General features: G+C 39.6%; 1 pseudogene; it reads left to right on the top strand.

Moving 5' to 3' along the window:
- The first annotated feature begins 10,716 nt into the window (after nucleotides 1–10,716).
- LOC149990691 (large ribosomal subunit protein eL22 pseudogene) lies at nucleotides 10,717–47,302 on the top strand (annotated as a pseudogene).
- The last annotated feature ends 24,787 nt before the right edge of the window (nucleotides 47,303–72,089 follow it).

The raw sequence follows: 72,089 nt of genomic DNA on the forward strand, positions 1-72,089 counted from the left end.
AGATTTATGGAGTGGGAAGAGACCTCAGAGGTAATTTAGCAAGTGATTTGCTTAAATGTCACTCAGGTAGTTAGTGACAGAGCACAGACTCAAACTGAGATCTTCTGATTCTCACTCCAGGTCCCTTTCGACACCACCACGAGGTTTTGGGAGAGGGGGGTTAGAGCAGTCAGTAGAAAGGAAAGGGGCCAAATTCCCAGCCTCAGTCTTCTTAGATTCCCACCCCCTCCCCCTCTTTGAGATGCAAAAACCTCTCTCTAACACTTTGAACTGGCGTCCCTTAATCCCCCCCTACCCTTTTCTATTACAAACCACCAAAAGGAACTTCTCTGTGAACTGTCTAAATCTTTACAGAGAAACTCCCTAGAGTTATCTTTATTTACATCAATCTCTCAGTTATACATTTTAGGCAGAGTTAAAGAATTGCTTTTTATCTATATGGTTTTTAGTCACTAGTAATCAGTGATGAAATGGAATTTACAAAGTACAAAAGAGCTGGCATTTCTGATATTCCCTTAATACAAATATTCAACTTAATCACTAGATCAACAATGGAAGTGTCAATACACTCTAACAGAGGTCTCATAAAACTACAAAGTTGAAGTCTCCACCATCACAGGATTTACAATCTAGTTGGGCTGGCAGATGGACAAAGCTCAATTATTCATAATAGCCTCAGCAAAGATGTAATAATACCTCATCTCATTAGCATGTTAGCATATGCTATAAAATATGATGATTTTAAACTCAGATGAACGCTCTTTATTCTTTTTCTCTGTAAAAGGCTGGGGTGGGGATCCAATTCATGACATTCCTATACAACAATGGAGACACTGTTTCCACATTGCTCATTCCAAAAGGCATTTCTGAGAGCTAGAGATAGATGCCTTTTAGAAAGTAGACCACATTTTCTGGCACAATACTTAATTTATTCTCCTTTGATGACATGCCTGGTGGAATGAAGGAAATAGGGGGTGCATTCCATAAAACCTGATGAGGCAGAATTATAACACAGATGGTATAACAGTTTATATAATATTAACAGCTCTTTTAATGTCAAGCTAATGTATATAAAGGCATCAGAGTGAGTTGTGTTTCTCCTTTTTAACTATATAGTTGAAGAAAAGCTAAGATGCAGTTAACATCTGAGGGAAATTTTAATTGTAGCTTATGAATTCGAACATAAAGTAGCAATTTGTTGGTCAAATGTTTGTTATTTTGCGGGAGCTAAAAGTATTAATACTTTTCCTCCTACTTTCTAAGTTCCTCTGGCTGGGCTGATCATCAAATTAACGGAGACAGAATAACAGGAGAAAAATCAAAGTTTAATACATGCACATGGGAAATTCACATAGGCATGAAAATTCCAAAGACAGCGAAGCAACGTTGGGTATCGAAGACATTTTTGGACAAAGGATAAAAGGGGGTCAGGATATTAGATTTCAAGTGAGAATGGGCTATTTACAGGTAGCTGACGAAGAGTGGAACGTATACAAGACAGGAAAATTCTTGCTAGGCGACTCAGAAACAAGGGGACAAAGAGGGTATCTAACTAACAGGCTCCTGCTTGAAGCCCTCTATCATACTTAATTGAAATTAGGCGCAGGTTTCTCTGAGTCTCTTGAGCAGGAAAGTGGGGAGGGTCAAAGGTTCTTTCTGAGACTTGTTTTTTAATAAACAGCTTAAAATCAATATCCCAAAATGTAGCTCAGTGTGGCAAAGATTTGGTCCCATTCGATTTGGTATCATGATTTGGAGTCACAATCTGAAGTGAGGGTGTGAGTGGTGAGAAATAAAGCATGTACCCATTTCCTTGTAGCAGGTTTCTGGGAACATTTGAGTAGGAGGATGGTAGTTTTTGTGTCTTTTCAGATGCTATAATCAGATTGTGGTTGAAGTGTGAGGATGATTGGAATGTTAAATTTTTGATAGCATGAGTCTCCCCAAACCCTCTTTAAATGTCTTGCTTGCATCTTTGGTGCCCCAAATATTGCAACAAGAAGTCAAGACCTTGGCAAGGAGCCTGAGAAATAGTCATACGTCATCAGCAGGAAAGAAATAAGAAGGAAAAAGGACATTTATTGAGCACTCTGAAGTGCCATGCACTGTAATCATTCTGTTGCTTTCACACATTATCTCATTTAATTTTTACAACAGCCTTAAGGAAAATGAAGATTGAAAATAAATTAAGAACTATCTAAATTCCCTTTCAAAATTGACCAAACTAGTGCTTTTCTTTATGCTGGCTCTGAGACAATCAGTGGAGGCATCTTAGTCAAGTTATTGGGGAGAGAGGGAGGTCCAGTTTCCTCACCTGTAAAATGAAGTGATTAGGTTAGATGCCCACTAAAGAACTGTTAACCTAAAATATTGGTTCAAACTATTCTTTAAAAGATACCTTGCTCTGTCATTTCAAGGTTTAATGCTGTTAGGTACACTATTTCATCAACTTAGTGTAGGAAAACATAAGAACTCGACTTAGAGTCAGGCATAATGAAAACCAAATTGGAAATTGGAATTTTTTTTACATAGTGCACTAATCTGTCAAATACTAGGGTTAATTTCTGTAGCTGAAAATATGTGGTAGTGTTAAAAGCCAGAAAAATTAATTTTAGAATAGATTTGCTAAGAGCTTTAGATCTTAAATATCAAGACCTTTGTGTAAACTTGGTTACTTTGTTACTGGAGTTTAAGAAAAATGTAGTATGCATTCAGGGATTAATCAAGTATAGAGATTAGTTTAAGAATGGTGGGTTTGAATTGTAAGTCAAATAGTTGAAATTGCAGAAAACCAAAGAACTTGTAGCCCCAAAACAAGCATAAATAGGGCACTTTGTTTAGGAACCAAAATATAAAATAAATTCTCGTAATTTTTATATTTAAATTTCTGACACAGAAGTAAAAATCAAGTGAATGTATGATTTTTCCCCCAGTAGATTTTTTTTTACTCTTTTCAATTTTAGTGAAAATAAAAAAATTAGCATAAGACAAAAATTGAAAATGTTCACGTCATCTTAGTCACATTTGTTACATTTTTAGTGTACACAGTGGAGTATTTATATAATTTATAAATGTGCATATATTAGGGATTTGTACTTAAATGATCTTTTTTTTTAATTTTTTAATTTTTTTTTATTTTGGTTTTTCAATTACAGTTGTCCCCTTTTCCCCTAATTTCTCTCCCCCACCCATCCCACCCCCTCTCCGGCAATCATATCCCTCCCCGTTGTCCATGACCATGAGTCTTTTATACGGGTTCTTTGACTAAACCCTTCCCTTACTTACCCCCCTTCTCTCCCTCTCCCCTCCCCCCTATTGACTGCTATTCTGCTCTTTGTTCTATTTAGTTCCTTTGTTTGTGTTGTTCTTTAGTTTCCTGTATTAGGTGATATCATGTGGTATTTTTCTTTCTTTGCCTGGCTTATTTCACTAAGCATAATTCTCTCTAGTTCCATCCATGTTGTTGCAAATGGCAGGAGTTCCTTATGCACCCCTATGTTCATTGCAGCACTGTTTACAATAGCTAAGTGCTGGAAACAGCCTAAGTGTCCATCTGTAGATGAGTGGATCAAAAAACTGTGGTACATTTACACAATGGAATACTATGTAGCAGAAAGAAAGAAGGAACTCCCCCAGTAGATTTTAAAAGATGTTATAAAGTAGTATTTTAAGAAGAGCCTTTTGAACCTTAATGAAAAGGGGGTAACTAGTTGAATGGGACTAATACAGCAAATAAAACTAGGCCTTGCGCTTGTTAGGTAATTAGCCAAGCTGATGGGGTCTATTCAAATTCTAGTTTGTTTATTATCCTTAGACATATCAAAAAGTTAAAAATAATCTGGGTTGAGGAATAAGGCTATGCATATATCTGGTAACTAATAAAAGATATAACATCAGATATACATAAATAATGTAAAGTCAGAAGAATATTTTGGAGAACTGACAAAGCATGATTAAAATAGGCAAAGGAAGAAAAGAAATTTTATTTTAGATCAAATTAAAGAAAGCTCCACATAATGTGATTGCATCTGAAAGCTGTTAACATTTGCTAGGTGTATAAATATCTTACTCTAAAGAAACTACATACTATTGTGCACCAAGATCTAGTGGTTTCCATGCCTTTGTTTAAATGAGCTTTAAAGCAAAATTGAAAATGAAATAAACATGAAAGGATTTACAGATTAGTCAAGTATTACATTCTAAAAATATAATTTAACCCTAGATATTCACTAGGGTTATTTTTCTTGCCATTTCTCCAAAATCAACAAGCAGACTCTATATTTAAAATGGCTTTGTTTATTAGTCTTGATATCCTCCAAGGAAACACTGAACTTTGGTCTAGTTAATTAATTATAAAAAACATGAAAAGGTTTAACATGCTGTATGTAGTACTGATTTTTTATACATATCAACATGTTTGCTTCTTTACCCCTGAGTTCTTCAGTATTTAAAACATCCTATAATAATGTTTAGTTCAGCAAGTTCATCAATTTGATATCTAAACATTTTCACAAATATGCAACGCATGTTGAATCATGACTTCCACATTTTCTTCTTTCTTTAATCTTCTAGCACATAAACTGTTTTAATTCTTAAAGATGTTTTAATAAGTTGCAGCTATAGAAATGGGATCACTAACAGCTATAAAGAGCTGTTTGTCTTAGTGATGTGAATCATTTTTTTTTATTTTATAATTTAGGGAATAAAGTTTCAAGTAGGTAAATTCATTAGGACTTGAAAAAGTGTGGGGTGATATGTACAGATCACTCTTTTCTGAAAGAATAAAAAATACATGTAATGCTCCAAGCAGGGATATAAATTATATGATATTCAAAAATAAAACTGTCTTTCCAGTTTTGATTTGTAATCATTAGTCTTCCCTTTGACTTGGACATTCATCTAAAATTTTTAAAATTAAGATAGATTGCATTTGTTTTGAAAAAAATAAAATCTCTTTCTTTTTTAAAGTTGATGTCCTCTGTAGGCTGTATCTGTTGAAAGATTCTCTTTTATAGTGAGTGTTAGCTGTTGTTTAGGTTGTTCCATGTTTTCATTGCAGTCCTTTCAGGCATCTGGATAATTCAACACATTTCACTGCGCCTTCCTCCTCAGCATGAAAAAGGCCAGACAATAGTCCTACTTCCTTCAGCAATCACAAGTCAGGAGACAGTTAAAGTGAATCTCCAGCAGAGGACTACCAAGCTGAGGATAAAGGTTGTCTCTGAGGAGAAAAAAAAAAAAGAGAGAAGCCCTAAAAAATACCAATGTGCTCTCTTCCTACATAGGTAGTAGAATCTTATGCTTTATTTCAGTTATAGCAGAGAGAATACTAAATGATTTAATTTTTTTCTTCTATTTTTAAATGGATATTTGTGATCTAGAGTTTTTACTTCTTAATCACGACACTTTCAATTAACAAACTTACTAGTGTAAAATTATTATATAATTAGATGATATTTAACACCATGATTTGCTGACTTCGGAAGAAAATATTATGGTGATAAGATTTTAGAAATTGTGTTTTGAAAAAAAGTTTTATCTTTCACCATGTTCCATACCATGACTGTTGTTTACACTTAGCAAATTTATAATGGTGCAAAGATGGGCAAATTTAATCAGAAAAGTGATTGAAAAAAATGGATGTGTGTAAAACATTTCTATTTTATAGCTTTTTCTTTGATTATAGTATTACAATCTGCTAGCAATTTTATGGTTTGTAATTCCAGAAGTTCCACTTCTAAGTTCACATAAACAGGAAAATCAAAGTGTTTCAAACAGTGTAAAAATACCTTTAACGCTGTTTAATCTTAATAGTGAATCACTTTAATGTCTATTGAGTCTATTCTCAAGGTAGAATAATTAATTTGAGAAATAATTTTTCTGCTGATAGAAGGCAGGCTATTTTTTTGTACTTTCAATATTTACATAAGTATTTTGACTTAAAATATTTGATATGTAAGAAATACAGTTGTTAGTGAAAGGAAACTGTTTCAACATAACACTGAAAGAAGGAAAGATCCACAGAACAAGGTGATTATAAAGCACCATATATTAACAAAATTAGTTCCATGTTGTAAGTGCTAGTACCAACATACTTCATCTGAATTGTGGAAGATGTAAGTTTATTCTATTGTAATTTATTTTTGCCATTCAAAATATTAACTCATTAATAAAAACAAGAAATGATTATAAATAATGAAACACTTATTGTTTTAAAAATCAAAATTAGCAAAGAACAGTTTATAAAAGTAAAACTTACTAACAAATGAAATCTAATAAATTGTATATATTAACTTATGCACATTTCAGAAAATCAATCCACTTCTGCTGCCATTGATCTCGATCAAACCCTTTGAGACTGAGATGAATATATTTTTAATTCCTACATTTTTAAACCAAATTATGTTAACTGTGCATGTTCAGTTAGTGAAATTTTCTGCTTTTTAAAAAGTGGTAAATCTTTTGAAATTGAGATTTAATTCTCATTGACACTATTTAGCTGAAGATTTACTGTTTATTTCCGTAATGTATGTTGGTATAGGCTATTGAAAAAAAATAAGATGCAGAAACTCATTATTAACTCTAATGCTTCCCTTTGTTTTGCTAACAAATTTTCATAAACACATGAAAGCCTGGTAATCAAAAAATTCCAATTTTTAAAATCATGTTCAATTTATCTTAATATTCTGGCCATTTAAAACAAGATGGATTCATTTTAAAAATATAAAATGTTTGTAAATAAAGGAATATTTATTTTAAACAAAGCTAGTGAAGACCAGTTTTATCTGACTTAGGAAATCACAGTTTCTGCTCTAGACTCAAATAGCGTAATAGCACCTGAAATATTTTCTCCTCGGTTCCTCCCCACCCCATACACATCTCATTTTGTTCACTGAGTTTTCTGATCTGCTGGCTTTGTTTTAGGCCTCATGGGCATACACACTCACACGTAAAGGTAGAACCACACAAATGTAGCAAAACACATACTGCACTAGGACGCTGAATTCCTGATCCCAGGCAAAACTAGAGTGTAAGAGACCTTAACTGCAAGTGTAGCCCAAAAACTTAAAGTAGTAAATACACATAGAACAAAAGCTCTATTCTAGTTGTGTGAGGAACATAATACTCTTAAATTACTTTCTGGTTTCCATGGGGACCTTTTTGTTATAAGATACCAATCATTAGGTTTAACAGGGCCACTTAATATTATTTCTACATCAAATGAAATGATTTCTTAACTGGGTAAATGTCAATTACTAGTATTTTTAAAGGTGCTAAAATCCAAACTGCTTTAGATTGCTGCTTTATACTGCACAATGAAATCTAGAAGTCAGTACAGAGGTGCCCTTCCTCCCCTTTTCAGATAGATCAAAGGGTATCTTGATTTTAGGGAAAATACTTTATAAGATATCTGTTGTTTTATAAATTCATTATAAATTCAAAATAGTGGCAAGAATTCTAAATTGTGACTAGAATTTTTAGTCTCACAAAAGATAACAAGTTCTCCCTCCCTTTGGCCAGTATTGTTACCTTTCTTACACATTCTATTAGAACAACTGAGCTCCTGTGTAAGTATATGTTTTATATGACATATATCATATATGCACATATACATAGGTCAATCTCTTGGGGCATAAATGATGGGACTGGGGCTAGGAGCTCTGGCTCCTTTATTTTGTAGAATCCCTAAGTATTGTTTGTCTCACAATACTGGGAGCAAGCAGAAGCCTGGTGGGAGCCTGGAGCCTTAAGCCCTGGGCGGTGGTCTGGGGGAGGGGACGGGGTTGTGGGGTCACAAGCTCTTAGCTTTTAGCCTCAGCATGACCACAAGTTTTAAAGCATGAAGGGATCACGTGCTTTTCTTTGAGCTGTTAGTTATTCTGACTTTTTGGGGGTGTGTGTGTGAAGTGCTTTGTTCTTTTACTTTTTGTTTTTTATTCTCTAGGTTTTTTGGCTGATGATTACATTTTTTTCCAAGAGAAAAAGAAAAATAAATTAGTTCATGTATCAAAATGTCCTAGGTTTCTTAATAACTTGTATCTTGTACCTAATTTTACCTTGTGCTAGACAGGTACTGAAATGGAATAAATTATTTTTGTCAGTTGGGAACTTGATCCAGACATTCTATAGATTGCAACCCTCTAAAAAATTAAAAAACAAGAAAATATCCTGGTAAAGCAATCTCAAAATATCTTATTCCGGGTATTGTTCTGCTTTAAAGGGAAGAAGGGGTGGGAGGAGAGGTGGGAGCTGAGGGGCCGAGTAGGAAGACTCTGGAAGGGTGTCTTGTTTGAAGAACTGTCTAAAACTTTTGGAAATTTTTAAGCTAGTGAAGTACCTCAAAAAGGTATTTCGACTTAAAGCCCCTATTTAAATGTCTCACTTTTGGGAAGCTACTCCTGCTAGTTCCCTTTTAATGGGATGATTTCATGTTTTCTAACGCTCTTCTTTCTTTCAAACCAAGGCACATAGACAGGGTTGGAATACCAAATTAAGATTTTTGATTATAACGAGATTTATTTGGAAACATTTTCCAAAATCAGGGTAATGGGTCTTTTTGTTCTGGTGTTGAAGAGGATGAGGATATGTTTACTCATTGCCCCGGGGAGCTCAGTCTGCAGCTGCAGGACACAATTAATTATGCTAATAGTTTGCGAGGAGCGGATGTAACTCCCCTACTCCCTTTTCTGGGGAGTGGGGGCAGTTTGGCAAAAGGGGAAGGAGACGCCCTGGGGTCGGATCACATGATATTATCTTCGCGCCACTTTTGCAACCCCCCCTTTTTTACTCCAGGTTTTGCTCGAGCTTAAAGGTACTGTTCTTATCTTGCTTTAATACAGTGTTTCCTGAAGTCGGGTTTAAGATCTCTTCCCTCCCCTATTTTCTTTCCACTGCTAGCCAATACTATTAAAGGTCGAAAGTTGCATTGCAGTGGGTGCAATTTCACAGGAGGGATTTGGTTGGGTAGTAAACTTTGGGCTGCGTAGTTTCCAGAAAGTATCAGGCACATGCGCCAGGGTGGGCTGTAAGGTCTGTTTGCACATTTTATGAAAAGGGGAGAAAGCCCACCTGTAAGAGTGACTCCCGTTGGTGAAATGAGTGTGGCTTTCGTTGCATCCTTCTCTGAGTCCTGAGGGCCACTGGCCTTTCAGGTTGGACTTTATCATGGGCCAAGGGCGGGGGAGGCCAGTCTTTTGTAATTTGCTTGCCTGAGGTACTACTGAGTACCAGGTTACGAAGCACATGGCGTCCTTGTTTCCTTCAGTGGCTTTGGGCTGCCCCTATCTTCTGTGGTTACAAGAGTGGGGACGGAGGGGTCAGGCTTCATTTTGCATCCTCCTCCACCTTTCTCTCCTTACCGCCCCACCCTGCCTTCCATCTTTTTCCTGTCCAGCACACTGCGTGCTCACTACCCTCTCTGGTGTGGAACTTGTCTCCGCATTACACACTGCCCTAACTCCCGCCTAGGTATCTGCAACGGACTATCTGATGATCACATTTTGCCCGGTATTCAATGTCTGGGATGCTTAATTCCACTTTTATTGTGCTTCTTAAACGAAGATATCATCTTATTTCACACTTAAGAGTGTACTTGGGCTCTCTGGCCTTTAAGCAGTTAGCCCTCAATTGCTTCTGTTAGCTGTGGAATGAGAAGAGAAAGCAAGATAATTTCACCATATGTTCATTGCATTTGTGCATGTGCTCTGTGGCAGCTATCGTTAGCAATGCCCGCCAAGGAACTCTGGGGTTGGGGGGTGGCGCCCGGCAAAGGCAAAACCCTCCTGGTACAAGGTGCCAGAGGTTAAAACTTTCACATGTGCTTAGTGTGAACTGTGCTGTGTATTTTTCCTCTTCAGGCCTTAGGAACATTTTCAATCTAGTGGCGCCGTGGCGCGCATGCGCGCGCCAGGTTGGGGACACCCCGGTCCCACGGTTCAGCGGGCCTTGTAGTCTGTCTCCGTGAGGGGAGGGGGCAAGCGCCGCAGGAGCCGGACCGGACGAGATGGTGGCGAGTGCACCATCCTGGGCTAGGCGCCAGTGGCACCGGCTCCAGCACCGATGCCACCCGGACAGGCGTCCCAGGCGCGCCTTTAATTAAGGACCTGGGTTTGGGGGAAAAGAGAAAATGCCGCCTGCGCTAGTCCGTGGGTAACTGGGACTTGGTGTGGTTTTCGCTTTGGCAGAGTAGGGGTTCCGTTTCCTAATTCCTGTGCGGGCCGGGTGGGCGGGGGCGGGCTGTTTTCCCTGGGCTATTAAAGGCAGAGGGGCGGTCTTTTCCCAGGGATATAGCTACGGACAGAGGAACGAAGGCACGGTGCGCTCTTCAAGTGGTAGCAGGAAGGCTATTGGCCCCACGCCCCTCCTGGACTGGGACGCTTCGGGTGAGGGATGCTCTGGTGGCCCGGATGAATTTTCTGAACGCTTTTTCTAGCTTTTCTTCCTCCTCGGGCTCCACCTGACTGGAGCGCTCGTGTGGTGCGCAGCCCCGGGTGCAAGTGGAGGGAGACGCGGAGAGGGGTTGCCCATGCTGAATCTCCCTGCGCGCCACCTGCGAGGGGCAGGCGCAGGCCAACATCAGGTCCCGCGCGGGGGTTGCCCCGGCAGGCGGCCGAGGCAGAAGGGGGACCTGCGTAGGAGCAGCTGTGATGGGGAGACTTGGCTGGCTGGGTGGGAGGAGACGGAGCAGACAAGACTTGAGAAAAGCAAAGTACCAGCATGCAGTTGTGGGGTAGTGGGGAGCGGGCAGGAAAGCATCCCGCTTTCTCCTTCACCGCTGACCTTTAGGTTCCTGGATAACTCGTGGGGGGGGTGCACGTGGAGGGGAAAAAAGCACTCCCCTCCCCCTTGGCTCTTCTCCCACCAACCCCGGAATGGAGGGGGAGGGAGGCGTGGGCTTGGCGCGTTTTTGTTTTTTTTTTTTTTTTTTTTTTTTGGTGCTTTGAATGGAGGACTCCGTTTCCCATGATGCTTTATTTCTTTCTCTCTAATCTCCGAGGAGGAGGCTGCAGCACGAGGACTAGAGCGCGTGGTGTGAGCAGCTGGAGCACACCTTGGGCGCCGGTGGCTCAGCTTCAACTGGAGCAGTAGGTAAGGGTGTGAGAGCAGCGGAAAGAGGCCAAAGGGATTCACCAAGGCCCATAGGGAAGGGGTTTTGTTTGTTCTCTTTTTACAATTTCAAAATGTTGAAGAGTGGCTGCCCATCTCGATGTACACCAGATGAACAGATAATTAAAGTAAGTTACTGACTGGAGAAGGTGCACTTTGACATATGCGAGGCTCGGTTTTGCCAAGTTGAGTCCAGTTTGGAGTATTTTTTTAATGGAGAACAAAAACGTTAAGTAGAAATTCAATTTAAGAAGAAAATTACTCTTTATATGTTAGCTTTAGTCTTCTATAGAAAATCAATTTTAGATTTAAGTGTAATTTTAATGAATCAGTTTGAAGAGTTTTATTTTAAAGACTAGAATTGGTTGTGTGAAGTACCATGATGAAAGTTCATCATTTAAGATTCCCTCACTAGTTAAATGTATTACAAATTCTGTGTCTTTGATTTTGTTTTAAACACGATTTAACCCATCATGGAAGAGGTATAGGAACCTTGTGGGCCCTTTTCAAATAGGGGCTCACTTCCTTGCTGCATGCTTTTAGGTAAAATAAGTGCTTGGAAATGGGAGAAGGTTTTCTTATGGATGATAATGATAATGACATGAAGGAAAGAAGAGCTAATCTGCCTTCTTGGGGTTTAATGGAGAAAATGGGTCCATAAATGTTTAAACAGAACAGGAGCCCTTTGAAATAGATCAAAACGTGACATCTCTAGGCCATCTGTGCATTATGTGAAGAGTGCAGAAGGCTGTTCCTTAAACCAGCTCTAAAATTTCTCTCATTTTCTATTAATGGGGTGGGGGCAGGGAAATATTCATTTAATCTAATAGTCAATTTTAATAGAGTCCTACCTCAAGAAGAGAATACTCACCCTGATTTTCACATGCATCTTCTTCTTATGACATCAGAGTGGACATAATGGGTCTGTGAATTTACTGGGATGCAGATATCAAGTTTTCGTAGAGAAAAGTCCAAAATCCGCTCATACTTAAGAATTTGACTTTTGAAATTGCCAGTGTTATTTGATTTCAACTCTGTGTAAATAATTGAGATTATTAATATTTATCAGGATTTGGGTGACACTCCAAAACCTAGGTTGGATTCTGTAAGCCAAAGGAAAGCATGTTTCAGGGATAATAACTAGTAGTTTACTTGTCCAGTATCTAATTTTTTGTTTTGTTTTGTTTTTAACTAGGTGAGTCTGACTATATCTGTGAGGATGAAAAAGAAGAGCTCGTGGAAGACAATTTTGCTACAGGAATAGGCCTTGGCCATGTAAAAGTGCTTACAGTGCAGGTAGCTTTTTGAGATCTACTGCAATGCAAGCACTTCTTACATTACCATGGTGATTTAATCAATGGCTACTGAGAACTGTAGTTTGTGCATAATTAAGTTGTTGATGCTTTTGAGCTGTTCTTCATAATGTGCCTCTTGTGTTAAGGTGCATCTAGTGCAGTTAGTGAAGCAGCTTAGAATCTACTGCCCTAAATGCCCCTTCTGGCACAGGCTGCCTAATATACAGCATTACAAAGTATTCCTTGAGTAACCATTTGAATAGGACAAGTTTCAAAGGTTTGTTTTTTGGTTTTAATTGTTTGTTGGGAGCAAATGTTGGGGACTGTGTGCAGTGTACAGTTGTTTACCAAGGATAAGATCCTAGTAGTACCAAAGTGCTCATAGTGCAGGTAGTTTTGCCATTATTCTACTGTAGTGTGGGCACTTCCAGTACTCTTGGATAACGAAATCTCTTGTTGATGGAGAGAATATACAAAGACACTGCTACTTACAATTAGTTTTGCAGGTTTGCATTTCAGCGTATACATGCATATATGGCTGTGCAAATCCATGCAAAACTGATTGTGATGATGTGTGCTGTCTACGGCTTTGTGACTGTCTTCACGCGCATCTCCAGCATTCACACCCATTCATCCATGGGTGGGGATTTGTTGCATTACTTGTGTTAATATATAAAGTATTGCACTTGTCCCGGCCTGTGGAAGAAAAGAGGATTTTATCGTCTTCTTTTGATTTTTGAAAGTTATAAGTTCTGAAATTTGGTAATTGTACAGTGACCTGTTTTGCTGTTGTCGGGTGGATCACGATGCAATTTTGATTAGTATAATAGGAGAAAAATTGCACGGTATCCATCTGTAAACCGCAGAACCTTTTTTCACAGCAGTCTATCAGTATAAAATAAGATGGTAAAATCCTTTCCCTGGTTACGGCTATTAAAAATGTTTTGAAATGTACTTGAATTTTTAAAGTGATAAAATTTAAAAAAATGAAATCATGTAGTGTTTTGACAGTTTGGTGAATGATCATATTGTTAGTAAGTGGACCTCAGATTTACAAAATAAATGGCATTTATGGATCTGAAAAGAAAACTGGACTCTTTTTTTTTTTTAAATGATTAACATTGGAGGATTTTTTAAATTTCATGGTGGGGAGGGGTCCTGAAGGAAGGCTCAGACATGACTGCATTCTAAATTTATATCTATAAAAAGTAAAGCACTAAGACACCTAATTTGGGGAATTTTGTTATGCTTACAAATATTTGGACAAAATGTGTTCATTTTGTTTTAAGTACACATGCTCAATCTCTCTGAGAGTGATGTACAGTTGTAAACCCATGGGATGCCTGTCCTTGAGGAACTGGGCCCACTTGATCTACCGTAAGAAAAGAGTAAACCTGTCAATCAAATTAGGTAAGGGCCACTGAAAGGGAGAGATACAGCCTTACTTTGGAGTCTAGTAAATGTTGGGCACCTGGACCATAGGCTTATTGTTAGGATTTGGGGTTCAGGGGTTCTGTAGTGTGATTAACTTTGAACAGAAATTAGCAATTTGAGAAGATCACAGGGTAGAAAAAGTTAATATTGACTAATAACAGTATAAAATTTATCCAGCCAGTTGTCACCTAGATAAGTTTGGATCTCTAGTGGTTCTTAAATATTAACTATTGTCAGAACACAGATAGTCACCACTACCTTCAGAGACTGATTCAATAGGACTAGATTGGGGGCCTGAGAATCTGCATTTTAATGTGTTCCTAGGTGATGCTCTTGCTGTGGCCAGGTCCTGAGACCACACTTTGAGAACCACTGCTCAAGAATGAAAGACCTCAGCTTCTAGGATAAACGGAGGAAGGTGTCTTAAATTTCAATTCATAAAATTGAAAGAAATCTAGGCAGTTCTTGGTACATTTCTGGTTCTGTGTTTCATATTTTAATGTTAATCTTTAAGACTAACTTCTTGTAGTAGTTTTACTGTTGGCCAACATGAGCATTTAGTTCTCATCAAAAAGTTACTGGCAAACTAAAGACATTATACATATGCCTTCTTTATTTCCTGCTGCCATGAGATTTCTGAATTTTCAAACCCTTTTACTTTTCCTTTATAACATGGGTCCAATTTAATCAGTAAGAGGAGCTCTTAATGAACTGTGCTTTTAGCCTTGAGCTAGTTGCCTAAGGCTTCCGCTTCCTCATTAGGGGAAATAGTGATAATGTTGGTATACCTCAAGGATATGTGGGTTAAGTCATTCTCTTTGGTGGTAGTGGTTGAGGGATGGATTTTAATTCTTAGTGATGAAGTGAAATCTTAATGAAAAGAGACTTTTGGTAATAAATTCTGTCTTCCAGTATTAAGTATGTGTGTGTGATTTTTTTCAAGTGACTAATGCTTGAGGCAATTATACAAGCATAAAGAACTCTACAGATATTTCCTGTGCTGTCTAATTCTTACTACTTTGTTGGTGCCTAATCATAGTTAAGTTTGATGTGGCAGCAAAACAAAGGATTCCCTCCTCTCTAATAAAGTAGCTCAGTAAAAGAGGGGATTAAAGCTTATTTGTTATAATCCTTAACACCACCAAACCTCCGCTTTAATAATACAAGTTTATTGTCTCTAGTGGTTCACTGGTGCTTTACCAAAGGTGGCTAGTATGCAGACAGTTATTGCAGTTTCCACTTTTAATGGGCATGTGTGGAGAGGCTGTGTTACTTAGGGGCAAGCTGCTCTGCCCTTTAGAGTCTCAATTCCTTCATCTAAAATCAGGGCTGACCTGGATGATCTTAGGGCCTCTGCTAGCTTCAAAAATTCTGATCTGTCCGTGTTAAAGTCAGATGTCTCAAATAATTCTAAAAGTTCTTCACATTTAAGTCATTTGTTTTGAATTTGGGGGAAAGGGGTAATTTAAGTAATTAGTTATGGACAAAATCAGTACTAAATGCATATACTATATATAGCTTACTAATTTCTAAAGAATTACAGAAGGTCCAGTTGAAGCACTACAAGTATAGGTTCTGCCTTTGATTCAGAGAATAGTTTAATATCCCATTGTTTTTCAAGGTCATCAGTATTGCTATTAATTTTTCCTGGACAGAAGAGTCCATGTGGCATAGGTTTTATTAGCCCAAACATATGTTGATCCCTGAACATATTGACTTCAATGTTGCTTTTTTGGCAATCCTCATTTATATTAACTACCAAACAAGGGACAAATAGCAAAATGGGTGAAGCTACTGTATGAAATTTTAGCTGAAAGAATTCTTACTTAGAAATCACAGTTCAGCTTTATTCTTTAGTAATTGAGGAAACAGAAACCCAGGAAGAAGTGACTTGCCAGAGGTTTTGATAAATGAGCAATTATGGGCCAATAGATGAGTGTCATGCTAAATGTTTGAATGCAAGGAGGAAGACACATATGGAGCTGGGAATGGAGTGTGGCTGGGCCAGGAAGTACTTCTGAGGTGCAGTGTCAGGGTAAGTGGATTGAGGGAAGTCAAGGCAGGCAAAAAGGTCAGTGAAGAGTCTTGGAGGCATAGTTGTTTATGCAAAAAGTGAGAGAAGAAAGAGAGCAGATCGAGACTCTTCCAAAGAACTGTACTTGGTTCAGAATGTCTGGTGTATGGGAGGGATAGGTAGGTTAGAGCCAGGTCATGGAACCTTGTTCCAACTGGAAATAGAAGTCACTTAAGAGTTTTAAGCAGAGAAGTTACAACTCAAATTGGCCCTTTTAATAAGACCACTCTGACAACAGTGTAGAGGCTGGCTTGGAGAGCCCTGGGCCTGAAGCCAGCTACAAGGCTATTTAACAGATGGGAGATGAGGATTTGAAATAGGACAGAGGCAGAGGGAATAGAGGTAGAGGCAGTTTTTGCGTACAAATACGTGGGTATATTTTAAACTATCTCAAAGGGATGGTTTCCAAACTTCATGATGATTCTAATGTTCATCTATAAGAATAGACAGGGAAGAGTGGTCAAGAAAATAGAAAAAAAATCATGATGTGGAACTTGAATGAACAGGTATTAAAACCTATTCTAAAGCAGCATTTTAAAAATGACATGAGTACAGAAATAGATGCCTATTGCTGAGATTCCTATTCTGTTCTACGGATCTAAGTATAAGTATTCAGATGGTTATTAAGGTGTTATTTCAAATTGGTAAAGAAAAGATAGAGTAGTCAATAAATGTTGCTGGTATAATTGGTTAACTATTTCAAAAAACCTAAAACAAAACAATAGCTAAAGTTCTCTATCAGCTCACACATCAAATAAATTCCAGATGGATGTAAAAAATGAAAGTGCATAATATATTATTCTCTACTTTCCTTTGCATTTAAAATTTTCATAATAAAAGTTAAATTATAAAATACTAAGGAGAAAATAAGGTGAATATATGACCATAAGATTGGGAAAAACTATTCCAAACATAACACTGATGACAGAAACCACTAAAAATAAGATGAATTTGAACAGGAAAATGTCACATCAAAAACCATCTTAAAATTAAAAAACAAAAGACAACCTCAAAAATTATGGTATTTAGCACAGTACATAGGAACAGTAAGTTTCCTTCCTTCCTCCGCCTAAAAATGTTTATTGAGCATCTATTATGTACCAGGCATCCATTTAATGCTAGGGAACAAAAATGCATGCTCTCAATGATCTAGCAAGAGGAGAAATAATAAACTAAATATTTAGTATGTTAGATGGTAAGCGCTATGCCAAAAAACAAGTGTATTAGTTTGCGAGGGTTACTATAACAAACTAGGTGGCTTAAAACAACAGAAATTTATTTTCTCTTAGTTCTGGATGGGAGGAGTCCAAAATCAAGGTTTTGGCAGGCCCTGCAAAGGCTCTAGGTGATGATGCTTCATTGACTCATCAGAGCTTCTGTTGGTTGCTAGCAATCCTTGGCATGCCTTGGTTTGTAGACTCATCACTCCAATCTCTGCCTCTGTCAGTACACAATACTCTTCCTGCGTGTTTCCATGTGTCTCTCTGTCTTTCCTCTTATAAGGACACCAATCATTGGGTTTAGGGTCTGTCTTAGCCCAGTGTGACCTCATCTCAACATGATTATGTCTGCAAAGATCCTATTCCCAAATAAAGTCACATTTACACGTATAGGGGTTAGGACTTGAACATAGCTTTTGAAGGGATACAATTCAACCCAGTATAGCAAGATAGGGAAATAGTGCTGGGTTGATTGCTATGTTAAAATACAATGATTAGGGGAGTTCTCACTGTTGAAGTGACAATTGAGTAGAGAAGAGGAGGTCATGAGGCAATGAGCTATGTATGTGGATATGAAAAGAATAGCACAGTAATTAGTCTTAATCTACAAAGAAACATAATAATAGCTAACATTGTTTGACCACTTTCTGTTTTCGACATTGCAATAATAAATGCTTTACATGCACTATTTCATAATTTTCACAATCCTATAAAATAGTAATATTTTATAAGACAAATCTATTATTAGTTCCATTTTAGAGATGAAAAAACTGAATCTCAGAGAGGTCAAGTAATTTTCCAAGTTTGCACATCTAGTAAGCCAAGAATCAAGTCCATATTCCTTGTCTCCAGAGTCAAAGCCAATATAATAATGAATATAAAAGAAAAAAATTAAGTAATAACTTAAAAGTTCATATTCAGTATTAATGTCAATTAATAAAACAGATTTTTTTCCACATGTCAACTTTATCATGGTCAAAAAGATTGGGGATAAGACTGCATACAGTAAAACTCCATTTATATGTTATTCTAGAGTAGATTAATCTCTGGTAGCAAAAAAATACAACAGTGGTTGCCTCTTAGAAAGGTAGGAGTGTCCAAATTGTGAAGGGGTGTAGGAGAACTTTCTGGGGCGATGGAAATATTCTGTACCTTGACAGGGGTTTGGGTTACATGGGGTATATACATTTGTCAAAACTCATCAAAGGGTACACTTAGTATTTGTGTATTTGACTATACATTAATTTTACTTAAAAATCAAACAAAATATTTAACTGGTTAAGGCTAAGCATGCTAAACCATTTAAGGATAAAATTAAGTGGTGCAGTTACTTATTTTGAAATGCATAAAAATTAAGATGGACTGATGGGTGGATAGATTGATGGATAGATATGTGCTAAAGTCAATATAGCAAACTTATTAACAGTAGTAGAACTTAAGTGATAGGGATATGTGTGTTAACTGTACAATTTTCTTGCTTTGCTTTTCGGGAATTTTTATAATGAAATATTGAGATAAAAACATGATTGGAAAAGGGAAGAATATAGATAATTATAATAATGACCAACATTTACTGAGTGCTTATTATGTGCCGGGAATTGTGTTAGTGCTTAACTGCAATATTTTTTTAATACTCACAACAATGTATGGAGTAAGAAATTCTATTATCTCTATCTCACAGATCAAGAAATTGAAGCCCATAAAAGTTAAGTTACTTGCCCAAGGGGACACAGTTCACCAGTAGCTGAGCCAGGCTATGAATCCAGCCTGATTCTAGTGTCCAGGTTATATATGAAATCAGTAAGTGGGGTAATCTTTCTGATAGTTCATCTAATCAGAATGTGGCAGCACCTGGAGAAATCTTAACTCCAAAGCGCACACACTTTATTCCTATTCTTTTCAGTCTTTCTGGAATGGCTCCCAAATTTCTGGCAAGCACAGCTAAAATACAGAGGAAGACCAGGTGGTGTTGGTAGGTAGAGGGCTGTGGGAAGTGATGCAGGACGGTGGAGGTGATGAAGAGAAATGACGGGTTTGCTTTTGTACGTGCAGGTTTGAGAGGTCATTGAACATCAAGGGAGAGATTGGCACAACAGATACTAGAGCCAAGGGCACAGATCTGTTTCTGGGTGGCCGTTTGAGACCTTGGCAGTGAGAACAGCAGAGATTGCCCAGGACAGGACCTCATTTAAAGGGTTAAGGAGAGGAATACCCAAAGATGGTGGGCATAGGCAGACATGGCTTGCCTCTTGGCACAACCGCAGCAAAGTTACAGTGAAAAGTATAGAACAACCATCAGTCAGAGCCATCAGATATCAAGTGGAATGGAAGTCTGACAACTACAAAATTGAAATGAATGGAACTCTGACAACTAAGGAATTAAGCCACATCCATTCAGACTGTAGGAGGGATGCAGATGCAGAATAAGCTTGCCCTACACCCATGTGTGGTGGATAAAAAGTTGGAAGGGATATCTAAGGTGCAAGGAGTATCAGCCCCATACCAGGCCCCCCAACCCAGGGTTCTAGTGCCAGGAAGATAAGTCCCCACAATCTCTGGCTGCAAAAACCAGTGAAGGTAGAGTCAGTGGAAGAAACTGCTGGAGCCCCAAACAGTTCCTCTCAAAGAACCCACACCTGGACTCACCTACTCAGACCCACTACCCCTGAGCTATAGCACTGGGATAGCAGCTTGAAAGGCCCCAGTGGGTATACAGGGAGAAACTGAATTGTCTTGCATCAAGGCCAGCAGAGGCCATTGTCTTTTCTAAATCCTCCCCTCAAAGAGCCAGCAAACTGGTGCCATATCTGAGACCCCATCAACCTGGCTAACACTGTTTGACCCACCTTGGAGATGCCCAACTTACGGACCCACCCAAGCTACTTTTCCATATAAATGGCTGGTCTTGGCTCATGCTTCACAATTTCCTAAATCCTATCAAATAAGCAACAGCTGGCTTCACTGAGCCCCAGGCCTGGCACAACCTTCAGCCAGCTTAGGTTCAACAGCTTGGCTTCACCTGGGAATCTCTAAGTCCAACACAAGTAGCAGCCATCTCAGATTGTTTTATAGCTTAGGCAGGGTGCTCTGGGCAAAACACAGATGGGGGCTCATCTTGGCCTGCATCACCTGGGAAACTGCAGAGCTGGCACACCCAGCTGACAGCTACAGACCACGTTGGAGCACCACCACCCTGCCCCTGCACAGCAGATCCTCCACAGAGGGCGGGGGTTGGTGATCAGTGGTCACAGCCAGTCCTTGCAGCTGACTGGACTGGGTAAATCCCTCCCATTGAACTGTCAACAGCAAGGCTCAACAACAAGAGGAGGTTGTGCTAAGCCCACATGAAGGGTCCACCTCAAGTACCCAGCTTGGGTGATAGGGGAGGCTGTGCCACTGGACCCTACAGGACACCTACTACATTAGGCCATTGTTTCCAAGACGGAGAGTCAAAGTAGCTCTACCTAGTACATAGAAACACACACAGGGAGGCTGCCAAATGAGAAGGCAAAGAAAGATGGCCCAAATGAAAGAACAGATCAAAGCCCCAGAAAAAGAACTAAGCAAAATGGAGATAACGAATCTATCAGAAGCAGAGTTCAAGGCACTAATGATCAGTATGCTCAGAGAACATGTTGAGTACAGCAAAAGCATAAAATAAGAAATAAAGTCTATAATAAGTGAAATAAAGAAAAATATACAGGGAACCAACAGTGATGGGAAGGAAGTTGTGGTCAAATCAATGATTTGGGACAGAAGGAAGAAATAAACTTTCAGCCAGAACAGAACGAAGGAATAAGAATTAAAAAAGAAAAGAGAAGAAAGGGAAAGAAAAGAAGAAAAACCAACAAAGAAGAGAGTATAAGAAGACTCTGGAACGTTTCTGAAGACTCTGGAACGTGTGAATCATAGGGATGCCAGAAGGATAAGAAGAAGAGCAAGTAATTGAAAATGTATTTGAAAAAATAATGAAAGAAAACTTCCCTACTTTGGTGAAGGAAATAGACATAGAAGACCAGGAAGCACAGAGAGTCCCAAACAAGTTGGACCTAAAGAGGAACACACCAAGACACATCATAATTAAAATGCCAAAGGTTCAAGATAAAGAGAGAATCTTAAAAGCAGCAAGACAAAAGAAGACAGTTACCTACAAAGGAGTTCCAATAAGACTACCAGCTGACTTCTCAAAAGAAACTTTGCAGGTAAGAAGGGGATGGCAAGAAGTATTCAAAGTGATGAAAAGCAGGGACCTACAACCAAGATTACTCTTTCCAGACGAGCTATCATTTAGAATGGAAAGGCAGATAAAGTGCTTCCTAGACAAGGTAAGCCAGAGAAGTTCATCATCACCAAGCCATTACTATATGAAACGTTAAAAGGCCTTATTTAAGAAAAAGAAGATCAAAATATGAACATTAAAATGACAACAAACTCACAACTATCAACAACTGATTCTAAAAAGCAAAAATAAAACCAAACTAAGCAAACAACCAGAACAGGAACAGAATCATAGATATAGAGATCATATGGAGGATTATCACTTGGGAGCAGGAAAAGGGAGAATGGGGGAAAAGGTATAAGGATTAAGAAGCATAATTGGTAGCTACAAAATAAAGGAATATTAATAGTATAGGAAAGGGAGAAACCAAAGAACTTATATGCACGACCCATGGGCATGAACTAAGTGGGGGGGATTGCTGGAAGGAAGGGGGGTACCTGGTGGAGGAGGGCAAAGGGGGAAAATTGGGACAACTGTAATAGCATAATCAATAAAATACTCTTTAAAAAATAAATGGTTAATGAATAAACAGTATTTAGCGAAGCTGAGGGTAGAAGAAAACATGGAAAAAAGTGGTGTCCCAGAGCTCAGCATTTGTTAAGTACAGTATCCCAATTTCATGTCATTTTCACTTAAGAATATCTAGTCTTGTATTGGAAGATGCCTGAATATTTCTATACCTAAACAGTTTTATGTAGCCTACCTTCCATAGGAAAGTATGAGAACATCTCATGTAATATTCACCATCTCTAATATATTTGACAAGACATGAAAAGCAAGTTCGCTTTGGGAATCATAAAATTGTTTTTGTTCATGGTGAAGAGGAAGCTCTTCCATATTCCAGTAATTCATCTTGTCATACAAGATTTTTTTGCAGAGCAGGGGAGAGCAACAGGGGGGAAATGGGACAACTATAATAGAACAACAATAAAAAAAATTGAGAAAAAAATTTTTTTTCAGCCCTAGATTACTTTGACTATATATTGGAACACTTCTAATATTTTAGGAGAATCAAGTTGCCAAATTGCATATATTTTACAATTACTCTCATTCTTTAGTTTCTTTGAGTGATTTATGTAAAATTGTGGTTAAAAGGACAATCCATTTAAACACTATTATGTATGTTGGAAGTCTGGGATGGTTTCTCAACTAAGTTATCAGAAGCAGTAATAATTACTATCTATAATATTGGTTTTTAAAGTACTGTATATTAAATTTGATTTCAGTATACTCATTCGACAAAGGCTTGCTTTGGCCACCAAACCATGGATATTACTAGATCTATTTTGAGGAGCTCCTGAAAAGCATTGTATTGGGAAATGGCTGTTGCATCCATTGCTTCTAATTTGTTTCACACACACCCACGATTTTTTATATTGAGTAATCCAAAAATAACCATAGATCAGCTTAATGCATAAGTATGTTATTCTAATTTTGAAAGAGCTCTTAAATTTTAGGGTGAGAACTGACTGTATTGAATATATTTGGAAATGAGAATAACTGTTTGAATGTAAAAACGTATCTTCAATAAGTTTTTTGAGGACAAAAAGTTCATAATGACCCCAGGATTTTAGGTGCTGACTTATGTTACACCATGGTTGATTCAGACAAAATTCCAGTTAGAAATTTATAATCTTTAATATTAATAATTGAAAACAGTGTTTGAATAAATAGCAGTTCTTTAACATGAAAACATCTTAAATCATAAGCCAAAGATACTGTTTTTGCTTTATCAAATTGAGCAGCTTTCACTTCCTTTCTTCTTGGCCCAACAGTGTGATCCTCACTATTTCAGACTATTTCTGAAACATGGCTTAAACTTTTACTTGTAGGTATATTATTAACAATAAGTACTTTTAAAAAGTTTGACTACCTTACTGTTCTCTCTCTCTCTCTCTCTCTCTCTCTCTCTCTCTCTCTCGGTGTGTGTGTGTGTGTGTGTGTGTGTGTGTGTGTGTGTGTTACTTTGTTTTTAAAGTGTTGTCAGATGAGGTTCCACCAAATGACCTTAAGGATTGGTCTATCATATGATAATCTATGTTAGTTCTTAGTACAGATTCTTAAATCATTGCCCCAGGCAACCACTGGTCTAAGCAGGAAAATAGTGGCAGAGGAGTCCATAGCCTTGAATTCTGGTCTGAGCTTGCTAGCAACTTTGCTATGTGACCTTGGGTGTAAAAATTAAACGCTGCTAGACCCTCACCTGTAGGTAGGGAGAAACACAGCATACTTTCCATAACACAGGTTAATTTCCCTGTTCCACCTAAAGGAGAAATCAAGGTGCCAGTTCGTTGAGCACTACAAGGATCCATGAGTGGGTATAACACATAACTTTTTGCTGAAGGTTAAGTCAGTGATAGGGAAATTCAGCTGGCACCAATTTGGAAAATCACAGGACATTAATTTGCTGCTTTGCTAGCTGAGTATTTTAGGGAAAGGCTTATTCAGATTTCCTGATGGGGAGACCTTAAATGGTAGACATCTAGGTTCAATCTTAAAGTGTAAGCACATACTCTTTTTGCTAATTTTAGAGTGACTTGATTTATCCACTAAATTCCTGACTTATTGAACTGATTAAATAGATAAATAGCTGCCAAGGCAGATTGTGTGAACTTAAGCAGTTTTCAGGGTGGAGAACACTGACTGCTCAAGCTAGAAGGGAAGGGAATAAATATTCATTATGTGCTTCATGTTTTACACATAGCATCTTCTCAGATCATCACAGGGATTCTGGGAGGTAGGAGTTATGCCCATAGTGGCTCAGAATAGTTATATATTGTAATTTTTAAACTTACTGTAATTTATCCAAGACCACACATTTAGTAAAATAATAAATTGACTTAAATACTACTTTAGGGAAACCTTATTTGAATACTGTGGAAAGTAGTTCTCCCCACCTTATCCCCATATACCACTTCTATCGTAGTGTTTACTGTGTGACACCTATCCCAGTTTATGATTATTTATTTGTTTGCTTGTCTTTTGCTTGCTTCACCAACTAGAATATAAGCTTCGCAAGGGCAGGGACTATCTCAATAGCAGCCTTGTTCACCACTGTGTCTTCAGTGCCCAACCCGGTGACTAGGCATAATGAATACTCATTAAATATCCCTTTAGTGAATGAATGAATAAAAAGCTTATCTTATACAAACTTTTTTCTTTCCACTAAATGATATTGACTTACATCTTTATAGATAGAAAAGCTGAGATTTTGAATTGTTAAATTACTTTCCCAGGAGGCCTGATTTAGGTCAGACCACAAAGGTTGGTCATGGTCCAAAGACATGTAATTATGATGACTCACACTGGCCCCAAGTTGCTTGTACTTTGGTTTACTATAGAACCATCAAGTAAACAGCACAAAAGATTTGGACATCAAGAATATAAATGGGGGAATGGGTGCAGTACCCATTGACTCACTAGTTCCTTGCCAAGTTCTGGTTGTCAAGACAGTCCTCAAATGCTGAGAAACCTAACAGGTGGGAAGAAAGCTGACAGGTGGGTAGAGCCCTGCAGCCAGGCTACAACTTTCTATAATACTCTGATGGGAGTGGCCATTTGCTTCCTCAAGGGGTTATCTACTACAGCAAGCAATTTTCTGCTACACTGTAATGCCATGCTGAGGTCTTCTATTTCTCACTGGGTTACCGGGCTTCCCAAATATCACAACTAGTTAGTGGCAGAGCAACTTCGGGTCTCATGGGTGAAAGTTAGGTTCACTTTATAATGCATACTGGTGTAGTTTGCTATTACTGCCCAACACAGTAGAATATGTTGTGATAACTGTCTTGGAAATATCCATATACAAGAATGAGACAGTCAGGTTGTGAACCTGCAAGAGTCAGGTCAAAATCATGAGGTTATGATCCAGAAATGTTGTACAGTGAAGGAAATTGTGTGTCCTTTGCTAATTTACTTAACCTCTTGTGATTCAGTCTCCTTATCTATAAAATGAAGATAAAACGTGTTTTATAAAGATTGAGTTAATATATGTAAATCACTTAGAACAATGTCTGACACATAGTAAGTGACACATTAGGGCTTGTTAAATAAGATACATGCAAATACAAATATAATAAGGCACAGATGAAGAGAGTTTTCAATAGGACGCTTGACCCATTTTAGTGCCTTCATCTTTGGGGTGCTTAATTGTCAACTGGGATTTTTTCCCTCAATGGGAATGTATCTCTGATTTTATAATTTTTGTCATGAGTTTCCAAAATTAACTTTATAGAAGCATACTGTGTAGTCAGCTTTATTAAGACAAAGACATTTCTACCATCTCTCACACTGGAAAAATTCAAAGAAGTCCAGAGGTTAAATACCAGAACATCTTGAGTGAAAACAGCGGACAGCTAGAATGATGTGTTTCAATAGGTGTTTTATGATTGGAACTCATTATGCTACATGAATATGTGAAATAATACCCTGCACTTATATGACACTTTTTACTTTCCCTTCAAAGTACTTCTATGCCTACTATTTCATTTGTTCTAATAAGACTTGTGTGTGGTAAGGAGAGCAAATATTCTCATTTAACACAAGAAGAAACTGAACCCAAAGAGGTTAAATTTATTCAGACAATATTAATTGAGCCTTTACAAACTGTGAGGCATTTGTGATACAAAGATGGATAAAACACAGTGCCTGCCTTTAAATTGACTACTTAAATAGAGTATGGTAAATTCTATAGAGTAGTGCACAAGGTATAGGAGGGGCACAGTGATAATTGTGTGTGTGTGTGTGTGTAAGGGAGAATCAAGGAAGGTTGCTCAGAGGAGCTCCTTGGGTTGCGTTACAAACAGTGGTGTGCTGGTAAATACTCAACAATGGGCTCTCTAAGGAAAACCAAGCCTTTACATGTGGCACTTGCTGAATTCTGTGATGTAAATGCTCCCACCATGGCTAACTTCAGGCTATCCAATGTGAAGTCATTGAATCTAGAGTTTGGAAGAGAGGTACAGAAACACATCATTATATAACATTTCCACTCCACAGATATAATGGACACAGAAAGCATGAAAAAAAAATAGAAATAGTAAAATTGTGGTAAAATAATTAGGAAATAATGAGTTTTGAGCATTTATCACCTTTGCCTTTTAATATAGCTAATTTAACTTGACGTTTAATTCAATTTTTAACAGTGGCTGTGTTTAACAACGGGTTCACAAAATTTGTGTTTAACAACCAGCTCTCATGAACCTGTGACCTGCATCCAGTACACCACTGACAAAGAAGGAATTGCCAAGTAAGTAAGTGGAAGGACATTCCAGGTAGAGGGAACCAGATGCGTCAAGGCAGCAAGACATATGCATTTAGGAAACAGCACATGATTTGGTGAGTTTTCTTTTAGATTTACAGTGATGCTAATGAATTTTTAACTTCAGGGTTCCTCACTTGTGGAGCCTCTTCCCCCAAAGAGCCTCTTACCATATATTGTATTTGTAATTATGTATTATTTTTCTTAAAGAGGGCTTATTCAATGGTATAAACTTCAGACACCAAAAATGTTTGTCAGCCCCTAAGTGTCCTATTTAAGAAAGAGCAGAGCAAAAGATGAAGTTGTTGAGGATAATGGAGAATCTTTTATGTCATACAAAGAAATGGACTTTATCCTATAGGTACTAAGGGAAGTGATCTGATCAGAGGTGTGCTTTCCCAGCATCATATTAGTGGTGAAGAGTTAAATAAATCAAATCTGAGAGCCACTGTACCATAGGTAAAATGAAGTATATCTCTTTTACTTTAACAGGGTAGAGAGAGGATCAGAGAAGTACAAATATTCTTGTTCTACAGTACTCTCATGGTTATATGAGAGAAACAGAAAATAAAGTGAATGGTTAAAACAGAGTAGTAAGTGACATGATAGGAAAGACATGAGAACATCTGGAAGCAGAGTCAGGTGAGAAGGTGTAAGTGAAGAAAATCTTAGAAAATGACTTGAGCTTTCTCTCTAAAGATAAGAAGTAGTAAGTCAAGTGAATAAGGAAGTGAAGGGCTTCTTGAGAGAGAGTATCATGGGCAAGGATACCCAGGATTCTGGGAATTTCAGCTAAGTTGAAATCACAAAGGTGAGGGTTTTGTAGGAGGCAGAGTAGAATAGAGGTAAGCAAGGGAGAGATTACAAAGGCCTTGACATTAATGCCACCAAGCTCAATGAGATTTGCGAACGTTTATGGAGCTCCCATCTTTAACTGTATCCTGGGTGATAAGCAGAGGAAGGACTTGGCTAGATTTGTGTTTGGATAGATCACTTTGTCTTCTGACTAGAAGGTGGAGAATGGGGCAAGAGTAGAAGGAGTGAGATCAATTAGGAGTTTACAACTGTATCCTAACTGAGAGATGATGCTGGCCTGGACTAAGAGAGAGAATTTGATAAGTTTGAAAGATATTTAGTGGGGAGAAGGTTAGGATTTGGTGATAAGGCAAATACATAAGTACAGAAATAGTCAAGAATGATTACACTTGGACTTCCAGCTAAGATGGAGACCTAGACAGACACGCTGGGTCTTCCTCCACAACTAAGAAGGAATACAACTACCTCAAAACTAGAGACAACCAGGAGTTCCAGAAAATCAAGGTGCATGGAAGTCCAATAAGCAAATATATAAAGAAGAAATACTCATCCAGACAGGTAGGAGGGGCGGAGCCGGGGCAGAGAGGACACAGTGTGGTGGCGGCAGCAGATACGGCAGTGGCAGGTCGGCTGAAAGCACAGTCACACATTTTAAAAAGTGGGAAGGGATACCTGGGGAGGGTTCCCAGCTCCTGATCAGACCACACAGCTCACAGTCCCAGCCCAAGGGAAAATTAAGCCTCATTGCTTCTGACTGTGCAAACCAGTGGATGTTGAGGTGGAGAAAGAAACTGCCAGTCTCTCAGCAGAGTCTGTTTGTTTAAAGAGCCCCCATGGTCCTAGAATGTCCACAGACCCACCCACTCTGGGAACGCCGGCCAGGGCAACAGCTAGAGAGGCTCGAGTCCCATACGGAAGTGCGAGAAGTCCCTGGAAAAGGGACAAGTGCTGAGCAAGTGGCATTGTTCCTTCTCAGACCCCTCCCCCCCACACAGCACCACACCGTGGTGAAATGGGTTGCCCTGTACTGAGGAATACCTAAGGCTCTGCCCCTTACAAGATAACAGGAGCAACAGTTCTACCTGGGACATGGAGGCAAATAAACACAGGAGCCTGTCAAGGTGAGGAGACAGAGAAGTATGGCCCAAAAGTGGGAATGGATCAAGGTTCCAGTGGGAGAACTAAGTGATGAGGAGAAAGCCAACCTAACAAATGAGGAGATAGCCAACCTAACAGATGCAGAATTTAAAACACTGGTTATAAAGATGCTCACAGGCCTGACAGATATGCTTGAGTACAGCAAACGCATAAGGGAAGAAGTGAAGGCTATGCTAAGTGAAACAAAGGGAAATCCACACAAAACCAATGGTAAAGGGACAACTTTGAACATGCCAACATCCAAATCATAGGAGTGCCAGAGGAAGAAGAGAAAGAGCAAGAAATTGAAAGTTTATGTGAAAAAATAATAAAGAAAAACTTCCCTAATTTGGCGAAAGAAATAGACATACAAGTCTAGGAAGTACAGAGAGTCCCAAAGAAGCTTGATGTAAAGAGGACCACACCAAGACACATCATAATTAAAATGCCAAAGGTGAAAGTTGAAGAGAGAATCTTAAAAGGAGCAAGGGAAAAGCAGAGAGTTACCTACAAAGGGGTGCCTATAAGACTATCAGCTGACTAATCAAAAGAAATTTTGCAGGCAAGAAGGGACTGGCAAGAAGTATTCAATGTGATGAAAAGCAAGGACCTACAACCAAGATTACTTTATCCAGCAAAGCTATTATTTAGAATGGAAGGGCAGATGAAGTGCTTCCCAGACAAGGTAAAGCTAACAGAGTTTATTATCACCAAACCATTATTATATAAAATGTTAAAGGAACTTACTTATGAAAATGACGATCAAAACTATGAACACTGAAATGACAACAAACTCACAACTATCAACAACTGAATCTAAAAAATAAAAACAAGATCCAACTAAGCAAACCAGAATAGGAACAGAATCATAGGCATGGGGATCATTTGTAGGGTTATCAGCTGGGATGGGGAAGGGGGAGAAATTGGTAAATGATGCAGGGATTAAGAAGCATAATCGGTTGGTACAAAATAGACAGGGGGAAGTTAAGATAAAATAGGAAAGGGTGAGGCCAAAGAACTTATATGCATGACCCATAGACGTGAACAAAGGGGGGTGGGATTACTGGGGGAAGAGGGGTACTGGGCAGAGGAGAGCAAAGGGGAAAAATTGGAACTACTGTAGCAACATAATCAATAAAATATACTTAAAAAATGATTTAACTTGGGCAAGTAGGTTGATGATGGGGATAATACTGAGTGGGGTTGGGGGAAGACTAAGAAGAGAAGTTTAAGAATTCTATTCTGGTCATGTGAAGTTTGAGTATCCTATTAGACAAATAATAAAAAAAAATCAAGTAGGTTGTCATTTATAAAAGTTGAGAGGTAACAATATCTTAGAAATCTAAATGTGAGCATCATTGGCATTTAGAAGTTGAAGCCTTTGTCACTTGTGAGATCTCCTTAGAAGAATGAAGAGTTGTTACAGAAACAGGGGAGCCCAAAAATCCCCGGAGTTTGCAGCTGGGGGATGGGGAGAAGGAAGCAGCTTTCAGAATGCCTCCACACGCCTGAGGCTGGTGGCTGGTGTCTTTCATTATGCAAAATGGCTTGGATGCTTCCAAGGCCTCAGGTGGATGGGAGGAGTCTTGAACCAGGGGGCGGTATGGAAAGCACACAGAGCCTACGTGGGGTTCTGTGAATGGTCAGAACTGTTGGCAACACCCACTGCGTCAGAGGACGCAGTCAGGGATATATAGGCAGCTGCGAACACTTGAGGGGAGGCGGCGCGCTCTGGGCCTGTCTCCCTGGCTGGCGGGTGTTCGCAGGGGTGCTCTGGAGAAGGAGAGGAGATCCATGCGGTTTACAGAAAGAAGACAGTTTGCAAGGAGGCTGAGAATCCCAGCGGTTTTGTATTGAGAGCTGAAGGGCACCACAGCACAGAAAGGACCTCCCCAATCAGATTGAATGATTGGCAGCCACTGGTAAAGCTGAACTGTGTTTGGGAAGTAGGGAAACGGTGTTTCTGACCTTCCTAAAACTGGCTGGGTTTGGTAGGGGGGAGGCAAGGATATGTGTAACTGTTAAATAAGCAATTTTCTTTTCACTCAACTGAAGTGTTAAGAGTTGTAATTCTGGCGGCGGGCAATCGGACCCCTAACTAAAGAGCCCGTGGGTTTGTTTTCAATTGGAGCAGCCCAGGGGTTCTGTAACAGAGTAACAACGGGAAAAGGTGTAGGATCAAATCTTTAACATTTTCAACACTTAATGGTTTGATAGAAAAAGATGACCCTGAAAAGCATCAGCCCAGAGAAGTAGGGGGAAAAAAAGTGAGACTATAGGTTCATGGAGGCCAAGGGGAATAGCCCAAGGGAAGAAACTGCCTTGGTGTTGAATGTATGCAAGATGATGACTGAAAATGTGTCCATTATTTGAGGACATGAAGATCATTTGTGACCCTAATGAGAAGTGATTTAGTGGAGTTATGGAGGCAGGCAATTTATTGGAGTGAGTGGAGAAGTGAGTAGAAGTGAAAAATGGAGATTTCCACTACAGAAAAGGTTTTTAAGAAATTCAGCTTATGATCAAGAATACATAGTTACAGTAGCAGCAGGAAGGGAATGGAAAGATTCAGGTGAAATGTAGCCATTGAATACATTAAGGAAGAAAAGACAGTTGATAGTATAAGGTTCCTGCTAAAGTGGGAGGGATGAGATTAATGGTTTTCGAGTGTAGTCTCTGGACCAGTAGCATCACCAACATCTGGAACTGGTTAGAATGCAGATTCTTGGGCCTCACTTCAGACTGACTGAATCAGAAGCTGTAGGGTGGGGCCTAAGTGCTGTGTTTTTTTTTTTAAAGCATATTTTATTGATTATGTTGTTACAGTAGTCCCATTTTTTCCCCTTTACTCCCCTCTGCCCAGTACCCCCATTCCTTCCAGCAATCCCACCCCCTGTAGTTCATGTCCATGGCTGTGCATATAAATTCTTTGACTTCACTCTTTCCTATATTATTCTTAACATCCTCCTGTCTATTTTGTACCAACCAATTATGCTTCTTAATCCCTGCACTATTTTCCCATTTCGTGCCCCCGATTCCCATATCTATGATTCTGTTCCTATTCTGGTTTGCTTAGTTGATCTTTTTGGTTTTTTAGATTCAGTTGTTGATAGTTGTGAGTTTATTGTCATTTTAATGTTCATAATTTTGGCCTTTTTCTTAAGTAAGTCCCTTTGACATTTCATATAATAATATCTTGGTGATGATGAGTTCCTTTAGCTTTACCTTGTCTGGCAAACACTTTATCTGTCCTTCCATTCTAAATGATAGCTTTACTGGATCGAGTAATCTTGGTTGTAAGTCCTTGCTTTTCATTACTTATAATACTTCTTGCCATTCCCTTCTCGCTTGCAAAGTTTCTTTTGAGCAATCAGCTGATAGTCTTATAGGCACCCCTTTGTAGGAAACTCTCTTCTTTTCTCTTGATGCTTTTAAGATTCTCTATTTTTAACCTTTGGCAATTTAATTATGATATGTGTTGGTGTGGTCCTCTTTGGGTCCAACTTGTTTGGGACTCTCTGTGCTTCCTGGTCTTGTATGTCTATTTCCTTCACCAAATTAGGGAACTTTCATTATTTTTCCAAATATGTTTTCAATTTCTCACTCTTCCTTTTCTCCTTCTGGCACCCCTATGATTCAGATGTTGGTACATTTAAAATTGTCATAGAATTTCCTAAACTTTTCCTCATCTTTTTCAATTCTGGTTTCTTCTTTCTGTTCCAGGTTACTGTTTATTTCTTCCTTTTGTTCCAAATCATTGATTTGAATCCCAGCTTCCTTCCCTCACTCTTGGTTCCCTGTACATTTTTCTTTACTTCCCTTTGTATAACCTTTACTTCTTCCTTTATTTTGTGGCCATACTCAATAATTTCTCTGAGCATCCTGATCACCAGTGTTTTGAACTCTGCAACTTATAGGTTGGCTAACTCTGTTTCTTTTAGTTCTTTTTCTGTCGTTTTGTTCTGTTCTTTCATTTGGGCCATATATCTTCGTCTCCTCAATTTGGCCACCTCCCTGTGTTTGTTTCTGTGTATTAGGTAGAGCTTCTCAGACTCCGCATCTTAGTAGTATGGCCTAATGTAGTAGATGTCCTGTAGGGTCCAGTAGCACAGCCTCCACTATCCCCCAAGCTGAATACTCGAGGTGCACCCTTCATGTGGACTGAGTACCCCCTCCTCTTGTAGTTGAGCCTTGGTTGCTGTTGAAAAATCAATGAGATAGATTTACCCAGGCTAGTCAGCTGCAAGGACTAGATGTGACTACTGACCACCAACCTCTACCCTCTGTGGAGGATCATCTGTGCAGGGTTAGGGTGATGGTGCTCCAGCATGGTCTGTAGCTGTCCACTGGGTGCACTGGCCCTGGAGTTTCCATTTACTGGGTGGTGTAGGCCAAGGTCATCCCCCACCTATGTTTTGCTCTTGTCACCCTGCCTGAGCTACAAAGCAATCTGAGATGGCTGCTACTTGTGCTGGGCTTGGATCTCACTGAGGCCAGCCGTTGCTTGTTTGATAGGATTTAGGAAGCTGAAGGAAGAGCCAAGACCAGCCATTCATATGGAAAAGATACTTGGGTGGGCCCAAATTTGGGTGGGATGGAGTCTTTGGGGATCTCCAAGGTGGCTCAGTGTTAGCCAGATTGATGCAGTCTCATATATGGTACCAGCTTTCCAGCTCTGTGGGGGGAGGGACTAGAAAAGAGACAATGGCCTCTGCTCACTTGATGTCAGATACTTCAGTTTCTCCCTATATACCACTGGTGACTTTCAAGCTGCTATCCCAGTGCTGGAGCTCAGAGGGAGTGAGTCTGAGTAGGTGAGTCTGTGTGTGGGTTTTTGAAAAGGAACTGGTTGGGGCTCCAGCAGTTTCTCCCACCAACTCAACCTCTGCTGGTGTTTGCAGCCAGAAGTTGTGGGGCCTCATCTTCCTGGCACTGGAACCCTGGGTTGGGGGTCCTGGTGTGGGGTTGGGACCCCTCGCTCCTGAGAGATCCCTCCCAAATTTTTATCTGCCACACATAGGTGAGAGACCAGCTTGTTCCACATCTGCACCCCTCCTACTCATCTCGATGGATGTAGTCTCTTTAATTCTGTAGTTGTCAGACTATCATTCAACTCGATTTCTGACACTTCTGGATGATGGTTGTACTATATTTTATTTGTAAATTTGATGTGGTTGTGTGAATAGGTGAGCCATGTCTGCCTACATAGCTATCTTGACCCAGGTTGACACCATTATTAATCTCATTTTACTAATGAGGTCAAGGAAATTAATCCAGATCACATAGCTAAGAAGTGGTGGAGGTCACTTTTGAACTCAGCAGAGGGTTTGGGAGCAGGAGATCTAATACAGACTGCCTGATAAATTCCTTGTCCTGCAGATAGATGTGAAAATAAATGGATATTTCTTGTTGTAAGCATGTGGTTTTTCTTTTACATGACTCTTAGCTCCAGCTGTGATAAGGGTTTTATGGACCAGACAGGAGAGAGGTATTTAGGAATACTGTAATCAGCTAAAGCTGGGATAGAATGAGTTCTCCCTGTGAGAGAGTATAGATAGGAGAACATGGAGAGCCCAGGGCTGAGACTTCAGTATGTAAGGGGTATGCAAAGAAAGAGCCAGCATGCCTAAGATCAGGCCTGTTTTCCTCCTATCTGAGAGTTGCCATGTGAAGTTAAAAGAAGACAGAGTGGCAATAGGGAGTGAGTGGTCAACAGTATCAAACAGGGTCAATGGAGGTCATTTCTGACCTCATGGAGAGCTGTTTTGATAGAGCTGTGGTGGCAGAGAGCAATTTACATTGGAGGGAGAACTCAATGGGAGGTGAAGTAGATACAGTAAATGCAAACAACTCTTTAAGAAGGTTGACTGTAAAAAGAATGAGAAATAAGATTGAGTCAAGAAAGAATGTGTTTAAATGGGAGAGATTTGAGCATGCCCATGAGCTAGGAGATGAGGAAGGGATGGATTGTGCAGGGTCTCTAAGACACTGAGGAGGAGCTAGCCTGAGAAAAGAGGAGTGGCCCTTCATTCTCTTGAGACTAGAGGCAAGTTAGTACAGGTGGGTGGGGATCTGTCATTTGTAGGGTGAGGGGAGTACATCTCCCTACCTGCCCTTTACCTCATGCCTTCTCTTTTCTCTGTGAGATAAGGCCATTTGTTTAGTGTTAGAGAAATGCAGATTGTGTTGAGCGCTGGAGGACAATGGCAGTAAATGAGGTATGTATGTCAATGGTCTGCATCAGTGCCAGGTCAGTTATATATATTCCTCAGTTATTCTCCAAAACAACCCTCAAAGTAGGTATTATCAAGCCAGTATATATATGAGGAAGCTGAGATACTCAGAGGCATAGAAGGTTTGAAAAAGTTGAACAAAAATGGGAGGTAGCTGATTAAGATCAAGTAAAAGAACAGAAGGAAAGTTCTGAGGGTTGAGCTGAACTGGGCCATCTTATCTGGGCACTGGCAACAGTCTGGCCAGATGTGCTTTTTGCTTTGGCTTTGATCATCCTGAGGTAGACTTGAGGGCCAGGCCTGGATAACAGACAGAGGTTGAGGAGTTCAGGTACTGGTGAGAAAGTAGCTCAAGTGATTACAGGTGGAGTACAGGCTGTGTGAAGGTCATAAAAATACAAGCAGGTGGAGAGACTGGCAGAACAGGGACTGCACATAGTTTTAGAAGTCTACTGGAGGTTAAAAGAATAGGTTTAGTGGGAAAGTGAGAAAGTAGGAAGAAAATAAAGTCATGGTACAGCTTGAGAGTGGGATTTTGGAGTTGAAGATTTATAAAGAGGAGGTATACTCAGATAGCAAAGACAAAGTTAGGTTCATGGGCAAGTGGTATGAGGTCATGACTGAGGTCCTGGAGATGAGAAAAATGAACCATGAGACCTGGTATTTGTAGGGTTGTCCACATAGGCAGTGGAGTCACCCAGGATGATGGCAGTATGTGAGGTCTGGAGTTGAGATCAACAGCAAACTCATCTCTTCTCATTGTTGTTGGGGAAAATGAGCAGCTTCCCATGGGGAAGAGGCCCCTTCCTGGGATGTGGTGGATGTGGCACAGGGATAAGGCTACCTGAGTCCTACTCTCAAGTAAAAGTCAGATACTGGTTAATTTTGTATAATTTCTTCCTAATCTTGGCCAAGACTTGACTGTATGATATATGACAATGACCTGAGCTTTGGAGGCATGCAGACATGGGTTTGAATCCTGATTCCTCTGCCTACTATCTCTGTGGCCCTGGACCAAGTACTCACTATGTTAAATTTGTTTCCTTTTCTGTAAAATAGGAATACCAATACTATCTACTTCAAAAAGTTGTTGTGAAAAAAACAAAATGACTAGAAGAGGCATGCAAACCAGGCTTTCTTCACATCCAAGGTTACCATGGTGGCTTTTTAACTGACAACACGTAAATAGTACTTTACCATTTATAATGTGTTTTCCCTTTAAATATTCTACTGCATGAATTTTAGACACAGTCTCTTTACATATTTTCTCACTATAACAGCTTTGAAAACTGAGATGATGGCTTGCACAAAGTTACAAATGTGTTTTAAACAATTAAAAAAATCTATTTAAATAATACTCTCCTGGTATCTGAGACACAGAGTCAGTTTATCTTTTGTTCATTCCTCTCCTTCCTCCACCAAAATGAACAACGAAGTGCTATCATCATATCTTCCTTTCCAGATCACTGGCCTCCTGGGAGCCCATTGCCCCAGCGAGCTAAAAAGACCTGAATTAAGGCTCCTGGCCTAATACTTTTTTCCTGCCACACGAGGGCAGACTTTTTAACAAAAAAAGGGGGAAACAAGTGTTTATCTTGAACTACATAGAACTGAAAATAGTGATGGGGATGTAATGTACAACATAATGACTATAGGTATTGCATATCTGAAAGTTGCTAAGGGAGTAGATCTTAAAAGTTCTCACCACAAAACAAAAAACAATGTAACTATGTGAGGTGATGGATGTTAGCTAACTTATCGTGATCATTTCACAATATATATACATACCAAATCGTAATGTTGTACACTTGAAACTTATACAATGTAATATGTCAATTACACCTCACTAAAACTGGAAAAAAGAAAGAAAATAGTGAGAAGTTATGTTAAAGCCAGATTTTGTGTGGCTTCTACGTCTTAAAAAAGTCTATTACTCCCTTGAAGCCTGCAACTCTTTCTGTTCATGCTCCACTGATGGACAAACTGACTCCTTTCTTCCCCTCCTTTCTTTATTTCCTCTCTTCCTCTACCACTCCATTACCCCTACAAATATTTTTGAGCATGTACTCTAGGTAGAGTTGCCAGATAAAATACAGGATACCCAGTTAAATTTGAATTTCAGATAAACAACAAATATTTTGTAGTATAAGTATGTCCCATGCATATTGTTGGGAGGTAGGGTTCAGGGTTGTAAAAGGATTACAATAAGTTAATGTAAAACACTCAGAACAGTGTCTGGAGTCCAGTAAATTTACTCTTATTATCCTCAATTTACAGATAAGGAAATGGAGGGTCCGAAAGGGCAAGTAGTTTCTTAATGTCACAAAGCCCACCCTGCAAACCACTATACAATATGGTGTCTGTTTTGGCTTTTGTTTTAAATAAACTTTTAATTTTAAAATAGCTTTAGACTTACGGAAGAGTTGCAAAGATAATTCAGAGAGTTCTCATATACCTAATACCCAGTTTCCTCTAATGTTAACATCTTACATAATCATCTGTATTTGTCACAACAAATTAATGTTGGTACTATGCTACTATTATTAACTAAATTATAGACTGTTAACTATTCCTAACTCTCAATTAAACTATAGACTTTATTTGGATTTTACTAATTTCCCCACTAATATCCTTTTTCTGTTCCAAAATCCAATCCAAGATAACATGGTGTATGTTGCCACATTGCTTGTTAATACACCTACTGAGCAACTACTCTGGGTCAGGTCCTATACTAGGCACTGGGGATAAGGAGCTGAGTAAGGAACAGTTTGAAAAAACCCCCACAAAACATAAATGGTTCCTGCCCTCAAGAAACTACAGCCTATCAGAGAGAGAGAGAAGCAAGCTCTCAGTTATTATAGAGGATAGTCAATAAAATTACAACTAAGCATGGAGGGTAATGAAAGCAGAGATAAGCAGCATCTTATTCAGATGGCATTACCTAAACTGAGACCTGAAGGACTTAGCCAGGCAAAACTGTGGTATATGTGTGAATGGGGTTGGGGGTGAAGATTACAAACTGTATTTGAGGTAGAAAAAAAAAACCCATCATGTGCAAAGATCCAGAGAGTAAGTATGACCAGCTTTGAGAACTGCAACATCACCTAAGATTTCACCAAAACTCCCATCTTTAATACAACTTCCTACCCTGGATCTGACCTCTTCTAGGTCTCCAAATTCTTACTATGCTTTGAGACCATCCTCGACTCTTACACACACTGTCCCATTCTCTTAGTACACACACTTCCCAACTGAGTTCACGTTCAGTCACATCAGACTGAACTCTGAAGTCTCCAGGCCAATCTCAGACCCTTAGAAAACCCCGCACATCTTACTCTCAAGTAAAAGTCAGACACTGGTTAATTTTGTTATAATTTCTTGCTAATCTTGGCCAAGACTTGACTGTACGATATATGGCAGTGACCTGAGCTTTGGAGGCATGCAGACATGGGTTTGAGTCCTCAGTCCTCTGCCTACTATCTCTGTGGCCCTGGACAAAGTACTCACTGTTTTAAATTTGTTCCCTTTTCTGTGAAATAGGAATACTGATACTATATACTTCTAAAAGTTGTTGTGAAAAAATAAAAGTTGTGAAGATTAAAAATAATATAGGTATACAAAAACTAACTCAAAATAGATCAAAGACCTGAAATGATACCTAAAGCAAGAAAACTGTTAGAAGAAAACATGAGACAAAAACCTTCATGACATTGGATTTGTCAGTGATTTCCTGGTTATGTCACCAAAAGCATGGATAACAAAAGAAAAAAATAGATAAATTGGACTTCATGAAAATTTAAACATTTAGTGCATAAAAAGACACTTAACAGAGTAAAAAGCCAACACAAAAAATGGGGAAAATATTTGGAAATCATATATCTGATATCCAGAGTATATTTAGAACTTCTAAAATTCAACAACAACAAATAAATAAGCATCCAGAATAAAAAATGAGCAAAGGACTTGAATAGACATTTCTCCAAAGAAAATAATGTCTAATAAACACATAAAAATATGCTCAATATCACTAGTCACTAGGGAAAGGCAAATCAAAACTGCAATGAGGTACCACCTCATACTAATTAGGACTGCTACTATTAAAAAACAAAAACAAAAACAGATAATAACGTGCTGGTGAGGATATGGAGAAATTGGAACCACTGTGCACTGTTGCTAGGAGTGTCAAATGGTGTATCTGCTGTGGAAACAGTATGGTGGTTCCTCAAAAAAAAAAAAAAAGAAAAGAAAAGAAAAATGGAATTACCATATGATCCATCAATTCCACTTCTGGGTATACAAACAAACAAACAAACAAAAAAATCTGATAGTGGTGTCTCAAAGAGATATTTGTACACTTGTACTCATAGCAGCATTATTCAAAACAGCTAAATAATGGGAGCAATCCAAATGTCCATCAGGATGAATGAATAAGCAAAATGTGGTTGTAAAGGAAAAAATCAATTTCTTGCCTTCTGTGTTTTTCCCTTACTCTCACACTACTGCCAAACTCATAACACTTCTGAAGCTAGATGGGAGAGTTTCCCCACCAAGAAATTCTCTGACACAGGCTGAGTGTCCTGCAATTTAACTCAATTCTGGCATCTACCTTGGATAGCATCAGATCTCACAGCTTAAGGGCTCAGTCTCATGAGACTGCCTCCTTGCCCCCCATTCACATGCCAATTGCAAGTAGTAGGTCCTCAGTTTACCTATTACTTCTGCCAAGCATGGCTACAAATTGAAGGTTCCCATGACCCCTTTTGGAGTACAATTAACTTGTTAGAGCGGCTTGCAGAACTCAGGGAAGCACTTATGCTTACCACTTTAGTAGGGGATATGATAAAGGATACAGATGAATGCCTAAATGAAGAGACCTAGGGCAAGGTCTGGGAGGGTCCCAAGTGTAGGAACTTCAGTACCTATGGAATTGGGGTGTGTCACCCTCCCAGTATGTGGATGTGTTCATCAGCCTGGAAGCTCCCTGAATACCACACTATTGGGATGTTTATGGTAGCTCCATCATGTAGGAATGATTAAGTTATTAACTCCATTTCCAGCCCCTCTTCCCTCTTTAGAGACAAGGTGGGGGTGGCCCAAAACTCCAAGCTTCTAATTATGGCTTGGTTTTTCTGGTGACCAGCTCCCACCTAGGAGCCATCCAGGAACCCACCCAGAGTTGCTTCATTAAACAAAAGTCACTCTTGTCACCCAGGAGATTTAGGAACCCTGTGTCAGGAATGGGGATTAAAGACCAAATGTTAGAACAGAAGATGCTCTCAGTACTCTTGTCATTTAGGAATTTACAAGGGTTCCTGGAGCTCTGTGCCAGGAACCAGGGACAGAGAGCAACATATTTCTATTATTTCACAGTTGTATATGCATATAAGGGAATATTATTCAGCTTTATAAAAGGAAGGAAAATCTGACACATACTACAAAATGGATGAACCTGAAGACATTATGCCAAGTGAAATAAGTCAGTCACACAAAGGCAAATGCTATATGATTCCACATAAATGACATACTTAGAGTAGTCAAAAATCATGGAGACAGAAAGTGTAATGGTGGTTGCCAGGAACTGGAGAGGATGGGAGAAGGGGAAGTTATTGTTTAATAAATACAGTGTTTCAGTTTTATGAGGTGAAAAGAGTTATGGGGACAGATGGTGGTGATGGTTGCACAACAGTGTGCATGTATTCAATACCACTGAACTGCATACTTAAAATGGTTAATAGTAAATTTTATGTTATGTGTACTCTACCAGAATGAAAAATAAAAGAAAAACAATAAAGGCAAAGTTCCTGGAATAGTGCCTGACACATAAGTGCTGAATAATTTCGTAGCTTCTTTTATTATCAACTGACTTTGTTTATCACTAGGTGAATCCCCAGGGTTTTGCTTGGAGTACCTACTCCAACTGTTCACTTTCCTCAGCCTTCCTTTCTCACTTCATTCTCTTGCCTTCTATGTTCTTGGTTCTTCTCCTACTTCTTTGACAGTCTCTGGTTTTGCATTTACTGGCTCTTATTCCTTCTTAGTTCTTTTATTTTTTTTTATTTTTTAATTTTTTTAAATGTAGGTATGCCCTTAAGATTCTGTGCTCAAAAATTTTCTTTTTGTGCATTGTCTCTATTAGCAATTTCATTTCAGCCTCATGCAAGTGGTTCTAAATGTGAATCTTTGTGCAGTTTTTTACTTGAACTCCAGATCTGATATCCAGTCTTCTAACTGGTTTTCAGCTGGATGTCCCAAGGGTCCTGGATGTGCTAACATCATCACTTCCAATCTCTCCCCACTCCCACCTGAAAACTGCCTTTCTATTTTATGTCTGTTAATGGCGTCACCATCTTCTCAAGCTTATACTCTGGACTTCTTAGGGTTCTAAGAAATTGTCATGCAATTTCCACATTTCCATTCTCACTGTTGTCAACTGGTTTCATACTTCAGCATCTTGTCTTCCAGTGGAGACAGTCACTTTCTGGTAAATTGACTGTTTGAGTACTGTCATATCCAGAGCATAAGATTTTTTTTTTTTTTTTTTTGGTATCAAGATTGCTGGGAAATAAAGTTATTAAATTTGCTTTGTGAGCAAGAATTTAAAACAAAGAGAAAAGAACAGTCTTGAGGGATGTTTTATTCCAGCCATGATGAAGTGTGGGGAACTATTCTTGCTCTGCAGCAAATGGTACCTACATTCAGTCTTACTCTCCCCATAATGCAAGATACACAATGACAAATTATTATCTTGGAACATCTCTCTCTCTCTCTTTTTAAATCCTGAATTCTACTAAGAAACATTATGGAGTGTGATAACAACATTAGCTAAGTGACAGTGTAGCTAACAGTCTCCTTCCATTGTGAGTTGATTTAATCAGTTGACATCTCAACAAAGCCATCTTAATCCTACCCATAAACTCCACTCTTAAGCCATTATACCTTAGCAAAACTCTTGCCCCTGTGCTCCAGGGCATGTAAATGATACACAGGGGAACAATTTTTAACCTAATTCCTGTTGAGTTTGACTTTTCAGCTGTTTTAGACTTAAATAGGCATGCTGATTTCAAAGCTGCGGTTAGTTTTCTTCTATAATGTCAAGTGTTTTCTGTACAGCTTATCTTTAAAAATTTTTAAGTACATTTTATTGATTGTTGTTACAGTATCACAATATTTTACCCTTTGCTCCCCTCTGCCTAGTATCCTCCTTTCCTCCAGCAATACCAACCCTCTTAGTTAATTTCCATGGGTTGTGCTTCATCATTTCCTATATTATTCTTAACTTAACCCGGTCTTTTTTGTACCAACCAGTTATACTTTTTGATCCCTGCACCATTTCCCATTTCTCCCCCTTCCCCCTCCCAGCTGATAACCCTACAAATGATCCCCATACCTATGATTCTGTTCCTATTCTGGTTTGCTTAGTTGGATCTTGTTTCTATTTTTTAGATTGAGTTGTTGATAGTTGTGAGTTTGTTGTCATTTTAATGTTCATAATTTTGATCTTCTTTTTCTTAAGTAAGTCCTTTTGACATTTGATATAATAATAGTTGGGTGATGATGAGTTCCTTAAGCTTTACCTTGTCTGGGAAGCACTTTATCTGCCCTTCCATTCTAAATGATAGCTTTGATGGATAGAGTAATCTTGGTTGTAAGTCGTTGCTTTTCATCACATTGAATACTTCATGCCAGTTCCTTCTTGACTACAAAGTTTATTTTGAGAAATCAGCTGATAGTCTTATAGGCACCCCTTTGTTGGTAGCTCTCTGCTTTTCCCTTGCTGCTTTTAAATTTCTCTCTTTATCTTCAACCTTTGGCATTTTAATTATGATGTGTCTTGGTGTGGTCCTCTGTACATCAAGCTTCTTTGGGACTCTCTGTACTTCCTGGACTTGTATGTCTATTTCCTTCGCCAAATTTGGGGAGTTTTCCTTCATTATTTTTTTCACATAAGTTTTCATTTTCTTACTCTTCCTTTTCTCCTTCTGGCACCCTTATGGTTCAGATGTTTGAATGTTTAAAGTTGTCCCACACGGTACTAAATCTCTCCTCATTTTTTTCAATTCTTGTTTCTTCATTCTGTACTGGTTGACTGCCTTTTTCTTCCTTATGTTCCAAATCATTCATTTGAACACCAGTTTCCTTGCCTTCACCACTGGTTTTGTGTGGCTTTTCCTTTGTTTCATTTAGCATAGCTTTCACTTCTTCTCTTATGCGTTTGCCATACTTAAGGCTATCTGTCAAGTCTGTGAGCATCTTTATCAACAGTGTTTTGAACTCTACATCTGTTAGGTTGGCTATCTCCTCATCACTTAGTTCTCCCACTGGAACCTTGATCCGTTCCCCATTTTGGGTCATACTTTTCTGTCTCCTCAACTTGACAGGCTCCTGTGTTTGTTTGCCTCTGTGTCTTAGGTAGAGCTGTTACACCTGTTACATTGTAAGGGGTGTAGTCTTAGGTATTTGTCAGTACAGGGCGACCCATTCACCATGTTGTGGCGCTATAGGTGGGGGAGGGGTCTGAGAGGGAACAATGCCACTTGCCCAGCACTTGCCCCTTTTCTGGGCACTTCTCCCACTTTCGTGTGGGTCTGACACCTATCTAGCTGTTGCCCTGGCTGTTGTTCCCAGAGTGGGTGGATCTGTGGACATTCTTGGACCATGGGGGCCCTTTAAACAAGCAGATTCTGCTGAGAGACCAGCAGTTTCTTTCTCCACCCCAACTCCCACTGGTTTACACAGTCAGAAACAATGAGGCTTGATTTTCCACAGCTCTGGGACTGTAATCTGTTCGGGTTGGGTCAGGATCTGGGGATGCTCCCCAGGTGTCCTTCCCCACTTTTTAAAAGGTGTGACTGTGCTTACAGCTGGCCTTCCACTGCCACATCTGCTGCCGCCGCCACACTGCATTCTCTCTGCCCCAGCTCCGCCCCTCCTATCTATCTGGATGAGTATTTCTTCTCTATATCTTTGTTTGTTGGACTTCCATGAAGCTCGATTTACTGGAACTTCTGGTTGTCTCTAGTTTTGAGGTAGTTGTATTCCTTCTTAGTTGTGGAGGGAGACCCAGCGTGTCTGTCTAGGCCCCCATCTTGACCGCAAGTCCGTACAGCTTATCTTACTGTGATCACTCTAGGCTGGATCAAGCCTGGATTGAGGGAAACATTAGTGCTGTCCTATTGGCTGAGAGCAAAACTCCTTCGAGTAGGGAGGGTTGGGGGGTTACCTTGCAGACCAAAAACAGGTTCATACTTGTCTAGGCTATTCAGTTACACATGAAACAGTGTGGTGAGAGTTTGTGTGTCACTGTATATAGTGAATTGTATTCCAAAGTGTAGTCTGAGTTCTTGTCTGTATACAAGGAGTTAGCAGAGAGAGGGGAAGATGGCGGAGGAGTGAGGAGAGGCTGCGGTTTGGGCTAATTGCAGACAGAACATCTCAGTGAGCAGCTGGACACTGGCAGGAGTCGAGCCAGGGCACTGCTGGATTAGAGAAAATCCATCTGGGAACAACCTATTTAGTGAGGATAGCGGAGGAAAAGGGGGCGAAATGGGATTTCTGACTGGGGCGGCTGCCTGAGCTGTGGTTGGAAGTACACAAAGGTTTTTTGGTGACCACAGGCTTCCCCAGAGAGGAGTTGGGAGGAGAGCGGATCCCTGCCCACTGGCAGAGACGGGACTTGACAGAGTAGCATTGGCGCTGAAGGAACAGGAGACAGCGTGCTGCCGGGCAAGTGAGAACATAATTCTCCTTTATATTTTTCTCTAGTGGACGGTGGAGAGGGGAGGAAAGTTTGGGGGTGGTAGGCCATTCTTGAGGAGCGCAGGCGCAGTGGTGCGCTCATCCATTCCCAACCCTACCCTTGGGTCACGGGGGCGCACATAGGGAAGTGCTCTCACTCACTGGCCCAGGTGCGCAGGGCCGTGAGTCCAGGAGTCCCTTGGATACTCCCCAACGGACATAAGATAAGTGCCCCAACAGGCACAGGGAGGGCCTACTGAACACGCAGAGGAACGTGCGCAGATACCCCTAGACAGCTCCCGTGGGCGCAGGGCCCCAGGCCGGAAAGCAGACCACTAGCGCAGGCTCTGTTTGTGCCCGCCCAGACGGGTGAGGGAAGGCGGGCGGCTGCGGCACCGGAACAGCAGGCAGCGACTCACAGAGGCTCACTTCCACTGAGCACAAGTGTCTGTGGCCTCACCCTAAGAGGCGAGAGACCAACTCCTGGAGCTCGGCTCAGTGGGACTAAGGGCATGGGCACGCGAGCGCGAAAACACCTAAGCCCGGGGACAATAGGCGCCAATCGCGGGGCAAGTTCTCGGGCAGCTCGCGCGCGTGCAGGGACATGCGCAGGGACACCTCAGCGCGAACGCAGAACCACCTCTGCCCGGCAGCAATAGGTGCCAATCGCGGGGCAAGCTCTCGGTACCCCGCCCGTGCAGGGGCTCGCACGCAAGGATACCTCAACTGGCTCCGGCGGGCAGCAAGGGAGCGTGCCGTGCCAGCAACCGCGGGCGCGCACCATTGCGGCAACCGTGGGCGCGCACCATTGCAGCAACCGCGGGTGCACACCAGTGCTGCAAGAAACAAGAACCTCTGAACCGCCACACTAGACCAGCTGTGGACAGAGAAAAAGAAGACGACACACCAAGGCTATAACGGACATCTCCACAAAAGAATTTGAGATAAAGTGGATAGAGTGACTCTCAATCAACAAGCCAGAAGGAATATCCTAACAAAAAAATCTGAAATATAACCAGGCAGCATAAAAAAATGATATAAAAGGTACCCCAAGAACATCAGGCTCAGGAGATCAAAGAGACTGCACCACTGAAACTCCCAGATCTACCGTAAAAAATCTCATACCACAAAGGTGGGAAGGCAAAGCAGACAAATCCAAATAACAAAAACAAACAAGAAGAATCCAACATGGTAAGACGCAGAAACAACCTCTCAATGAAAAGAAAAGAGGAATCCCCAGAAAGAGAGGTAGATGGAATAGACATAGCCCAAATGTCAGACATGGAATTCAAAACTATGGTGGTGAAGAAGCTCAATATGCTCGAAAACCTCAAAAACAACTATGACAACCTCCAAGGAAGTTACCAACAGCTCCAAGAAAATTACAGGGAACTTGCAGAGAACTACGCCAGCATAAAAAAGGACAGAGAAACTATCAACAAGAACCAGGAAGAAATGAAGAATGCAATCTCTGAACTGAAAAACACAGTAGAATCAGTCAAAAGCAGGCTAAACGAAGCAGAAGATCAGATTAGTGAGTTAGAGGATAATGTAGGTAATAATTCTCAAATGATACAGCAAAATGAAAAATGATTGAAAAAATATGAACAAGATGTAAAGGAATTACAGGATAGCATTAAAAGAAATAATATCAGGATCATCGGAATAAGAGAGGGAGAAGAAAAGGAGCATGGAATTCAAAAACTGATAGGAGAAATAGTGACAGAAAATTTTCCGAACCTGATGAGAGAAAAAGTTATGCAAGTCCAAGAAGCACTGAGAGTTCCAATAAAGAGGAACCCCCCAAAACCCACTCCAAGGCACATCATAGTTAAAATGGCAACATTCCAAGACAAAGAGAGAATCCTAAAAGCAGCAAGAGAAAAACAGCAAATAACTTACAAAGGAGCTCCAATAAGGCTATCGACCGATTTCCTAACAGACCCATTCCAAGCCAGAAGGGAATGGTCAAAAATATTTCAAGCAATGAAAAACAAAGGCCTACAACCAAGAATACTCTACCCAGCAAGGCTCTCATTCAAAATAGAAGGTGAAATAAGGAGTTTCTCAGACAAAGGAAGACTAAAAGAATACATCTCCACCAAACCAGCATTGCAAGAGATGCTAAAGGGAATATTCTAAGAAAAAGGAAGAGAAAAAACAAAAAAAAAGAATAGAGGAACAGAGATACAAAAGGGAAATGAATAAATACATGTCAATAATAACGTTAAATGTAAATGGATTAGCTTTCTGCCTCCGCGGCCGCCATAGCTCCCGTGAAAAAGCTTGTGGCGAAGGGGGGCAAAAAAAAGAAGCAGGTTTTGAAGTTCACCCTTGACTGCACCCACCCCGTAGAAGATGGAATCATGGACGCTGCCAATTTTGAGCAGTTCCTCCAGGAGAGAATCAAGGTGAATGGGAAAGCGGGGAACCCTGGCGGAGGGGCTGTGGCCATTGAGAGAAGCAAGAGCAAGATCACTGTGACTTCCGAGGTGCCTTTCTCCAAAAGGTATTTGAAATATCTCACGAAAAAGTATTTGAAGAAGAATAATCTATGTGACTGGTTGCGTGTAGTTGCTAACAGCAAAGAGAGTTACGAATTACGTTACTTCCAGATAAACCAGGATGAAGAAGAGGAGGAAGATGAGGACTAAAACGCCTTTATCTGACACGTTTTGTATGAGTTCTTGAATAAAACCTAGGAACCAAAAAAAAAAAAAAAAAAAAAAAAAAAGTAAATGGATTAAATGCTCCAACTAAAAGACATAGGGTAACAGAATGGATAAGAAAACAGGACCCACATATTTGCTGTCTACAAGAAACACAGCTCAAAACAAAAGATTTACACAGACTGAAAGTAAAGGGATATAAAAAAATCTTCCAAGCAAACGGACCGGAAAAAAAAAGCCAGGGTAGCAGTCCTCATATCAGACAAAACGGATTTCAAAGCAAGGGCAATAAAAAGAGACAAAGAAGAACATTTCATAATACTTAAAGGAACAATCCATCAAGAAGATATGACATTGATAAACATATATGTACCCAACATAGGAGCACCCAAATACATAAAGCAAATACTAGAAGACCACAAAAAGGATATCAACAACAACCCACTCATAGTAGGGAACTTCAACACTCCATTATCAACAATAGACAGATCATCAAAGCAAAGAAACACCAAGGACATGCAGGCATTGAACAACACACCAAACCACATGGACCTAACTGATATATATAGAACTTTCCACCCCAAAGAAGCAAAACATACATTCTTTTCAAATGCACATGGGACATTTTCAAAGATAGACCACATGATAGGACACAAAACAAGCCTCAACAAATTCAAGAAATTGAAATCATATCAAGTATCTTTTCACATCACAATGCATTGAAACTAGAAATCAACCTCAGAGAAAAAAATCAAAGACACCCAAACTCATGGAGATTGAATAACATGCTATTAAATAATGAATGGATTAACAATGACATCAAAAAAGAAATCAAGAAATTTCTAGAAACTAATGATAATGAGCACACAACAGCCCAAAACCTGTGGGACACAGCAAAAGCAGTCCTGAGAGGGAAGTTCATAGCAATACATGCATATCTGAAAAGCATAGAGGAATCTCAAATAAAAAGCCTAACCAGAAAGCTACAAGAACTAGAACAACAACATCAAACAAAGCCTAGGGCAATAAGAAGGAATGAAATCATCAAGATCACGGCAGAACTAAATGACATAGAGACTAAACAAACAATCCAAAAGATCAACAAAACTAGGAGCTGGTTCTTCGAAAAAATAAAGAAAATCGACAAGCCTCTAGCCAGGCTCATCCAGAAAAAAAGAGAGAAGACCCAAATAAAGAAAATCAGAAATGAAAGAGGAGAAATCATGACTGATACAACAGAAATACAAATGATAGCTAGAAATTACTATGGACAACTTTATGGCTAGAAATTTGACAATCTAGAACAAATGGACAAATTTCTAGAAACATACAACCTTCCAAAACTGAATCAAGAAGAAGTGGAAAGTCTCAACAAACCAATAACAAAAAAGGAAATTGAAACAGTAATCCAAAATCTCCCTGCACACAAAAGCCCTGGACCGGATGGCTTCACAGGAGAATTCTACAAAACATTCAGGGAAGAACTAACTCCTATCCTCCTCAAACTGTTCCGAAAAATCCAAGAAGAGAGGAAAATCCCAAACTCTTTCTATGAAGCCAGTATTATTCTAATCCCCAAACCAGGTCAAGACAAAACAAAGAAAGAAAACTACAGGCCAATATCACTGATGAACATAGATACTAAAATCCTCAATAAAATATTGGCAAACAGGATCCAGCAATAAATACATCAAAAAGATCATACATCATGATCAAGTGGGCTTCATTCCAGGGATGCATGGATGGTTTAATATTAACAAATCAATAAATAAATCAATAAACAAAATGAAAGACAAAAATCACATGATCATATCAATAGATGCAGAAAAAGCATTTGATAAAGTACAACACCTATTTATGATGAAAACACTCAGCAAAATGGGAATAGAGGGAGCATACCTTAACATAATTAAGGCTATATATGAGAAGCCTGAGGCCAACATCATACTCAATGGACAAAAACTAAAAGCATTCCCCCTGAATTCAGGAAAAAGACAAGGTTGTCCACTCTCTCCACTCCTATTCAACTTAGTGTTGGAAGTCCTAGCCACAGCAATCAGACAAGACAAAGAAATAAAAGGCCTCCAAATTGGGATAGAGGAAATAAAACTTTCATTATATGCAGATGACATGATAGTATACCTAGAAAATCCTATAAACTCCACTAAAAGACTACTCGATATAATAAGTGAATTTGGCAAAATAGCAGGGTACAAAATAAATATACAGAAATCTAAGGCATTTCTGTACACCAACAATAAAATAGCAGAGACAGAGACAAAAAAGAAAATACCATTTACTATAGCAACAAGAAAAATCAAGTAACTAGGCGTAAACTTAACCAAAGAGATAAAAGACCTGTACTCAGAAAATTACATAATATTGAAGAAAGAAATTAAGAAAGATACAAATAAATGGAAGCAAATACCATGTTCTTGGATGGGACGAATCAACATCATCAAAATGGCCATACTACCCAAAGCAATTTACAGATTCAATGCAATCCCTATTAAAATAACAATGACATATTTCACTGACCTAGAACAAATCCTCCAAAAATTCATATGGAACCAAAAAAAAGACCCCGAATAGCAAAAGCAATCTTGAGACAGAAGAACACAGCAGGAGGAATCACAACACCAGATATCAAAAAATACTACAAAGCCACTGTCATCAAAACAGTCTGGTACTGGCATAAGAACAGACATATAGATCAGTGGAACAGAATAGAGAGTCCAGAAATAAACCCAGGCCTCTATGGTCAGCTAATATTTGATAAAGGAGGTAGGAACATAAAATGGAGTGAGAAGAGCCTCTTTAACAAATGGTGCTGGGAGAACTGGATAGGGACCTGCAAAAAAATGAAACTAGACCACCAACTTACACCACACACAATAATAAACTCAAGATGGATCCAAGGCTTAAATGTAAGCCGTGACACCATAAAAGTCCTAGAGGAAAACATAGGCAAGAAAATATCAGATATCTCCCATAACAATTTCTTCACGGATACATCTCCTAAAGCATGAGAAATAAAGGAAAAAATAAATAAATGGGACTACATCAAACTAAAGGGTTTCTGCTCAGCAAAAGAAAACATCAGCAAGATGAAAAGGAAACCAACCATATGGGAAAACATATTTGCCAATGACATCACAGACAGGGGACTGATTTCCAAAATATATAAAGAGCTTATACGACTCAACATCAAGAAAACAAACAACCCAATTAAAAAATGGGCAAAGGACCTGAACAAACACTTCTCTGAAGAGGACATACAGAAGGTCCATAGACACATGAAAAAATGCTCAACATCATTAGCCATCAGGGAGATGCAAATAAAAACCACAATGAGATACCATTTTACACCAGTTAGAATGGCCATCATCAACAAATCAACAAACAAGTGCTGGCGAGGATGTGGAGAAAAGGGAACCCTACTGCACTGTTGGTGGGAATGCAGACTGGTGCAGCCACTATGGAAAACAGTATGGAATTACCTCAAAAGATTAAAAATGGAACTGCCTTTTGAACCAGCGATTCCACTACTAGGATTATACCCGAAGAATCTTGAAACACCAATTCAAAAGAACTTATGCACCCCTATGTTGATAGCAGCCCTGTTTACAATAGCTAAGTGCTGGAAACAACCTAAGTGCCCATCTGTAGATGAGTGGATCAAAAAACTGTGGTACATTTACACAATGGAAAACTATGTAGCAGAAAGAAAGAAAGAACTCCTGCCATTTGCAGCAACATGGATGGAACTAGAAAGAATTTTGCTTAGTGAAATAAGCCAGGCAAAGAAAGAAAAATACCATATGATATGACCTAACACAGGAAACTAAAGAACAACACGAACAAAAGAACTAAATAGAAAAAAGAGCAGAATAACAGTCAATAGGGGGGAGGAGGGAGGGAGAGAAGGGGGATAAGTAAGGGAAGGGTTTAGTCAAGGAACGTGTATAAATGACTCATGGACATGGACAACGGGGAGGGATATGATTGTGGGAGAGGGGGTGGGTTGGGTGGGGGAGAGAAATGGGGAGAAATTGGTAATTGAAAAACCAAAAATAAATAAAATAAATAAAAAAATTATAATAAAAAAAAGAAAAACCTCATTATGTGAGTAATAAACTTTTCATATTCTTGGTGCCTGTGTCATCAGTCTTGACATACAAACCAAATTTTGGGTGAAGGATCTATCCTGTCTCTGTGGAGTGATAATAACAATTGGCTCTATGAGCAGGACATCAAGGTACTGTCCACGACCACTGGGGATCTTACTTGTCTTGCTTTTGCTTTCTTACTGGCTCTGCTGCATGCTGGTAGGCATGCACTTTGAGCTACTGCGTGCTGGCTGGCTTGTGTTTTCTTTTTTTTTTTTTAAGTATATTTTTATTGATTATATTGTTACAATAGTTCCAATTTTTTCCCCTTTGCTCCCCTCCGCCCAGCACCCTCCTTCCCCGACAATCCCCTCCCCAAGTCCATGCCCATGGCTCACCCTTTCATATATTCTTCTTCTTTTTTTTAAATAATTAATTAATTAGTTAAATATTTTAACAATAAAAAATAATAATCCCTCCCTCTCAGACTTAAGACCCTTTACAATCTTATAAAGGACAATGGACGAAGGTCTCGAGCTCCTCTAGCTGCTTCAAGCTGGACATGGTCGTCGTCCTACCTACCCTTGGGTCAAGAAATCCCTAATAAGAGTGGGGGTGTGGAGGGGAGGGTGGCCTTCCCACAAGGGGAAGGATCGTGCAGACTCCAGGTTGGTTGGCTGTCTCTGGACAACGGCATGCTTGGTTTAACAGGCTGGCATCCTTGTTGTATTCTGGGGGCAACAGGGTTAAAGGACATCATTCAATCCGTAACCACTAGATGACAATAGACAGGTATTAATTTTTCAATGTCCCACATTAGGGAAAAGAAGGGCTTCTTTGGAGGAAGGTATGCCAGGTACATCTCACCTGTCCAAAACCCTTTTGCCCATTATACTTAGTTTGGACTGAGGGAAATATTTTAGGTTTCCCCCCTTTCAGGCCTCTGAGCTCTTTCTGTCCAAGCCATTAGGATAGAAAAGAGAAACCAGTTTTAAAGTGAAGCCCACAGACCACCCCGTTCTTCACCAACCCAGCCACTTAGTTCAGCCAAACCATTGAGTCTCAGGAGGCAGCAATGCAGACAGGATTAAGTGAGGCCTATACGTACAGACAATCACTCAGGTAATGAGATCGTAGGCTTATGGCCTTTGAAAACAGAAAGCACATGTTAATTTATGTAACATAACCCACACACAAGTTTATAGATCTGTAGGACTGTCTTATCGGAAAGACATCCAGTTGCAAGGCATTTGACATTCTTCTTGCCTGTAAATTAAACATCTTTGATAATGCCACAGACATAGTTTAACTTTCAAATGAAAACAAATTTTAAATGAAAAGAAACTTTAAAGACGGTTAGCTGCACTACTTTATAGTCTACCACTGGGCATTGTGATCTTCCTTGAATCTTGATTTTTCTCCCTAAGATTACCCTCCTTGTCATTAAAGGGACTGCATTAAGTTCATTTTTAATTTATCCTGTTCATTTGCATAAACACAACAAGAGCAGCAAATGATCACTTATGATCTTTAGTTCTGCTTTGCTGGAACTTACGCAAGGAACATTTAGGGTGACCTTCAGTCTGCCCTTCAGGGCACAGAAGCTGAGCCACATACCTGGCATTCAGCCTTGCCTGTAAACACCTGTCTTTTCCAGGTCCTCCTGGTTTTCCATTGTGCCTTAAGGTCCCTTCTAGCCATCTTTCAGGAAAACAACCTTCGTTCCTTCCCTGGAAAGATTGCTATGGACCGCTCATCCATCCAATGTACCAGGCCTTTTATCTCGTGGACTTTTATTACCTTTGAAAGTCAGTCCCAGTTGCTCAGGGCTTTTTGGTAACAACCAAAGCCCAAGCATGTCTCCTTTAGGCATGACATTCCAGTCAAAGTCTTAGTCAAAAAAAATTGTTATTAACAACTGGTATTATTAGTTTTATGCAAAGAAACTTAGGTCATTACTTACTTCTTTAGAATGCCAAATTCTGGAGGGATCAGATAGGGAGAAAAATATACAGTGTGAAGGAAAATCCTTGTCCTTCTAATATTCACTGAACTTGCATTTCTATTCTTTATATTTTAATTTTTCCCCCCACTAAAATTTTTTCTATTTGTTTGTTTTTCCATTACAGTTGTCTCACTTTTTTCCCCCTCTTGCTTCTCTGCACCCTGTCCCTCCCTTCTCCCACATTCAGTCCCCACCCAGTTGTCCATGTCCATGGGTCATTGATACATGTTCTTTGACTAGACCCTTCCCTTTCTTACCACTTCTCTCCCTCTCATCTCCCCCTTTGTTACTGTTAGTTTATTCCTCATTTACATACCTCTTGTTCAATTTTGCTCATTTGTTTGTGTTGTTCATTAGTTTCCTTTAACAGGTGATAGCATAAGTTAATTTTCTTTTGTTGCCTGGCTTATTTCGCTAAGCATAATTCTCCCTAGTTCCAATCATGTTGTTGCAAGTGGTAGAAGTTCCTTCTTTCTTTCAGTACTTATTCATTGTCATTTTCCCCCTTTGTACTCGTGTTCCTCTCTGTCTCTCTCTGTTTATTCATCTTCTTAAAGCAGACCCTTTAGCATCTCTTGCAATACTGGTTTGGTGGAGATGTATTCTTTTAACCTTCTTTTGTCTTGGAAACTCCTTATTTCACCTTCCATTTTGAATGAGAGCCTCGCTGGGTAGAGTATTCTTGGTTGTAGGCCTTTGTTTTTCATTACTTGGAATATATTTTGCCATTCCCTTCTGGCTTGTAGTGTTTCTGCTGAGAAATCTGATGATAGCCTTATTGGAGCTCCCTTGTATGTTATTAGTTGTTTCTCTCTTGCAGCTTTTAGGATTCTATCTTTGTCTTTGAATGTTGGCATTTTAATTATGATGTGTCTTGAAGTGGGCCTGTTGGGGTTCATCTTCATTGGGACCCTCTGTGCTTCCTGGACTTGCATGATTCTTTCTCTCTTCATGTTAGGGAAGTTTTCTGTCATTAGTTTTTCAAAGAGGTTTTCTATCCCTTGCTCTTCTTCTTCTCCTTCTGGAATTCCTATGATACGGATATTATTACGTTTCATGTTGTCCTGCAGCTGTCTTAGAGCTTCTTCAGTCTTGTTCAGCCTTTTTTCATTTTGTTGTACTGTCTGTGAGTTTTTGTCTACATTGTCCTCCAGCTTGCTGATCCGATTTTCTGCTTCCTCTAGCCTGTTTTTAATTCCTTCTACTGTGTTCTTCAATTCAGAGATCGTATTCTTCATTTCCTCCTGGCTCTTATTGATAGCTTCCATGTCCTTTTTGATGCTGGTATAATTCTCAATAAGTTCCTTGTAGTTCTTCTGGAGTTCACTGTAGTTTTTCTGGAGTCCTTTGTAGTTTCCGCTGAGCTCATTGAGCTTCTCCATAATCCGTGCTTTCAATTCCATATCTGATAGTTTGCTCCCCTCTATTTCATTTAGCACTCTTTCTGGGGACCCTACCTTTCCTTTCGATGGGGGGTTGTTTCTCTGTCTCCCCATTTTTGTGACTCCAATTGTTTGTTGGTGCTTCTTAGAATGATCTGCACTTCCTGGATCTGCCCCTGGTGGCGTCAGATCCTGTACCAGTCTGGGCCTAGGCAGCCTGTTGGAGACTTCCAGAGATCTACTGCCTTTGTCTGGCTTCTTTAGTTGTTAATCTATTCAATCTGTGATTAGCCGTCAGGCTTAAGGACCGTGGGTGTGGCAGCTTAATTCCTGTAGGCAGGGCCTTTGCTTCCCCTCAGGCTGACGCCACTTGGATGGGGATGGTCTGCCTGCAGTACTGGGGATGAGTCAGCACTCGGACCCAGTCGGCTGCTCCTCCAGTTCTCCCCTCATAGCCACCGTGCCAAACTCTCCCCAAGCATCTCCAGTCCTCTCTGCCTTTCCTCCGCTTGAGCCCAGGGTAAGTGGGGGCCAAAATATTTTTTGTATGTGATCCGCTTAAGAGCTCTTTTTCTCCAGCTGTTTCTCTCCAGCTAGCAAGAAACCCTGTGGCTTTTCGCTTTTCTCAGCTGGATACTATTTTACTTTCCACTCTGTTGTTGTAGGCTGGGGAGCCCAGCTGGGGGTTTAGACCCTGCCCTTCTCAGGGGGAATCCCCGGCTGCTGAGCTGTTTCTCAGTCCCTTCAGCTGCCACCCGTGTGAGCCCAGCCAGCCCTTCCGCGTCTCCGCACTCCCTACCGGTCACGTTGTGATGTAGCGGCCTTTTCTGTCTCTCCGTGGTTATAAGACTTCTCTCCAGCTGGTGTTCGGTTGGTTATTCCAGATGATTTCTCCTGGCTTGTGTTTTCAAGTGCTCTTCTTTGTGCTGCATTTGTGAGTCTTGTGAAGTATCTGCTAAAGATTTGGCCCATATGAGTCAGTTTAGCAAACTGACATATAGTGACAGGAGGCCTACTTAAAGTAGTCCTCAATCAGATCATGTGTCTCAACCTGGACCTACTTGTGAGTCTCAGATTGAATCATATATCTCAATTCCAAAATGATATGTGACTGATACTATGCCCAAGGGAATGACTCTTACCTTGTGAGCATGTGTTGTGTCTTAAGTAGCTGTTGGCCCTCTTTCTATTAATATATAGAGCTTGGCTGGAGAGGCTGTTCAACATACAGGTCCATTAGGTGGTCACTCATGGAGGAAGAGCAGTTACTTTGTGGGATGCTAAAATCTCTAGGACCTTACAAAATGCTTCTGCTGCTACTTACTGCCTATGCCTCTATCACACACACACACACACACGCGCGCGCGCGCGCGCGCGCATGCACACACAGAATCTTGCTCCTCAGGGCTCTAGGGAGAAACATCCAACGGACCCTGTGACAAAGCCAAGGAATTAATTCAGCCACTACCATGGGGAAGTCCATAACTCTGATGGTACTGACTCGGTTTGACTGGAGGAAAAACTTGTAAGTATGAGGAGGGTAGAGAAGAAAACCATTGGAGTATATCAAGTAAACACACACACATGCACACATAATATATACAAACTGGAAAGTTGTCTGGAAGGGCCAAGTGTTGGAGGGACATGTGGTAACTCATTTCTTTATTGAAACTTAAGTATCAGTACTTAGCTCTGTGGGGTTTTAGGTAAGACATCCAAAATACTAGGTAGCCATTGTGTTTCATTATTCACAATAACCAAGATAAATAATGCAAGTGTCCATCAATAGATGAATGGATAAAGAAGATGTTACAGACACGCGCGCACACACACACACACACACAGACATTCTGCATGGTATCAATTATATGTGAAATATTAAAAAAGAAAGAAGGCACCCCTACCATTTGCTACAACATGGATGGAACTAGAGAGAATTATGCTTAGCAAAATAAGCCAGGCAACAAAAGAAAAATACCATATGATATCACCTAATACAGGAAACTAATGAACAACATAAACAAACAAAGAAAACTGAACTAGAGACATGTAAACAAGGAGCAGACTAACAGTGAAAAGGGGGGAGGGGGGAGGGAGGGAAGTGGGGTAAGAAGGGGAAGGGTCTAGTCAAAGAACATGTATAAATGACCCATGGACACGGACAGCTGGGTGGGGACTGACTGTGGGAGAAGGGGTGGGCAGGGTGGGAGAAGCAATGGGGAAAAAAATGGGACAACTCTAATGGAAGAACAAACACAAAAATTTTAGTGGGGAAAAAATGAAAGCAAAATAAAGAAATAAATGAGCAGGCACATCCCTCCTCCAAAAAAAAAAAAAAAAGTCAAACTCTTTGAAACAGAAAAGTGTTTGCCAGGAACTGAGGGGGTGGAAGAAATAGGAAGACTTTGGTAAAAGGGACAGACTTTCAATTATAAGATCAATAATATCTGAGATTTTAATGTTGAAGACACAACAAACAAAGCAAACTCTCAAGGTTCTAAAACCGTTAGACTCCTCTGCATCCTCCCCTCCCCCTCGTGGACCATGATCCTGGGGCTCTGTGACGTCAGCCTTACCATGGTTACCAACGGCTGGCAGACCTTCTTGGCCAATCAGAGCGGAAGGCCGTGGCTCCTCATTGTCCTGGAGGGTTTATATAGAGGGGTCGGGAGCCCTGGAGTAGCGCACCGTTGCTATAACATAGCCAGTGAAACTAAGGGAAGAATGGAGCTTGTTGCTGATGAAGAAACAACACCGCCAACCACAGCGATGAAGGAGGGCGATTCCGAAGTCAAAGACAACGAAGAGGTCAGACTACCCCACTCACATGCTTCCGCTTCTTCCCCACAGATCCTCCACCCAAGCCTCTTACCCTGCCCTCGCCTGGCACAAACCCCTCCTCAAATCACTCTCATGCCCTTACAATCCCTTTCTCACTTATTTCCCACCCTCTCCCCCCAAACCAATGTCTTTCTGGGTTTATCGTGTTTCCCTACTAGGAGCTGAAGTTAACGGAGGGAGGAAAGTCGGCCCTTCGACAGACTGAGAAGCGTAAGGGAAGGAAGAGGCGGAGGACCTTCCTCTCCTACTGCAAGCGGGGTAAACATGCCCGCAAAAGTCAGCCGCAGAAGGATGAAGAAAAGCTGGAGGATCCTGTCTCTACAAGTGATGCCCGGCTCAGTCAGAAACCAAAGAACCTGAAGTATGTCTTCCTCCGCAGAAAGAGTGCTGGCAAATGGTTCTTTATGAAAAGATGAAAACTTCAATGGTCTCCTGTCTGGACCATGAAGTAATTAAGTATTAATGATTAAAATACTAGCATGTGTGAAAAGGAAATGTGTTTATGTCTCTGTGTGTTCTCTGGAGATGGGGAGGGACTGAGGGAAGGGCCGGGTATGGGAGAAGGGAGGGAGGTAGAATCCTGCAAGTTTAGGGACCAGACCAGCCAGTCCATGGTGCCAGACATTGAGAACAAGGCCGAGGTAAGCCTGTTCCTTGTTTCCCACAGTGACCAGAGGGGAGGGGGAGGGAGAGGAGGTGGGGGGAGCGAAGGGTCTAGTCAAGGAACTGGTAAAAATGACCCAGGGACATGGACAACAGGGTGGGGATGGACTGGGGGCGGCGGGGCGGGCAGGGGAGAGCAAGGGCGGGGATCGGGACAACTGCAATAGCACAACAATAAAAAAAGAAATTTAAAAAAAGGACTAGGTGAAGAATGAAGATGAATTTTTTCCTTAACACTATCATACTGACAAGGATGAAAACAACTTGGTGTTTTTTGCTTGTGTTTGGTGCGGGGGTGGAGGATGGGAAGCGGGAGGATGTGGGGGAGTGGCGCTGTGTGATAAAGAATCTGATTCCATTTAAGATGTTAGACTATGGACAGCTTTCAGCCTCCTTTCTCTTCCACTCTGGCCCACATTTGGATAAGCTGATACAACAAACAAAGAAAACAGCAACACCATAAAACAGAAACAGGTATGACTGAGCTTAACCATTGGAAGTATTGTCTTGCCTTCATTCCCCATAACCAAAGCAGTCATTGCCCTAAGATACTTGCTAGTGCATATGGACAACCTGCCCCAATAAGTAATCAAATTAAGGCTTTTACACTTATAATAAGCTTGAAAAAATATTACCCTGTGGCCCTTCCTCCCTACTTATAAAATAAATGACACCTTCCACCCTAGTTCAAAAAGGGCCCCGTCTAAATGAAAACAAGGCCTTCACAGATGGAAACCCATTATATAAGACCTATTTAAACAAGGTAAAATTATCCCCACTCCTGAATTTAATGGCCAAATTTGACTTGCTCTTAAACCTAAAAAGCATGAATGGTGCCTCAATGTAAATTTTTGTACCCTTAATGTCATGGTCCCCCCCATTAGGGATCCATATCTAATATTATTGGAATTACTGATTCCACCCAATAGCAAACTGGTAAATACTTTGCACTCACAGCAAAGTATATGACTGACATGTTCTCTTCAGTGCCTATTTCAACAGCCTCCAGCTACACCTGACCTTCACTTTTAAAGAAGCGTAACACACCTTTACTTGTGTTCTCAGTGGGATACCTCTCTACTCCTATTGTCTCACACCGTCTTTGCAGACACTATCTAACCACATCTAGCTCTTCCCAGGTGCACAGGTATGACATCATACTGTGGCATCTCCTTTGAGGAGATTCATGACACACTTATTCTTGACATAAAAACAGAGGACCTCACAAAAAGATGATGACTCATTAACCCCACACATAGTGCAAAGCCCCAACACTCCAAGTTTTTGAAAACCATTAGTAGTCTGCTCTAGTCCTGAGTATGTCAGGAAATAACTTATATCCTTTTCAGTACCCACATTACTTAAAAAAACCCACCATCTTTTGGACATTTTTAGATTATGGAGGTGACATTCTTCATAGATTGTTTAATTCCATTTGTTATGATACTTTGCAGATAGGCCCATGTTGAATGGGACTCCTTACATTAGGTCCTAAAATCTGCCTAAATTATTATAGAACAGTCACTCCTGTTGGGGCCTTCAAGAAACTCCTTCACTGCAGAGGCTTTAGCAACCTTCTCCCAAACCTCTTGGAGCCCCTAGACCATCCATACTAGCCAGTAGTTGCCAATGGGCTTCTTATATGAGGGACTGCCCTTCTCGGCCCAATGATATATGCCATTAGTGTGGCAACTGGTATCCACACACTGGACTTTGGTAAAAATAGAGGCTCTCTCAGGTCCTGAACTTGTTACCCCCTATATCTAGCTCCCCATTTTGCCTTTGATCATGGAGGCAGCATTCTGTAAGCTCAGCATGGCGAGGTAGGCCTCCTTGCTACAGGATGGAACCAGAACCAGGTCCTACACATTCACTATCTACAGGAACAGGTAACTTCCGCTGGGCCCAGTCTCTTGCAAGATGCCACAGTGCTGGAAGACGTAATCTTTCCCTCAGAACCCCTGGTTACCTGGGGAGCCTCTTAGGATCAGCAGTGTGAATATCCACAGGAGTTCTTTCACTGAAGCAATGATTTCATCACTATTACACTTAAAGGAACTTGCTTGAAAGCTTCTGCTTTTTATCCCTTAACCAGGATGTTCCTGGTAAAGGACAGGACCAAGGGTCAGCTCAGTTGGCTGAATTTTAGTCTTCTTAGCACTGGATGTCTTGGCTAACAATTGGCCTCATGTGTACATTTTTACAGCTCATTGGGCCACTGTATTAGTAAACACTCAGGCATATTTCTTCATCCTGAAATTCACTCATTTATTCATGTCCTCAACACATATTGAGCCCATTATCTGAACCAGGCCCTGAAGACCACTGTGGACAATACAGAGCTTATGGGTCTAGTAGTTACCATAGCAGCCTTCTCTACAAGGGTGACAGTGTATAAAGTGACCAGCACTTTGACAGAGACACAAGCAATGCATTCCAGGTATTCAAGAAAATGAGAGATTATTTCCAACTTGCAGAATCCAATGGCATTTGGATTTTGAGCTGTGGTTGGAAGAACATGTAGCATCTGGACATGGAAAGATGGGGGTTGAGAGTAGGTGAGGTAGGGCCTTCCAAGTGAAAGAAACAGCATGGATGAAGGGCCATGTAAATCAAAGACCCAGCAATTGGATGAAAGACAATGTTTATACAAGATACATATTTTAAGTCACAACAAATGCTAAAGACACATTCTCATCTGCAACCCATGTGGTCTGCCATCCTCTAACCAGTTAGATTATTTTAGGCCTCATGTTTAGGAGGCCCCTCTCTAGGCCAGAGCTGTACAGTGAGACATGCTGAAGGGGAAATACCAACATGGAGCATACCTTCTCTTTATTCCTGTCCTTTAGAAAAAAAATCAATTTAAACAGAAATTGACATATGTGATCAAAAAGTCACTTTTACCCCAAAGTGCCGGAAGAAAATCTCTGCCACTAAAAGCCTACTTCCATTACTCTAATTCACCTCCACTTTTATCCCTCGTGGTCTGTGCTTCTGCAGGATTCAACTCCCAACTACTCAACGGAATGAATTAAGGTACAAATCACAGCCACTTGCTTTCCACTCAACTCAGAAAATCACCCAGTTTTTCACTGATGCCTAAAAGTCTTAAAACTTCTAGTTAGTTTACAGTAAATATATGTGCAAAAGACTTTGCAAAATTCGTGCCCCATTTTCTACATTAATGTAGGTAGGTGAAGGGAGTTTTAGTTTTATCTACATATACTTTCTGTAGAATAAAATACCTTGGGGAAAAAAAGGATGGAACAAAAAAGGCAGAACTGCTTAGAGATTTTAATTGGCCTATGCATAAACTTTAAACAGCATCTATCTAACTCTACCACACAAAACACTGAGCAAAAGCAAGAGCTGTTTTCACCCACCTGAAGCCTTTGAGCTGAAACAAGAATGAGCACTCGACATGCGTGGTAGTACACGCTGACTCACGCTGTTAGGCAATTTTTCCCCCTTTGGAATAAAAATGTCAATTAGTTCTTTTGCCAGAGCACTGCAATAGCACGTTTTAAGCCACTTCTTTTCCATCCTCTTTTGTGCAACCTTTCTCACTAAGATTTGTTGTGTGGAGCACTCTTCATATGGAAGGAAAGCTGTGGCCCTGGGGCCACAACCTTCAGAGTAGACAGGACCCAATGAAGATCTCACCTGAGGAGGGGAAGAAAAGACCTAAAAAGGGTACACTGGTGGGGTTAATGGCCAGCTCAGCTGTATTAGCATTACTGCCTTGGCTGTGCACATCAGCAAGATTACGTTTCAATGAGTGACTTGCTACTTCCTCCATTGTTTATGAATGAGCACGTGGTTTCAGCACACAACTATAATTTCTACACTACCCAAAATAACACCTGTAAAGAGTGGAGGCTATATTTTTTTAAAAATATGCTTTATTGATTATGCTGTTACAGTTGTCCCAATTTCTTTTCCCTTTGTTCCTCTCCACCCAGTGACCCCTCTCCCTCAAGTTGCTCCCCCTTAGTCCATTCCCATTGGTTGTGCATATGGTTCTTCTCAACATCTTCCTACCTAGTAAGAGTGGAGGCTCTTTATAAATGGTTTACAGTGACTTAGAGGTCATGTAGTGTAGAGATTAGGGGCACAGATGCTGGTGCCTGACCGTCTGGATTCAATTTCTGTCAGTGCTACTTCTTAGCTGTGTGCTTTTGGCAAGTTACTTAAGGTCTCTGTGTCTCAGATTCCTCTTCACTAAAAGGGGGCTAATACAGCACCTACCTTCAAGGCTTATGTTACAAATCACATAGGATAATACAGAGAAAGTGGGTAGAGCACTACCATAAATAGCAGCAACAGTGATGTTTATCAAAACACAACTTTATAAGTCAAAACACATAATATAAATTTATCTTCTCAAGTACAGAGCTCAATGGAAAGTCATTTTTCTGACAGCCTCACAAATCTAGAAAATGTGCTTAAATCAGAATGGAGTAAAGCCTCTGAAGAGCCTTAAATGAGGTTGCAAAGTTCATGTTCCATATGTCCGCCCTTGGCTCAAGGATGGGCTCTTCCAACTGCTATTCAAAGGCTGCCCAATGTTTGTTTGTTTGTTTGTTTTTGGAGGGGAAAGTAACAGCTTTATTGAGATATAATTAACACACTATACAATTTATTCTTTTTAATTGTACAATTAAGTGGGTGTTACTATATTCACAGAGTTGTGTAACCACTAATGTTCTCTCTAATCCCAGAACATTTTCTTCATCTCAAAAGAAACTTTGTACCCATTAAGCAGTCACTTACTATTTCTTCCTCCCACCAGACCCTGGCAACCTCTAGTATGTTTTCTTTTGTGTCTACCTATCTTGTTATTCTGGACATTTCATATAAATGGAATCATGTAAGTTATGGCCCTTTGTGTCTGACTTCCTTTACTTACCATAGTATTTTCAGGATTCATTCATATTGAAACATGTATGATTACTTCATGCCTTTTTGTGGCTCAATAGATTCTATCACAGGGATATACTACATTTTGTGTATCCATTCCTCATTGATAGAAATTTAGGCTATTTCCACATTTTGGCTATTATGAATAATGCTCCCATAAACAATTTTTGGACAAGTTTTTGCATGAACACTTATTTTCAATTATCTTGGGTATATACGTAGGAGAAGAAATTCTGAGTCATATGATAACTCTATGGTTTACCTTTGAGTTAAAACCAGAATTTTTTTTTCCAAAGAGGCTTCATTCTTTTACATTCCCATTGGCAATGTATGAGGGTTCCAACTTCTCCACATTCCTGTCAACACTTGATATTGTTTGTCCTATTTTATTTTAGCTAGCCTAGGGGCTTGTACTTTTGATGTGCACATCCCTGATGTCTAGTGATGTTGAGCATCTTTTTATCTGCTTATTGTTATTTGTATATTTTTTTGAGAAATGTATATACAGATTATTTTCTCATTTTAAAAATTAGGCTGGATGACATGCTTGGCAGTCCAGCAACAAGCTGCAAAGGCTGGTTTGGTTGCCCTAAAAATTAGAACTGCCACATCAGGGAGAAGAAATCAGTAGAGGATATGGCTGCCCGCAAGGAAACATGCTGTACTCAGTGAGGGAAGAGGCAGAAAGACAGCAGACAAAAGGGTCTGAAAACTCCTAGCATCTGTTTGTGGGAGAGGAAACTAGCTTGAAAATATTTATCACCCCTGTGGCCACATTGTTGAATAGCACAATGTTGGGGTTAGAGAGGAAAGTCAGAAAGGAAGGTAGACCTACCTGGTTAGTCCCAGGACAATAATACCACAGGATGCCCCCATCTCCCCTCATTTTCACTCAGTTGCAAACCTGATTTTATAGTTATAGGGAACCATCAGTATCTGTCTTACAATTAATATTTGCATTTTGGAGCACCTCCTATATGCCAGGGTTTGTACTAAGAATTTTATATATATTATTTCACTTGATCCTTACAATGTTCCTATTGTTCCTGTAATATCCTCACATTACATTACCTGTAAATAAAACTGAGGCTCAGAAAGGCAAACTTGCCAAATGTCACAGTCAGTAAGTAGCAGAGCCAAGAATTAAACCCAAGTCTGTCTAATTCTAAAGGCAGGCAATTGTCCTCAATACTGTCCATTGATAATAGTAGCTAACAATTATTGAGCCGTTAGTGTTCCCCAGTGAATCTATTCTTCAAGAACAACAAAAGAATGTCTTGCTTCAGTCTATTAAGAGGAAGGCTTATATAATGAAAGATATTCCATCATACTTACCATGTTAGTAGCAAGCCACAGGTCCTGTCTGCACTCAAGGTGGGTATTACGCAAGGGCATGATTCATTGAGATTCAACTTAGGTTGTGTCCAGCACAGTGAGTCTCTGCTTCATGCAATTGTAGGTAGGTGTGGAACATATTACCACAAACATTTTTGTGAATGAAGCAGAGCCTTAATAAGAAGATATAATGGCACTCATACATGCTCTCTTCTGTTAATTTACTTTGTATTAGCATCCACCCATCTTTAACAGAATATAAGAAATCATTTTTTCATAAACATAATTTCTTTTCTAATGGAATGCTAGTTTGTGATAACTACAGCTCTAAACCTGAAAAGATTTGATTAAACCAATTGAACAGGTATGCATTCTGTTTAATTATTATTCATTGATTTTGTTACTTTTTTATTAGGACTCGGATACTGCATTGCTACTTAATAAGTTAAAATTATGCTCCTAGAATCACCAATGTATAATCTCACATTTATCCCTGTCCTGATTTTATTAAACATATAAAATAGAGGGGGAATGCTTGAGCAAATGTGAAGTTACTGAGAGATTAAATGATTTCAGAATGCAAAATACAAACAAGCAGCTGTTATGCAGAAACATTTTGTTGGTTTTTATAAATGAAATATTTATTTTTACTAATTTAAAATAAATAAAAAATGTGGTAACTAATTGCAAGAGCCTTGATTCTACTTTCAGGAAAGCAACAAATATTCTATAGAGGATGAATATGAAGCCTAAATAATGTAAAATGGCTATTTTAAAATATTTCCTCAGAAAACAGTGGTCTCATTATATTTGAAAGTTTGACTTAAATGCAACCTATGAGTCTAAAATAATTAATATAATGCACAGCCTATGGTACATAAAATTTCAGTACTATTAGGAAAAGGAGAAAGACAACATTTAAAAAAATATGTTTTATTGATTATACTGTTACAGTTGTCCCAATGTCTTTTCCCTTTGCTCCCCTCCACCCAGTGACCCCCCTCCCTCCAGCTGTCTCCCCCTTTTAGTCCATGTCCATTGGTTGTGCATATAGTTCTTCTCAACCTCTTCCTGTCTACTGCTTCCCTCCTACTATGCTTCTTAATTCCTGCATCATCTCCCTCCCTTTCCCCCTTCCCCCTCCCTGCTGACCTCCCCCCAATATGTTCCCCATACCTATAATTCTTTTTCCACTCTCGTTGCCTACTTAGTTTGCCTTTGTTTCAATTCCCTAGCTTCTGTTGTTGGTTGTTGTGATGCAGTTTTCATTTTAATGTTCATAATTTTGATCCTCCTTCTTCTAAACCAATCCTTTTAACATCTCGTATAACAGTGGTTTGGATCTAATGAACTCCTTCAGTTTTACTTTGCCTGGAAGCACTTTCTCTGCCCTTCTATTCTGAATGACAGTTTTGCTGGATAGAGTATTTGTGACTATAGGTTTTGGATTTTCATTACTTTGAATATTTCTTGCCAGTCCCTTCTTGCCTGTAGGGTCTCCTCTGAGAAATCAGCTGATAGTCTAGTTGGGACCCCTTTGTACATAATTCTCTTCTTCTCTTTTGCTGCTTTTAAGATTCTCTCTTTATCTTTAATTTTTGACAATTTGATTATAATGTGTCTTGGAGTGGTTCTCCCTGGGTCGTTTTTCTGGAACTCTCTGTGCTTCTTGGACCTGTAAGTCTATTTCCTTACCCAAATTCAGGAAGTTCTGTTTCATTATTTTTTCACATAATTTTTCTATTTTCAGTTCGTCTTCTTCACCCTCGGGCAATCTTATAATTCGAAGGTTTGTTCGTTTCTAGCTGTCCCAGAAGTTTCTGAGCCTCTCCTCATGTTCCTCCCTTTTTGTTTCCTCTTTCTGCACTGGTTGACTGTTTGTTCCTTCCCCATGTTCTGATTGTTGATTTGATCTCTGGTTTTCATTTCCTCACCACTTGTCTTGTATGTGTTTTCATTCATTTCAGTATGACTAGCTTTCATTCCTTCCCCATCTTGTTCCAAATTTTTTGTTAATTCTGTAAGTCACCTTATGCTTATAGCTCTGAACTCAGCCTCAGAAAGATTTCTTATTTGCCCATCGGTTAGGTCCCTCATCTGTTGCCTGGTGAGCTGCGTCACTGGGATTTCAATCATGGTCTGTTTCATCCTGACAGTTTTCTGTTTACCTTTGTTTCCTGGGCGGCCTGTAGCAGGCATCGCCCCGTGCACTTGTCACTACCCAGCGACTGGCGACCTTTTTCACCGCTCTGTGGCACTTTGTGTGGGGGCGGGGGTCCAAGATGGATTCCTGCCATTACTCTCCACTGAGAAACCGGAGGGCTCCTTCCCCACGGCCTCACCGTCCAAGGCAATGGTGGGGTCTGCCTTCCCCAGCGTTGGAATTGTGAGTTGCTGGGTCTCAACTGCAGCCAGGATTGCTACCCTGACATTTCTCGCAGTCCCACCGCTATCCCCGCTGCTACCGCAGACAGCACAGCCCAACCTTTCTGTCCCGATTCCGATTTTGCCCCTCCTACCCGTCCAGACAAGCACCGCTGGTTTAGAACTTGATACGTTGGGCTTCCATGTAGTTTTATTTTCTGGAATTTCTGATTATCTTTGGTTTTGAGGTAGTTGTATTCCTACTTAGTTGTGGAGGGAGACAGAGCGTGTCAGTCTAAGCTTCCATCTTGGCCAGAAGTCCTCAAAGACCAGAAAGATGACCTTTAAATATAAAATTAATAGAACTTACTTATTTTTTTTTATTGTTAAAATATTTAACTAATTAATTAATTAATTTTAAAAAAAGAAGAAGAAGAATATATGAAAGGGTGAGGCGGGAGAGCTTGTATGTACGACCCATGGGCATGGACTTGGAGAGGGGATTGTTGGGGAAGGGGGGTGCAGAACTTACTTATTTGTGTGTTTATTTATATATAAGAAACTGATAAAGCAAAATATATATCTACTTATTTACTTAAAATGTTAATTTTCTTCATCTAAATAAATTCCAATAACATTACCTTAAAATGTGTCTTTTTCTACAAGTAAATACATTGTGCAACTTCAAATGTAAGCACTTCCCATATTCACTATCCTAAAAATAGGCTACCTCTCTGAAGATTAAAACAAAATTAGTTTCACACACTTTTAATCTAATATGCACCCTGCCTGTTGATACATCCTGAATGAGGGAAACAAACAAAGAAGAGTAGAGTCCCTGCTCTTAAGTAGTTTGCAATCAAGTTAAGAATTCAATTCATCAACAAAGAAAATGGAATTATTGATATCAAGATGAAATAGTGCCTTAAAATTGAAAATATAAGAGAGTTGACAAGGTAGTTCGTGGCTGACATTTAAATGAGTCACAGAAAGTGACTGCAGGATTTTAGATGAGGGGGAAGTCATTGGGAGGAATGGTAGTTTATTGAATGGAGCACTAGTGTCATGGTTAAAAGGAGTTTTCTATTCTAGGTCTTTTACCAGTTGTTTATATCATCTACAAAAATTCATTTTATTTCTTTGCTTGCAATCACTTCATTTGTAAAATGAAAGCTACAGCTATTATAGATTGTATATAAGGTCAAGATTACTTTTAAGTCTGTGCTGTTATCGTGGCTATAAAAAGCTTAATAAAGGAAGATGACGAGTAGGTAGTTAAGCTGCATCTTGTTGAATGTGGTTTAACCACACAGGAGGTATCATGAGAATTTTTTCCTGGGAAAGGTAAAAGATACTTATGACAAGGTGTAATTAATTAGAATTTATCATTACAGAACCAGCACTTTCCCTGGTTTTCCTGACTGTGAAGACATATTTTAGGTCTTTTTTTTTTTTTTTTTTTTTACTGTAATACGTAACACTCTTTATGGGATACCTAGGCTTTATTTTCCCAACAACAATCAATATTACAACATTGGGAAGTGACCCTAAATAAACTTCCAGCCATATCGCTTTAAATAAAGTCTAGATTTCTTAAAGTAAGACCCACAAAAGTATCCCAATACTTCTGTTTTCACAATAAATCTCAGGTCAGGTCAATTCATTTGCAATTTTCTTATTTGGAAGCTACAATAAGGAAAAAAATGCCAAACTTAGATTGACGAGAGTCTTTCTCTGTTCAAAAGAGGTGCCAGATCTTAATCTTTATTAAATTTATTGTCCCTTGATGACTTAAATATAATTATAATAAACTCACTTGGGATTTTATTATGAACTGTGGAGGTTTTTCTAGTTATATAGCTTTCTATTAACTCTTAAATGTAAATGTGTAAACTTTCTCTACAGGACTGGAAAATCATAGTTCTCTGAGCATTTTACAGAACTGTTATTTGAAAAGGTCTTGAAGACTGCACAAAGACCCTCATTAAATTTGACAACAGCATTCAAAAGCAGGTAAGTGGCTCCAATTATCATTCATAGTTGGTAGTTCCAAGCCCACACCCATCATAAAGGTCTCAACGGACTGCTAAATTGTCTCTTGGCTTTCCTTTTCTTCATGTTGCTGTTGGGCAATTGAAAACTCATATTCACTTCTCCAATAACATTACCTTAAAATGCAAGTAAATACTTTGTGCAACTTTAAATGTAAGCACTTACCATATCCACTATCCTAAAAATTTGCTACCTCTCTGAAAAGATTAGAACTAGAAGCTTGTTCTTAGCCATTAAATGGACAAAATGGCCAATGAAGAATATGGGAACAGCTCAGTTCTGTCATTTTACCAAATAACTTCTTAACCTTAGGCCTCAGGTAATATGGAAAAGAATAAACTATATATGTTTCTGAATGGCTGGATGGATACATGAACAAAGAGTTGGTAGCAATCCTCTATTATTACAAGATATTTAGGAGAGACTTGCTTCATTTCTTTGTTCATTCATTAATTTATTTATTTATTTTAATTTTGGCTTATCGCTTTACATGTTTGTATAGTATACCTATCAGACAATTTATAAAAACACTTCTTTTTTTTTCAGAAAGCTTATAAAATGAGTTTTATTTTCTTTTGTCTTAAATATTTATTTATTTATTTTAGAGAAGAGGGGAAGGGAGGGAGAAAGAGAGGGAGAGAAACTGATGTGAGAGAAAAACATTGATTGGTTGCATTGGTTGCCTCTCTTATACACCCCAACCAGGTACCAAGCCCATCACTTAGTCATATGCCTTGACTAGGAATCAAACAGGTGACCTTTCACTGTGGGATGACACCCAACCATCTAAGCCACGCTGGTCAGGGTGCATTTTATTTTCTTAAAAGTTATTTTTAATGAATCTAGGTTCATTAGAGGTTTAGCTTTCTTCATTGTCTGAATTTGAAGTTAAAGATTTATTCTGTACATTTGTTCATGCCACAATAACATATTAAGCCTTATGCGAGGCAGTATGAAAAGTACAAAGGGTGTAAGGTCATATTGCCTGCCTCAGAAAGTTCAGTGTACTGTGGGAAGCAAACCAAATTTTTAAACATATAATCACAGAGTAGGATTTAAAATATCTAAGAAAATATGTACAAATTGCTATAGCAACCCAAAGAATGGAGTGTTTTTGTCAGCAGGGAAAGTAAGCAAAACCTTACATTCCTGTATCAGTCCTGGAAGCACAATTCATATTGTATTTTATGTGTTATGGAGCACTACAAAGTGGAAATATTTGAAGGAAATACTTAGAAAGTCTTCCTGAAAAGGTGGCATATATGTTGATTCTTGAAAGAACAGTAGAAACTTGTCACCCAGAGGAATAGAGGAATGGCATTCTAGGCAAGGAAAATAGTATGTACAAAGACTTGGATGTGTGAAAGAAGATGGCACATTTGTTGAATTCAAACTTAGGTGTTGAATTAAAACTCAGATGTTGGAAATGTCCGCAGAGATGAGAATGATGATGTTCCAATAAGAAGAAATAACACAGAAGCAACCTGATGAGAAAGCTCATGGCACACCAGAATGTGGCAAGAAGTTTGTGTGATTCTAAAGTTATTTGGGTGAGATTTGATATATCAGTATCTCATCTTCAAAGGTTTAATGAGAGGAGGAAGGACCTTGTGTATCATTGTAAGAATTTGGTTTATAAAATTTATCTGTTGGTAAAAAGGGAACCACTCAAGGAATTTTTAGAAAGGAAAATGACTTGGTCATATTTGTATGTTAAACCAGCCTATTGACCGTGTAGAGAATCAATAGATGGAAAAAGAAGAAAAATGGCTGTGGGACTGTGTGGAGATCAGGGGTATACATGAGTATTAGATTCAAATAAAAGTACACCAAAATCTCAGCCTTTCCACACTGTGTGACCTTATGCAAACAATATATTCTAAAACTGTTTCATCATGTATAAAAGAGAACATATATTAATAATTATCTTGCATGGATACTATAATGATTAAGTGAAATAACACTTATTAGCATCAAGAATGAAGGAAATTGGATGGGTTTTATGAGTAACTATCAAGGAAGAAGACATATATATATATATGTATATATATATAATGAATTCAATAATGTTTGATAACAACAGTGAGAAGTATTAATGGGAAGTAATCATGGAGCTGTACGGGAAAATATATTAATCTGAGTATAGATGTTACCTTAAAATATTTAGAAATTGACAATTATATTAACTTTTGGTCAATTTGTGTTACTTCTAGATTATATTTTAATAATATGTACACAACTCTGTACATTTTTTAAGATAGATGTCCATAAAATATTACTATCCTAGGGATAAATTATAGCAAAATCTATCATCCCTCTGGCTCTTTGGTTGCCTTTGACCTGGATTCTACCTGTGAGGTTTCAGAAATTTTACAGTCCCATGCTGGAATCCATGGTCTTTCAAAGCAGCTAGTGGATTAGTAAACAGCTCTTGTGCCATTTGAAAATCTGTCAGAGAGAAAGTGTGGACTAACCCTTTGCATTCTGCAGATACCCCTGGTTATGCATATTGCTGACCTAATTTTTAACTTGCCACAACCCCAGCATGGGGAAATAAAGATCCCAAGTTGTAGAGCTAAGTTCCCCATCACCAAGCCCAGAGTTTAACTCTTATCTGACAGAATACAATATTAGCTTTGGCTTTATTCACTGAAGCTATAACCTTTCTTCAAATTAGTTTGAATGTCCATGGGCAATGCAGAAGGGAAAGGAAATTTATTTATGCAATAGTTACCTCAATATTTCCTATAAAGAAGAAATCTGAATATATATTTCATGGTAAAATGTTATCATGGAACACTTTATAGAGTATATTGAAAATAACTCCATAGAAAAGAATTAAATATATTTTCAAATATACACAGAAGTAGAGAGAATAACATAACGAACTACCATATGACCATCCCCTACTGGATCACTTGAAAGCAAATCTCAGCTGTCCTATTATTTCATCTGCAAATACTTTGCTAAGAGTCTCTAAAAGAAAAGAGCTCTTAAAAAAGAACACAACCCCAATACCATTATCCACTTAAAATTTTTGACAATGACTCCTTAATATCTACTATCCAGATAGTGTTTAGTTTTCCCTGTGTCCCACAGTTGTCCATTTGTTTGAATCAAGAGCTTAACAAATTTCACATACTACATTTACTTGTTA

This window comes from Furipterus horrens, unplaced genomic scaffold (assembly GCF_987537825.1).
Source record: "Furipterus horrens unplaced genomic scaffold, mFurHor1.1.pri manual_scaffold_17, whole genome shotgun sequence".
In the NCBI taxonomy this organism is placed as follows: Eukaryota; Metazoa; Chordata; class Mammalia; order Chiroptera; family Furipteridae; genus Furipterus; species Furipterus horrens.